The sequence below is a fragment of the Musca vetustissima genome, unplaced genomic scaffold (assembly GCF_032173495.1).
Source record: "Musca vetustissima isolate MV318-11 ecotype Yass unplaced genomic scaffold, APGP_CSIRO_Mvet_v1 utg80337, whole genome shotgun sequence".
Classification (NCBI taxonomy): domain Eukaryota; kingdom Metazoa; phylum Arthropoda; class Insecta; order Diptera; family Muscidae; genus Musca; species Musca vetustissima.
Window position 1 is genome coordinate 1 of NW_026885179.1, and position 64,676 is coordinate 64,676.

General features: G+C 34.0%; 2 protein-coding genes across 2 annotated transcripts; one reads left to right on the plus strand and one right to left on the minus strand.

Moving 5' to 3' along the window:
- The first annotated feature begins 12,353 nt into the window (after nt 1–12,353).
- LOC133332319 (hillarin) lies at nt 12,354–40,005 on the plus strand. The gene is made up of 9 exons (XM_061540719.1): nt 12,354–12,546; nt 20,014–20,155; nt 20,386–20,579; nt 36,807–37,801; nt 37,862–38,070; nt 38,828–39,102; nt 39,381–39,494; nt 39,565–39,728; nt 39,843–40,005. Exons 1-9 carry the CDS (start codon nt 12,358–12,360, stop codon nt 40,003–40,005), a joined length of 2,445 nt encoding a protein of 814 aa, XP_061396703.1. The 5' UTR covers nt 12,354–12,357.
- A 10,702-nt stretch (nt 40,006–50,707) lies between these two features.
- On the minus strand, nt 50,708–51,808 carry LOC133332318 (uncharacterized; the record flags this gene model as incomplete). Its single annotated transcript, XM_061540717.1, has 2 exons — nt 50,708–50,905; nt 50,975–51,808. Coding segments are annotated over 2 exons (1,032 nt in total), but the record flags the coding sequence as incomplete, so codon positions are not given.
- Between the last annotated feature and the right edge of the window lie 12,868 nt (nt 51,809–64,676).

Genomic DNA, 64,676 nt, shown 5'->3' on the forward strand with positions numbered 1-64,676 from the left:
CGTATATAGCGTATATATTTACTCATGAAGGACATATATCCGAGAAGTTGATAATATATCCAAGAGGAGAGGTTGGCCTTTAAATTGATACCAACAACAACAACAAAACTCGAGATACCAATTATATTGTCGTATGTACTCGGATGGGGGATCTGCACGTACATATTTTCAGGTCCTTACGTATTCAGATATTTTTTAGTAAACCATTACCACACTGGAGGGCGAAAAATAGAGCTGATTGCTTTGATAGGTTCCATGAGGTTCCAGTTATGGGTAAGGACAACACCTATAATTTTCGGCGATGAGGAGAAAATAATTTTGGGATGAAGTGGACCGAAAACTTAATTTTTTGTGTGTTTTAGAGTCGATCTATAGTCCACAATTTAAAGCCGAACATCACAACACAACCCACGGTGAAGGGAATCTGGACAAGTAATTAGAAGGGCTGCACTGAATATAAGTAATATTTGTTGACCTCTAGTCGATCAAGAGGGTGCAAATATCGCGAAATAGTGTCCATGCTCAGAATATAGAACCAAAATAAGTTAGATTTTCGTCGAAGTTGTGTAGGGTATCATATGGTCGGCCCCGTCCGACTATACTGCTCCGCTCACTGGTTTGTTCATAGTTCGGTATGCCATTTTCCCATCCTAGGTTCATTTATATATAACCCTATATAAAAGCCCAACCAAATGTAGACATTTTTATGGTGAAGGGTATAACAAGTAGGTTCCCGTTGAAAAGCTTCAAAATAAACAATATGGATGGTACAGTTATATGTGGACTATTTGGGTTTTCTACCCAGGGAATACCCGAAATACATGTCCAAAAGCTACAAAATACAGAATATTGGGATGTACCGTTATACCGGGCTACACCAAAACCAAACATCCTATGGTAATAACAATGTCTGTGCAAAATTTCAATTCTCTATCTTCAATATTACGATCTCTACCGTTGTTTTATAGGACGGCGGACAGGGCTAAATCGACCTAGACTTTATGCTAATCAGGAATATATATACTTTATGGGGTATGAGGTGAATATTTCGAGGAGTTGCAAACGAAATGACAAATTTAATATACCCTTCACCTTGTGGTGGATAATCCCTAGTATTTTAATACTCTGCAATCTTCATGAAAATCATTTTCTTTAAAATTCATAAATCCCTTCCATTGTAGACATTTTTCTAATTTTGTTGCCACCTGCCATTCTATTTTCCCAATTTCCTTCTTTCTCCTCATTAATACAATTTTTAGCACTTAAAAGTTCATGATGCATAACTAAACGAAAGACTTAAGAAACGAACAGTAATCATGGAAAATGGTAATAAATTGAAAACGAAAGTGAATATCTAACAAGGAAACAATTAAACAGTCAAATAACAATTACTTGAAGTCGTCATACCAATGAGTTCCTAGTTGCCACCAACAACAACAACAAAATAAATCGCGCAATAAACAGTAGTCAAGTGCATTAACCATAATGTGGTTATGGTCACTAACATAAACATCAATCAAGATCCATAAGACAAAATAATTGTAATTGTTTTTAAAAATTTTCCAAAAACCCAAAAATGTAAAAAACAACAACAAACAAAACTCGAGAGCCCCTTCAATCATACATGTCATATTGATCCTGCTGTTAGGTGGGCTATTAATCAAACAATAATTTCTTTTTCAAAAAAATATAAAATCTATCAATAAAAAATGACAAGCCTTGTTAAAAGGCAAGTGTTTTTCTGTCTGTTATTATTGTGGTTATTGTGAAGTTCATAACCCTCCCCCTTGCAAATTTTTTTTTTTGCATTTGCAAAGATGTAACATCTATAAACCGCAATAAGTGTTTGCCTGTTGTTTTGTTGTGTAAAAATAGAAAACTATCAATATTTTATAGTAAATCATGCGCATGAATGAATCTAAAGCCTTGAAAACGAAACAAACAAATAAACCCTCCGACGGACACATGAAAATGCATTGAACTTTGGACAAAAAACAGCCTTCTTCACCACCTTCCTCAGTCCATAAAAAATTTATGAATGCAAACCGATTTCATACATGTTGCTCCTGTTTGTTGTGGATGTTTTTTAGCAAACAGTTATGATGATGTTCACCATAATCATCGTCATTATTATAGCCATCATTATGTGGTTTATAACTTGTTTTTTTACTACCTTTAAGCCATGTTTATTGTTTAGTTTTGCGAAGCAAAAAAATATTGCATTGCCACAAGAGAAACAGCTGCATTTTTGTTGGCATGAAAATAAAAAATTACAAAAGCTAACAACAACAACAACGAATCATTAACAATAGCTGTAACATCCCACAATTGAAATGTAGTGAAACAAACAATTATCAAGTCCAATAAAAAATTGGGACCCTGCACTTGTGTGTTCGTTTGGGGGTTTTCGCATTCTCACATTGATTGCGATTAGAAAAATAAATTATGAAATTTAGTTTTAGAAGTTTCGAGAGAGAAAAAAAAAACAAGTTAAAATAAAACAAAAATTAAGCAACATTGAAGAAGACAATCTCTGGAGGCATTTGAAAAAATATTCCTTATAAAATCCACGCCTTATTTGATATATTATTCTTTAAAATATCCACGCCTTGTTTGAGCCCTTGAAAAAATATTCTTTAAACCAGTGAACGGAGCAGAATAGTCGGACGGGGCCGCCCTTACGATACCCTACACAATTACCACAGAACTCAATCATTTGTCATTGTCATTTTTCACACAAAAGTCAGGGTCCATTTGATCCGCTATACATTGACCGATCTTTACCAAAATAGGCGTGCTTTTTCTTTGGCCCAATTCCCTTCTCCATGTAAAAAATCGAGATGTTTGGGCAATAATTGCGGCCTCTGGAGCGTCCAAAAAAACCGACAAAAATTAAGTATTTGGCCATTTTCATCCCCTAAATATGAACCGATCTTTACCATAAACAATAGGGGTCTTTATTGGGCCGAACCCATCCTACATGGAAAATTTCGTGAAGATTGGTCCATAAATGTGGCCTGTATCGTGTTTACAAATTATAATGGATAGACGGACGGACACACATGTCTAGATCGACTCAGCTAGTCGAGATATGACAATCGGTATGCTTAAAGGTGGGTCTAAATAGAATATGAATAGCGTATAAAAATCCACGCATTGTTTGTGCCCTTGAAAAAATATTCGTTAAAAAATCCACGCCTTGTTTGAGCCCTTGAAAAAAATTCTTTAAAAATCCACGCTTTGTTTGAGCCCTTGAAAAAAAATATTCTTTAAAAAATCCACGCCTTGTTTGAGCCCTAGAAAAAATATTCTTTAAAAAATCTACGCCATGTTTGAGCCATAGAAAAAATATTCTTTAAAAAATCCAAGCCCTGACAAATATTTTTTAAAAATCTCTGCCCTGTGTTTGCCTGAAAATATATTTTTAAACAATTAATACATCCTTTAATTTTTTCCAAATTATTTATGGAAATTTGTTCAATTTTTTAGAATAAATAATCCAATGTTTCTCTCTCTCTCTCTATAAATAAAAGATAAACGATTACCAGGGTACATAGTAGACATCTGCATGAATGCACAAAAACACCACCCATGAGTCACTCACACAAAGTAATGGCTTCTATTCTATAAATTTGTTTGAAATGAAGTGCAATGAGTGAGGGTACAACAAACATGAATTGCTTCAGGTATTAGAGTTTCGAATTAGTTGTATATTCGTTTGATTCATACAATGCACATTTCAGACTCGGCGAACCGGTATTCATTGTGTATGTTTACTTCGGTATGAATGTATGTTGTAACACACTAAGTTTGAACAAATGCGGCAAGTTCGTACACGAACATGTTTTACATAATGAGTGTGTCGAATTATACAGTAGTATTCGAATTACCCGAATTAATTGAAGTGATATTATGGTTTTTATACAATCCACAAAAGTATGAAGGGTATGTTATGTTTTTTTTTTCGTTTGTAACTCATCGAAATAGTCATTTCCGGCCATATAATGTATATATATTCATAATAATGGCAACATTTGTAAATATCTAGTAATGTATCCACTATATGTATTTAAACTTACTTTTAAACATATAAAAATTCGTTTTAATTTGGGTTCGAATTGGATACCCCATAGTGTGGGGGATATTCAATACTACAAATTGTCAGTGTATATCCTATAATATGTTAAGACGATTTACTCATTATTAGTTAGTCCGTATGTACTTCTGTTGTAATATTACTACCTTCGGGGGATGTCGAGATACAAAACTAAACCGTTACGATCCAAAATGGCCTTTTCAGTCCACATTTAAGTATATCCTCCCGAGAAGTAATAAATATTGGTCCCCTTATATGCAAAGCCAATTTTTTATACCCTTTACCACACTGTGGTACAGGTGTTTACAGGTCTTTGTGCATATGTTTGTAACAGGCAAAAGGAAACTAGATAGACATACGGTTCCTTTTTAGTATATGCATATAATTACTTTCTAAGTCGATTTATGCATTTCCGTCAGTCTGTCCATGTCAAATTATAAACAAAATACAGTTCACATTTATGATCCGAATTGGATGAAATTTGACATAGGTCACTTATTTGGCCCAAGGACGAACTCTATTGAAATTGGGAAAAATCGGTCTAGAATGATGTGTATTAAGTTTCGTGAAAATCGGTTCAGATTCAGATATAGCTCCCATATATATTTCGTCCGATTTAATGTAAATGGTGTGCCAAAGTCCCTATATATCTTTCGATTTGCACGAAATTTGGCATAGCGTACTGAATTAGGTCTAGAATGATGTGTGTTAAGTTTCCTGAAAATCGGTTCAGATTTAGATATAGCCCCCATATATATATATATATATATATACATATATATGTGGCCGATATGCACAAAACATACTGAAATTAGTATAACGTAACTTGTGACAAGTTTCGATGAAATCGGTTTAGATTTCGATATAGCTTATATATATACATATTTAAATAAATATATTTATCTCTTTTGTTATTGTTGTTTTGTATTGATGAGTAAAGGCGCTAAGTCCAATTTATCACATGTCACTGACTTAACATTACGTAAAGGCCTTAAGTCAACATTTCATATTTAGGATTTTAGACATGATTTTCAGCCGAATTGTCTGTAGTTTGGTATTTGAGGTACTTATGGGATAGCACACCTTCCAAAAAAAAATATCAATATTGGTCTACTTTTTAGGTTACCGCCCAATATTCGAAATTTTTGATGGTTTGGGTACGTTTTTCAAACGACTGTAATTTTGTATTTAGGACTCTAAATTATCAATATTGGTCCATGTTACCCCCATATTACGTTACCCCATTTTTCGGTATTTTGGATACGCTTTTCAATCGATTAGGTTCTAATTTGTTATTTTTGGTTCTCATTGGGTGTCCAATCCGAGTGTCCGCGATATGGACCCCACAAAACTGTACACCAAATTGTTGACAATTTGAGGATTACGTTATGTACAAGGTCCTAGCCCAAATTTCCAATAGCCTGTATTTTTTATATTTCTCTTGGTAGTTATTTACCATGGCATAAAACCCATATAAAAATACCGATCAATTTAAAAATTTGACTGTTCACCTCACGGCGGTGAGTATAAAAAGGTCGGCCCTGTCGAACTTAAGGACGTTTTACTTATTTGTATTCATATTTTTTAATAAAAAATCTCTACTCTACTTAATAATATTAGCATGTAAAAATTCAACAAAAGTCTTTAAGTCCCAAAAGAAGTGCGTATGTATTTCCGCAAATACTTATTTGTACTCCTCATATAACTTTGTACTCTAATTTGCAATATTTGGGAAAATTTTCTGCATAGGCCTATTTTTGTATATCCCTTAGGGAAGATTCCGACGTTTTTTCTTACGTCATTTCATTCAACTTTTACTTATTTTTCTAGAGTTTTTAATTACTTGTATTTAATAGAAAAAAAATAAAAGACATTATTTCTCACTATTGCTCACTGATAAATTTTAAAGAGTGTACAAGGTAAACATTTGCATGAATGTACCTGTACAACAATGGTGGGCAAAATTTCTCTTAAAAAATTGTTAAGGGAAAATAAAAACATAAATAATTCTACGGAATTTAAATAATTTAATATTTTAAAACATAAATAACATCTTTGGAAGTTCAAAAAATAAATTCATTAAAAAAATTGCGGAAAAATATTTATTAAGATTTATTTTTTTTAACATCAAAAAATGTTAAGAGAACACATCAACGCTGGTGTGCTCGTCTGCCCAACTATGCTGTACAATGAATGCCCACCATTAATGTTAAGTCGTTGTATGAAAACAGAGAATACAAAATACAATGCATGATGTTCACTCATTGGACTCATTGATGTTGTCTAACTTGTTCTTGTAATCCATCATACTGCATGTTGTGCTTTCGAGTTTGATCGTTTGATCGGACAAAGCACAACGAAGAACAACACAACTTCGGTGGTTGAATTCATTTGCACTCATCCAATGTTGTTGTGTACTCTGAATACGACTTAACACCCATGAATGTGGATGGGCATTCATTGTACGAGTACATTCTTGCAGATGTCTAGTACATAGGTCAATGGCAATGGTGTCATCTCATGTTATCACCTTGAAGAGATCTTCTGCGGTATAGTAGTTGGCAATGGTTGTGCACGAACATCAACATCGTCATCATCGTGCTTAGCAGTGCGACCTCAACAACAACAAACGAAAATTCATGACAATAAAAAAATGTGGTGGGTTCCATGGTCATAGAAATAAATACTCACCTAAGAAACAGTTATAAATTTTTCACAATCATTTGATGCAGTGGAGGTTGGAAAAGAACTTTGTTGAGAGAAAAAAATTACAGGTCATAAATTCAAATGTTTTCTGTCGATGCTGTTCACATGCAACAACAATGCATGTGAATCTAATAAACATTGGCCAAGACAACATGAAAATGATGATGATCATCATCGTCATAATTCATTATGGCCAAGAAGACATGATACCCCACTCTTTTGTGAATTTAGTGAATGTCCATGACACGCAGCCCTCTGCAGTATTTGAAATATTCGCACATAACAATAGCATTGACACAGACTCCAATTTTTGTGGTGGCATTGCTATTATTGCACGAATGCTGAGTGGTAAAACTCCATAATCATAACTTCTATGAGAGTTTGGGATTTTTAGATCCTTTAATATATACATTTATATTGACCCCACAAACTTAAATTCCGCTAAAATGTTTCACACTTTAACTTGGAGACATTATTAGAACCGTTAAATTTAAAATATTTCAATGCTTATTCTCTACAGACCGACATTAGGTATTTTGGATTAATACAAGATGTCCTTCTAAGAAATTTTAAAATAACCTTCACAATACAATATTATTTACCTATACATTTTAAAATTTATCATTTTTTATCATTTTTTAAATAAAAAATAATTAATTAAATATTTTTTTTAATTTTATTTAATTCTATTTTTTCATTTAATTCAATTCTAATTATTTCTGTTTCTCAATTAATTTGCAAAAATTAGAGAGAGGTAAAGAGGGAGCCAAACGCCAACTCGTAACATTTTTTTCTTTCATGTGACAATTATAGTAGTTACCCCGCATTACACATTCTCAATCAACACACCCACATTCTCAATCGCAAATTTTTTGTTTTTACAACACCATACAAAGACAACGTCACCATCACTGACAACATAAATGCTGTTGGACTTACAACTCCAACACTCATACCCCATACATAGCATACCGGACATACCAACGCAAACTCAACTGGCCAAGTGACATCATTTCCCTTCTGTCGTGTCTTGGCGACAACAACGAAAACACTTAACAATAAAAACAACAACGACAACAAAATTGCTAATTATAAGTTTGATCTTATCTTCTTGGAAGTGTAACAAGACCAAATTATGTTATAGTTAAGACGAACAATAAATAGGAAGGAAGTAAAAACAAACAAGTGAAAAAGCGTTAAGTTCGGCCGTGCCGAACTTTGGATACTAGAAATGAAAATAAAGGGAACATACCAAAAACGAATTATGTAAACCATAATACAAATTTCAGAAATTTTTAATTGATAATTCAAATTCGAAGATGGGGAATATCGGTCCACTCCTTCTGAATCCTCCACACAGGGGCTAGGGCTAAATGCGGCTATAATTCATTATCGAACCTTACGTTCTAATTTTTTATCTCGCTATCCTCCGCAGGTGAAATGATTACAATAGAGTCTTAGAACCAAACTCAAAACGCGGAACAAATCAGATAACTATTTTAATATAAAAAAGGGGGTTATATGGGGACTACCCCAAAAAGGGGGCGAATATTAATAATTTTTGGTAGAGAGATTTGTTACCATATACGACCACAAAACACCAAATTGCAGCAAATTCGGTTGAAAAACGCGCTCAAGAACCCCAAAATGCCGAAAATTGGGGGTACCCTTATATGGGGGCTATCCGAAAAAATGGATCTATATTCATAATTTTTTGTGGAGTGATTTGGTGCCTATTAAGAACTCAAAATACTTAATTACAGCTAATTCGGCGGAAAAATACGATTAAAACCCCCAAAATACTGAAAATTGGGAGGTAACGTTATATGGGGGCAACCAGAAAAAGTGGACCTATATTTATAATTTTTTGTGGAGACATTTAGTACCCAATAAGAACCCAATGTAGCGAATTTGGCTGAAAAACGCGCTCAAGAACCCCAAAATACCGAAAATTGGGGAGTACCCTTATATGGGGGCTACCGGAAGAAATGTACCTATATACATAACTTTTAGTAGAGAAATTTGGTAACTATTAAGAACTCAAAATACTAAATTACAGCCAATTCGGTGGAAAACTAGGACCAAAACCCCCAAAATACTGAAAATTAGGAGGTACCGTTATATGGGGCTACAATTTTTTGTGGAGACATTTAGTATCCAATAAGAACCCAATGTACCAAATTTCAGCGAATTCGGCTGAAAAACCGCTCAAGAACCCCAAAATACCGAAATTTGGCGGGTACCCTTATATGGGAGCTATGCCTAAACGTGGACCGATATATCCCATCTACGAACTTGACCTGCCTGCAGACAAAAGACAACCATATGCAAAATTTCAGCACCCTATCTCAATTCCTTCAGAAGATAGCGTGGTTACAACAGACGGACGGACGGACATGGCTAGATCGTCTTAGAATTTTACTCTGATTAAGAATATATATACTTTATAGGTCGGAAATGAATATTTCGATGAGTTACAAACGCAATGACAAAATTAATATACCCTCCATACTATGGTGGAGGGTATAAAAATATGCAGAAAAAACAAGTAGTATTTTCTTAAATTAATATTTTTTAGGACAATAGGACTTTAACATGGATGTTTAATGAATATTTTACACTCTGCTATAACTTTATAATATTTAGGACTACTTCTCCTTCAAATCTCACAGATAAAAGCGTGAACTTGTAAAGGAATTTTTTTCCGAGACCTAACACATTTTTTAAGATTATTTTTCCTCCACTATCTCTGCTAGAATCATTTTTTTTAATATTTCCCCTCCATTACCTCCACCACAAATGGTCAAAATTTTCAATATTTCTAAATCCAATATCGGGCGAATCGAATGTCAAATTTAAACCAACAATAGCACACACAAGCTATTATCTTTACATAAACTAGATCCATTCCGACTATGGATCCCATTAATCCAAACACACTAGTTCCTCCCCACAAATGGTCAAAATTATCAATATTCATTAATCCTATATCAAGCGAATGGAATGTCCGCGTTGAATCAAAATATGCACAACCAATTATGTTTACATAGACTAGATCGATTCCGTCGGCCCTCTACTTCTGGTACCTTCTCCACAAAGGTTGAATATTTTATAAACTTATAAATTTAATTTGAAGCTATTTATATAACCGATTTGATCAACATTAAATCCGAAACCTCTTTGAAAAAAATACATATGCCTTATATAAAGCGAATAATAAAACCTCTGTGTAATTCCGAAGACCTCCCCAAACCATAGGCTGAGAGATAATATATGTCGGCAATACCGACTGATACCTTTAACTTGTTTTAAAGAACTTTCCCCGTCCCTTTCGCAGTATGTGAGTGAATTTTTTCCCTAACCTATTACCGCTACTGGAATGGAATTCAGTAGGGATTGACGTACTAACATGTGTTGTGTTGTCAACAAATACTTGTTAAATCAATTAAAAAATAAATCTTTAAAATTTCGGAGCGATAATTGTTCACTACTTTCAATATGAATTAGCAGGACTTGATTCGGAAAAATAACGCAGAGGAGCCGTTTACCTATAATCGGTCAAGAGAGTGCAAATATTGAGAAATATTACCCAGGCTCGGAATATAGATCCGCAGCTACATAGAGCTCCGTGGTAGTTATATCGGGTATCATATAGCCTCGTCCGGAATATAGATCCGCAGCTACAAAGAGCTCCGTGGAAGTGGTTTCAGGGTATCATGTGATCGGCCACGTCCGCCACATTTATAAGCCGAACATCACAAAATTTCCATAGGGAAGGCACTACAACCAACTAATACGAATGGCAGTCATGATTATGAACTGTCAATATTTCATCATTTAGCGGGTTACTGTGGGAAAACTTGATTCGGAAAAATACCGCAGAGGAGCCGTTTACCTATAATCGGTCAAGAGAGTGCAAATATTACCCAGGCTCGGAATATAGATCCGCAGCTACATAGAGCTCCGGGTAGCTATATCGGGTATCATATGATCGGCCACGTCCGACTATACTGCTCCGCTCACTGGTTTATAAAATGTTTTGTTAACAATAACGTCTTTTAAAACAATATATATTTTCGTGAAAAGTTTTTAAATTTTTGCTTAAAGTTTAAATAAACACTTTTATATGAATTTCAGGGCGTGGATTTAAAATTTATATTTCTTTCGGAACAATCATATCTAATTTTTCTGTCTTGGGTTTTAAAATAAAATTTTTTGTTGTAAATTCCAGGGCGTGGAATTTTGCATAAAATGTTTTTTATTAACAATATGTCTAATTTCTTTATTTTCGCATATCAAACTTCCCTTTCAATTTATAATCACCAACAAATAAAAAAAACCTAATTCCTCTTAAAACGAAATCAAATCATGTCTACATTTTAAAATACATAATTCGTTTTAGCAATTAATTGGATCGATGAATTTGAACAAAAAATTAAAGAAAAAAATAAATAAATTCATATTAAATTAGTATTTAAACATTTAAATGCCTTCTGTTACGAGACATGCAAATATGGCTAAGCAACAATTTTTCGCTTTTCGTTTTCATGCCAATACTAATGAAGTTATTTGTTTTTTTACGATTTCATTACAGATTTTGGAGCACGAACAGATTTTGTTGGGGTTTTTGAACAAACAGCTGGCATTAAACTAACTCACGCACTCGCATTGCAATTGGCATGTTAACGTGAACGCAAACGTGAGAAGAGTGTGAGTGAGTGAGGGTCCCATACAAAACGTTATGCATTGAAACAACAGACAACAACAAATTATAACCCTGCGTAAAATCAAAATTTATTTGGAGCCAAATGAAAATACCAAACACGCACTAAATAAACAACAGCAAAAAAAAAAAAGAAATATATATTTTTTGTTTTTGAAAAAAAAAGTGAATAAACTCCCTCCCACGAATACGTTACTGACTGATATGGCGAAATCTTCTCTTGTCTAGGGGCCAAATAGAAATTTCTTGTAAAACCAAATTTTAGTTCAATACGGAACGTAAACAAGCAAACGGCTACCGAGGAAGCTAACAATTACGAGAAGCCAAGTGAAAACCTTTTGTTGTAAACGTGATCACATTAAAAAAAAACGAAAAAAGGCCTATAATAAAAAAATATTGTGGTGTTATAAATAAAAAAATTCAATTTGTTTCCAATAGAATAATCCAGAAGAAAAATAATAATCTCGTTGAAAAATATTTTATTGCATAGAAAAACAAATCATCATCAGCAGCATCATAATTGTTTGCTGTTTTGGAGAAATATGTTCATTAGCTTTGGTTGCATGCAACATAGGCAGCAGCAACAGAAACACCAAAACAACTCATCTCCATCCTCGACATCATCTAAATTATTAATTTCAAATGTATTTATTTGTTTTCCCCAACAACGTTCAGTGCCTTAGAGAAAAGCGTAGTCAAGCAACAAAATATTTCCACCGATAAAACAGAAAGAAACAAATAAGTTCAGCACTTTAAGTGTGTGTGTGAGTTAAGAAAAATAAATATTTTTTGTGAAAAATCGAGTTCCCGCTTTCCCACATCGCCAATGAATATGTATCGTCCAAATTTTTATGAATCAACGTGTCTGCGTTGCAACGAAACCGTCTACCAAGTGGATCGGGTGGGTCCCCTCAAGGACTTCACATTCTTCCATTCGGGTTGTTTTAAATGTGTCCATTGTGGCACGAAATTGACACTGAAAACCTACTTCAATAATCAACATAAACAGGATGATAAGGAGGTAAGTAATAAATCAAACAATTATGATTTTCTTATACGAAATTAAAAAATCGTTATATTAAAAAATATTTTGTGAAAAGAAAAAGTTCGTGTCTTAAGTCTTTTGATTTATTTATTATACTTTGAAATCCACTAACAAATATATATATTTTTTGTAAAAGTTTACAAAATGTCTGCAGATAATTTTTTCTATAGGAAATGAATACAAATGTTGTTACGTTTAGCCAGGACGAACATTTTATATCCTCATTTTAAATACCTAAAATGAACAGGATTTTTATCCTCTGAGAAAATGAAAAGAAATTCAGAAAATTTCGTTATGTCAAAACATGGCCTATATTAAAAAATGTATGCAAAGATATTTTGTACCCACCATGAACCTAAAATTCCAAATTGCAGCCACTAGCTGCGCTCAGTATCAATACTTAATATAGGTCTGGAGCTTTATATTGGGACATTGTGGTTGAATACATGGAACATTTTTTGCATATCAGCCTGTAAAAACAGGTTTAAAAATTCTTGCCAATTCGGTGGGAGTAAAACCTATAAAATACCTAAAATGGTGCGGGACCTTTATAGGAATATCGATGCAAAACATGGACCAATCCTTTAATTTCTGCATATATGTATCCTAAAGCCCCAAAAACAATTTACAGTCACTACGGCCAGTCACTCAGTTAGGATAGGGCAAGGAAAATGCCAAAATCAAAGCAGAGATGTTATTCTATGGGGCTATATCAAAACATTTATGTTATTGAAAATTTGCCCAAATATGGCATAACCCTTCAAAATACCGAAAATGTGACGGCAAAATGAGGACAATTTTTTTCTGTGGAAAGACGTCTTCCCTAGATGAGGATACTTTTTTGCGTAAAAAAAGGTCCCCAGAAGTTAAGAAAAAGGAACAAGTCTAGTTTAGGGTCCCCGGATCGTTTTGAAATTTTTACCACATGTAGTCCTTGAGGCCCTGATTATTACAGTATATTTTATTCTTGCGGAAATCGGTATTTCCGGAGATATGTGCCTCCAAAGTTCTGTTGGGACCCTTGTATTTGTTCATAAATGTTAAAAATCCACTAAGACAATATGGGTATCATTTTAAAGCATTTGAAACCCTAATTACAAAAATATAATATTCATATCAAAAAAGTCCATACTGAGATATGGGTCTCCTAAATTCCGCGCGATCCTTCTGAAAAACAATATGGGTATCAATTAAAAGCGGCTGAAACACAAGTTGCAAATATGTAACTACGGCTACGCAAAAGACTCTCCTTTTAATTAGAATAGCGTTTGTGGGTAGACGGCCTTCGGCCGGGGATATAAGACTTTCTCCTATGGACAGATGGCAACACCGGCTACGCGACAGAATCTCCTTTTAATTAGAATAGTGTCTGTGGGTAGCCGGCCTTCGTCTTTATAGACCAGGTAAAGCAAGTAGTCTTTATAAACCAGCAGAACAGGGAAGCTTTATGGACCAAGAGTCAGGAGTTTCAGACAAACTGAAAAAAGAAAAAGAAAGAAAGAAATCTTCAGCAGCAGATTTATGGGAAAAAGTCCTCAGAAGATGAGCACGAATATAGAAAAAGTCTTCAAATTATTATTTACCTTGAAAAGATTTATTACCAGCTGAAGATACATCTATAAACCCTGAGTAGATGAATGTTTTTATTTTAAGAAAAATATTTTTCTATCTAGCGGAGCTAAAGTCTTTATAAACCAGCAGGAGGACGAAGAAGCTTTATCGACCAACTGGGAGCCAAGAGTTTTAGACGAACTGAAGGTATTCTTTATATATGAGCTGAAGGAAACGTCTATGAACTTTATAGATGAGAATGTTTATAGAAAGCGTGAAGGCAAATGGTATTTCTATGGACGTGCGGAATAAGCTGGAGGTTGCCATTATATACAAGCTGAGGGGATTCTCTGAAATGAGTCTTTATATGCGATCTATAGTAATCATTTACATTCTAGAATCCTTCATAACCGAACCTTGGACATTTTTTAAAGGAGATCTCAGAAATAAGTTAAAATATGTTCCTCAGAATTTATGTACATAGATTTTTCAAATTTAAGGGAGTCTCAATAGACGAACTGCAGGGAGTTTCACAGAGGGCCGAAAATCTTTATCAATGAGCTACAGGAATCTTTTATAGATTAGCTGAAGTGGTAATGTTTGTAAAACAGGCAAAGACAGGATTTTTTGGAGATTAAATGAAGATTATAGCGAGCTGATGTCAGAATTTTTTTTTATGGACAAGCGAATGGCAAGAAGTTGTAAAATATGTGATGTTCTTCATGTAATAATGGCCTCTAGAGAGACTAGAAAATCTGTCAAAAATAAAGTTTTCTGTTCATTGCACCCCCAAAATATGAACTCAATATCACCAAATATTATAGGCGTCGATTAAGATTGAAGATTAAGAATTACATCTATAGATTTCGGCGATAATCGCTTAATATTTATGGTATCAAATGACAACAACATTTGGATTTTCCCCACACTTCAAACATTTTCTTTAGTATATCAACCTACAGTAGGGTACTGTTTAGCAACAAACAAAGGAATGCATTTTTTCTGTGTTTTTGCAAAACTTCTTTTGGCAAATACCAAAAACATGTAGGAACAAAAACGCGCAAACTATTTATCTGATTGTTTATCTTTCATCAGTGCATAGCTGTTGGTCTGTTGTTGGTCCAAGTGTTATAACGCCCGCAGTTGTATACAACGTCTGCAGCAGTAGCAACGTTAGTTGTAGTAGTGGTTACGTAAAATGTTATGGCCAGCTTATTTTCTTGATGAAATCTACCAACAACCCCTTCAAGTAGTTTTGTTGACCGTTTTTTTTTTCTTTTTCTATTTCTCAATGAAAATTCAAGTCGGCATGGTCTGAGTTTTAGACGAAATACAATGTAATCATATTCTCGTAGTTTTCAGTTACACCTATGCCTTGTATGGAATCTATGCATGCATGTATGCGTTTATTTGTGCTGGTATTAGTTGCCACTTTTTTTTATTAAGTACCGGTCTAATCAAAAAGTCAACGGCTCAGCCTTATTTAGCTACGCGCTGTACAACGACATAGATTCACGTTTTTAGACTTGTTCACCGCTGCTGCGGCTACTAACTGCATATTGTTGTTGTTGTAGTTACTGTCGCCTGCTAATCAATCACAATAGAATTCACCTACATATTATGCAGTTTATTATAACTAGATTGTAAAAAAAACAACGTAGACAATTAATAGGAAAACACCTAAAAATAGTAATGCCAACGACTTGTAATGATGCTAATTATTGATACGCTGTTAAGGGTACTTATTGTCATTATAGATAATATGAATTTAAAAATTGCACAACTTAAGGGTTAAAAATACTTCTTAATAACAATAATTACACTCAGAAAATTGAACAGCAAATGTAGCATTTTTTCTCAAAATAATTTTCTTATTTTCAATAAAAAAGCATTTATGTACATAAATAATTGTGAATATATCCATCGGGTCATGGCATAATTATGGAACTTAGTCCCATTGTGGTAATGGTATTATATTAACGTATAACTCCCCTATCGGAGTACATACATCCATATAATTGGTACCTATTTAAAGGTCAACCACTTCTCTTGGATATACTGTCAACTTTTCCGGGCTATATTCTTTAGGAGTCAATAACAACGCCATAGAAAGAAACATTTTAAATTGTTCGTACAAAAGTGTGGGACAGACGGACGAAAAGACATACATGTCTAGACATGTCGACTTAGCCAGTCGAAATACGAAAGGTGGTTCTAAGGCCAATATTTCGCGGCATTACAAACTCTTGGGGCCACACAAAGCTATAATACCCTGGCAAAATAGTTGTGTAGGGAATAAATATAGCATTTATGCCAGTGTCAGTTTATACACATATTAATACTACATAACCTAAAAAATACAGTTATAAGCATTAGTACGGAAATTATTTTTATACTTATACTTATTCTTTTTTTATACCCTACACAACTATGTTGTCAGGGTATTATAGCTTTGTGCAGCCCCAAGAGTTTGTAACGCCGCGAATTATTGGTCCTAGACCCACCTTTAAGTATACTGATCGTCATATCTCGACTAGATAAGTCGATCTAGACATGTGTGTCCGTCCGTCTGTCCGTCTGTCCATTATAATTCGTAAACACGATAAAGGCCACAGTTATGGACAAATCTTCACGAAATTTTGCATGTAGGATGGTTTCTGGCCAATGAAGACCCCTATTGTTTTTGGTAAACATCGGTTAATATTTAGGGGATGAAATGTACCAAATACTAAATTTTTGTCGGTTTTTCTGGTCGCTCCAGAGGCCGTAATTATGGCCCAAACATCGTGAAATTTTACATGGAGAAGGGGATCGGGCCAAAGAATAAACATGCCTATTTTTATAAAGATCGGTCAATATTTAGCGGTTCAAATGGAGAATGGCTGACCTTTAAATTGATACCAATTATATTGTCGTATGTTCTCGGATGTGGGAGTTACACTTAAGGGGACCCCCCCCATTCTCGGGGTCAAAATTTTTGTTGATATAATTTGAATCTACACTGATTAAAGAAAGTCTCTATAAAATTTCAAGTGAAAATCTCAAGAACTCTTCAAGATATAGCCGATTTATTGTGTCAGCTTCAAGTGACGGCTGAAGGGCTTTTCAAACTTTAAACGCGTTTTTCTCTAAATATTTTTTTGCGAATGGCGGGCACGATAACTCAAAAACTAATAATCCAATCGGTTGCAAATTTTGCAACGTTTCTCTGGGAGTGTATAGCTCTCGTATGAACTAGGATAAAGCCAATCGGTGAAGATCTTCCTTATTTTTTAACTTGGTTTTTGGTAAAAAATCGGCGATTTTCCAAAAATAATTTTTCAAAGGTCCATCATTTTGTTAATTTTAGAGCGAAGTCAATAATCCTAGTTCATACGAGAGCCAGACATGTACTCTTTCTAACACCGTTGGAATTTTCAGATTCCGATGTTCCAGTGAGGAGTTATCATGCCCGCCATCAAAAATAAGGACTTTTCTTCAATTACAAAAAACAACAACAAAACAATAACAAACATTTTTTGTAAATTATTTTTCTTCTCTTTTAAATCTTCAAATATATATGTGCAAAGTTACAAACCTTAACAAGCATTGGTATTGATTTACCAGCCCATTGAAATTCTTGAAAAATTAAAATCGAGAATGGGTGGGGTTCCCTTAAATGTTTACAGGTGCATTCGTTTTCAGATATTATTTAGTAACCCTTACCACACTAGAGGCCGGAAATATAACGCTAAATGTTACATGGGGTTCCAGTTATGGTCAAGGACAGCGCTTGTAATTTTCGGTGATGGTCAGATAATAATTTTGGGATGAAGTGGACAGGTATAAGCCGATCATCACCATACAACGCACGCTGAAGTCAATCTGGACAAGTAATAAGAAGGGCTGTACTGATTTTTTTTTTTTTTTTTTTTGTAAATGCTTTAAAACCGTAATGTTCGATTTTTAGCTTTTGAGCGATGTTACGACTGCTAATATGCCGGTCAATTTCGATCATTTCTCAAGGTGCTTCCTTATCATCAAAAATCCTGAACGGAATCTACGAAACCAAAATTACAATACAGTATCGGAACCATAAACACCATTCACAATTGTAGCCGCTTGACTTGCATTTTCGGCTTTGTCAAAGAAAAACTGTAAAATGTACAAATTATCTCTTGGTTCATGGTTCCTTTTGAAAATATGCATAGAATCACTTTCTGAGTCGATTTACGCATGTCCGTCTGTCCGTCCATGTATTTTTGTGAACAAAGTACAGGTCGCATTTATGATCCGATTTGGATGAAATTTGGCATAGGTCACTTATTTGGCCCAAGGACGAACCCTATTAAAATTGGGAAAAATCGGTTCAGAATTAGATATAGCTCCCATATATATTTTCGTCCGATTTAATGTAAATGATGCACCAAAGTCCCTATATATCTTTAGATTTGCACGAAATTTGGCATAGCGTAATGAATTAAGCCTAGAATGATGTGTGCTGAGTTTCATGAAAATCGGTTCAGATTTAGATATAGCTCCCATATATAGTTTCGTCCGATTTAAGGTAAATGCTGTACCATAGTCCCTATATATCTTTCGATTTGCACGAAATTTGGCATACCGTACTGAATTAAGTCTAGAATGATGTGTGCAAAGTTTCGGGAAAATCGGTTCAGATTTAGATATAGCTCCCATATATAACTTCGTCCGATTTAAGGTAAATTGTGTACCAAAGTCCCTATATATCTTTCGACTTGCACGAAATTAGGCATAGCGTACTGAATTAAGTCTAGAATGATGTGTGCAAAGTTTCGTTGAAATCGGTTCAGATTTAGTTATAGCTCATATATATATATATATCCGATTTTAGGTAGCTGGTGCACCAAAGTTTCCGAAAATAATTTGATTTGCACGAAATTTGTCATAGCGCACTGAATTATGTCTAGAATTGCGTGTGCTAAGTTTCACGAAAATCGGATTTAGATTTGGTGCACCAAAGTCCCTATATATCTTTCGATTGGCACAAATTTTGGTATAGAGTACTGAATTAAGTCTAGAATGATGTTGCTAAGCTTCGTGAAAAAAGCCATAGCTAGGCCGATTGACACAACGTTCTGAAGTAATATAAATTAATCTCTGGCATGTTTCCCTGAAATCGGTTCAGATATAGATAAATAACAAACACGCGACGTCTGTTAGGATACATATGTAGAATATACCCAAAGTGGTGAAGGGTATCATATAGTCGGCCCAGTCCGACTTTACTACTTTCCTTACTGGTTTTTTACTGTGAAATGCCACCCTTTCAACGAGCATAAATCTGATATTGTTTGATCGATACATTACGAGAAATCTATCAGTACTGCCATCTATATATATATATATATATATATATACCAGCCCGAAAAATCTTCAAAGACGTGCCAAATCCAAGAAAATTCGTTGTATTTTAAAGGATTTAGATTTTTACAGTTATTTTTAGATTTACAATAGTAGAACATATACCCAAAATTGTTTTTATCTTACATACTATAAATTTGTTCCATAACCGTTTCTATTACGTCTACATAGTTACGCTACATTCCAAAAATATTTCTTTTCACATTTTCTTGTTTTGCCCACCAACAAACAAATATTTAAGTGATTCGTTATTAACCACAAATAGTGAGCCCACATTACTACAGGAAGGCAATTCGATTTTTTTATGGCAAAACAGGAAAACAATTACAAAAAGATCTTAAAATTAAAAACGCTGTTGCATTATGCCAGCCATAAATGCAACTTAAAAAAAATATTTATTTTTTCTTCATAATTTTTTATTATGACTTGCTGGTTTATTTTTACGATTCATTACGTTATTATTATTTATTTATGTTCGTATATTTTTTCTTCTTTTTCTCTTCACTGCAGGTCTATTGCAGTTCACATGTACCAAAGAGTGGTCCGGGTCATTTGGATAACACATCGGTGGGCATACGCCAGGCATTGAATGCACCACGCACCAATAAATTTGTAAATGAACAAATTCGGGGAACGCGTACCGAGGTCGATGGTAAGTACAACGAGCCAGAGAGAGCGTGAGAGGGGAATGACCTCTGTAACTACAAATTAATTGTTAATTTGAAGAAAGAAACAAGAAGACGTTGAAAGCCATTTCATTATGCCGTTAATTATTGTCTCCGAACATTAAAACAAAAGATAAGCCATATCATCTCAATTGTTATTTTTCTTCTTCCCCTCTCTTTTCATGTGCTTTTGTTTGGCCGTCCAATGCAATTAAAGGAGGTTTCGGTTCACGTCAATCCACCCCAAATGGCTATGGCAGTCGTGAGGTTAGCTCGCCGTCACAAAATGAATCCGATTACAAATATGGTCGTTTCGATGCCAGCGCTCTGCACATTGCACACGCACTCAAACAGACTGAAATCCAAAAAGCCTACAACAAGGCGCGAGAAAAACCCATTGATTTCTATTTGGTAAGTGAAATTGATTTTTCCAGTTTTCCACAGCCACTACACACTCACACACAGGGAGACTTAAAACTGGTGGTAAAGAATTAATTGTTGAAGCTCCGTCTTCATTGTCATCTTCAACGGCGATGCAATGATGTTTTGCAGCCAGAGAAAAAAAAACGAAACAAGTTTGGTTCTTAAGTCTTTTGTTTGTCTAGTTGCTGGTTGTTTGGTTTTACTTTTTATGGGTGAAATGAAATCATCGAATGAACAAACGTCTGAATGAATGAATTGCAGAAAAGAGAAAATATTCTCAATTTCGAAAGTTGACAGTCAGATGAAAAAAACCAGAACATTTTCACTTGAAGAAAAATAATCTAGTTTGGGTCATAAATCTTTTACTAGAGGAAAATATAAAAACATCTAACGTTTTCTTCTTTAATATTTTTTGATTGTTTTTATTTTTTCTTTGATTTTATATATATATATATATATATATATATATATATTTTAAATTTATAATATCTAATTTTTATGTAGATATTTTCGCACTTTCAGAGGAGCGTGTGTAAATTACCACACGTTGCACAAATTCACTGGAAACATTTATTTACGCCAACAAATTGTCTTTTAAAGTTTACAAAGGCTTAAGATAAATACGAATCAAATGGAATCCAGTTTGACAATTTTGTGGACAACACACATGCATAAACAAATCTGTCGGGAAAACAATAAAAAATTGAAAAAAAAACGTTGCATAACCTGAAAACTGATTTTATCTCCGGAAAAAAGTCCTCAGGTGATCTGAAAATTGTGCGACTTTTTCTATACATAAATTCCTCAGATGCACTGTGGACATTTTCTGTAGAAAAAAATTGGGAAGACCACAGCGCTGAGCAAATGTGTTCAATAGAAAACGATACTTTTTTGAATAGAATATAGAGAGACCTTATATAGAAAACAGCAAAAAACTCTAAAAGTTGTAGAAATAGTTTTCAATAGGAAAAAATCTTATCTCATAAGCCGGAGTATTTATTCTGTAGCAAAATCCGATTTTTTGTGTAGAAATTTTGTAGCTTTTCCAAAGAAAAATTTGTTCAAGTTCTGAAGAAGTTGACGATGTATTATATTCAAACTTTAATTTATTTCTGTAGAAAAAAAATAGAATCCAACAAAAACAACGTGTGCTTGAATTTTTTACTTAAAAAAAACATATGTCCCTAGAAAAACATATGTCCCTTTTAGAAAAAATTTAACATTTTGCATATAGGACGTGTTCTGGCCAAAGAAGACCTCTATTGTTTTTGATCGTTTAATATTTAGGGGATGAAGTGGACCAAAAACTTTTTAAGTATACCGATCGTCATATCTCGACTAGCTGAGTCGATCTAGACATGTGTGTCCGTCCGTCCGTCTGTCCATTATAATTTGTAAACACGAATGAAGTCCCCTATTGTTTTTGGAAAAGATCGGTTAATATTTAGGGGATGAAATGGACCAAAAACTTTATTTTTGTCGGGTTTTCTGGTCGCTCCTGAGGCCGCAATTTTTGCATGGAGAAGGGGATCGGGCCAAAGAATAAGCATGCCTGTTTTGATAAAGATCGGTCAATATTTAGCGGGTCAAATGAACCCTGACTTTTGTGTAAAAAATGACAAAATTTGTATTCTATGGCGTATATATTTGCCCCTGAAGGACCAAGGCACGAGAAGTTTTTAGTGTGTTCAAGAGGAGTGGTTGACCTTTAAATTGATACCAATTATATGGTCGTATGTACTCAGATGTGGGAGTTACACTTAAATATTTACAGGTGCTTACGTATTCAGACATCATTTAGTAACCCAATACCACACTAGAGGGCGGAAATATAGCGCTGATCGCTTTGAAAATTTGCATGAGATTCCAGTTATGGTCAAGGACAACGCCTATAATTTTCGGTGATGATCACATAATAATTTTGGGATGAAGTCGACCGAAAACTTAACTTTTTGTGCTACTTTTTTTTGACTCAATATATTGGCCACAATTGAAAGCCCAACATCACAAAATAACCCACGGTAAAGAAAATCTGGACAAGTACAGCCCTCGTCTACTGAATATTGCTAATATTTGTTGACTTTTAGTCGGGTGTCAAGAGGGTGCAAATAACGCAAAGTTAGATTTTCGTGGAAGTTGTGTAGGGTATTATATGGTCGGCCCCGTCCGACTATACTGTCCCGCTCACTGGTTTTAATATAAATGGGTCCCTTGGTCAACATTCCTTATTTTGACAATTTACAAGAACATTTAACAAGAAATTTTCCTAGTCACATTAGTTTTTAATCAATGAAAAATCTATGTCCATTCGAATAATAAAAAAATCCAATCTACAAAATCTACTTTATTGAAAAAAAAAATATTTCCAATCCACTAAAATCTACCTTTCTGATAAAAATATTTTCTTCTCTAAAAAATTCCGTGAACTCTTTTTTCTGTGTAAATACCATATTTACAGAAAAAAAAACTTTGTTTTACAACACTGTTAGCACACAAAAAAATTCCACACGCCTATCGGCATTTAATTGCAATAAATTTGTACAACATTTTGTAAATTCAGCCTGAAACCTAAAAAAATGCATGCGTACCAATATCTGTTGAAACCTAACCCAAAATGAATTATTTAAATCTCAGACATGTAAATGTGTGTGACAATAAAAATCCCTAACATTTTTTTCTACTGAAATTTATGCTTTGAAAATGTAAATAAATGTCGCAAACATTAAATATACAAATGGTAGCACATAAATATTATTGCTTAGGCGAGTGTAAACACCTGGCTGTATTTTGTTATACCCAAAACGAAAGACTTAAGAACCGAACTTCAAGTGGTGAAAAAATATGGGTGTAATATATTTTTTTAATTTTTTTTGGGAATTCAAACATTTTTTTAAATAAAAAGATATAATTATCTACGCTGAGAAAAGTAAATTAATGAAAAATTACCGGCAAACTTACCAAAGCATGCCTCAATGCAAACCTTGTAATAATTTAACGCAGCCATAAGATAAATACCTGTGAAAATCCCGAAACAAAATAATGATGCATGGGAAACATCCATCCACCCATCTACTTTTTTCCATAATGTGTACCAATATAACGGGTCTCTCACGCACTTTGTTTGCTTGGCCGCAGACAATCTATTTCGTGGAACCAAAAGCAAAATATTCATTAATTATTCAATGCATTATTTTATGGTATTTCTATATTTTACAGTGGAGCACTGTTACAACGAATTCGAATCAAAACAAAATCATTTTTTCCAATCTCATCAATTCTCTACATATATTTCGGAGTAGTTCTATGTCCATTTCAACATGTTGTAAGCATTTTATGTGAGTTACTTTAAACCATGTACTTATTCTATGTAAACCCACATGCATTTTGGTTTCTTCTATATTTGGCTAAATTTTCCCTCTCTACCTCTCTCTCTACCCTCTATTCCAAGTGGACATACAAAAATGAAAAACAACTGCTAGTTTTTCTATAAACATTTGTTGTAACATTGTGTTAATGTTATAAATTAACAATTTAATTAGTGCAGAACATCCGATAGATTTATTACTACAAAAAAATGAAGAATCTTCTTCATTGCCTTCGCCATTACGACGACAGGCATGGCTGAAAGCGTATTTACCCCAAAACAAAACTAAAAAACTTCTTATTAAACGTAGAAAAATAAAAACAAAAAAAAAAATAACTTGGTGGAATTACTGACCAGCTAAGCAAAACGGTTAAAAGAACAATTATTGTAAAGCACACACACACATATATATATATATCCATATACACATATCTTACAACAGTTATTACATATGAAATGCATATTTAGGAACCAATTTTTTATACCATTCACCACACTGTGGTACAGGGTATTATGTCTTTGTGCATATGTTTGTAACTGGCAAAAATAATCGAGATAGACCCATGGTTCCTTTTGAGAATATGCATAAAATCACTTTCTGAGTCGATTTATGCATGTCCGTCTGTCCGTCCATGTATTTTTGTGAACAAAGTAAAGGTCGCATTTATGATCCGATTTGAATGAAATTTGGCACATGCCACTTATTTGGCCCAAGGACGAACCCTATTGAAATTGGAGAAAATCGGTTCAGATTTAGATATAGCTCCCATATATATATTCGTCCGATTTAATGTAAATGGGGTACCAAAGCCCCTATATATCTATCGATTTGCACGAAATTTGGTATAGCCTACTGAATTAGGTCTAGAATGATGTGTGCTAAATTTCGTGAGAACCGATTCAGATTTAGATATAGCGTCCGTATATAGTTTCACCCGATTTTAGGTAAATGGTGCACCAAAGTCCCTGCTAATCCTTTGATTGGTATGAATTTTGGTATAGCGTACTAAATTAAGTCTAGAATGATGTGTGCTAAGTTTCGTGAAAATCGGTCCAAATTTAGATATAGCTCCCATATATAGTTTCGCCCGATTTAAGGTAAATGGTGTACCAAAGTACCTATATATGTTTCGATTTGCACGAAATTTCGTATAGCCTACTGAATTAGGTCTAGAATGATGTGTGCCAAGTTTCGTGAAAATCGGTTTAGATTTACAAATAGCTTCCGTATATAGTTTCGCCCGATTTTAGGTAAATGGTGCACCAAAGTCCCTGAAAACCATTTGATTTGCATGAATTTTGGTATATCGTACTAAATTAAGTCTAGAATGATGTGTGCTAAGTTTCGTGAAAATCGGTTCATATTTAGATATAGCTCCCATATATAGTTTCGCCCGATTTTAGGTAAATGGTGCACCAAAGTCCCTGCTAATCCATTGATTGCCATGAATTTTGGTATAGCGTACTAAATTAAGTCTAGAATGATGTGTGCTAAGTTTCGCGAAAATCGGTTTAGATTTACAAATAGCTTCCGTTTATAGTTTCGCCCGATTTTAGGTAAATGGTGTACCAGAGTCCCTGAAAATCATTTGATACATACTTTTGTCCGATTTTAGGTAAATGGCGCACCAACGTCTCTGAAAATCATTCGATTTGCACAAATTTTGGCATAGCGTAGGTGTGTGATTGAAATAAAATTTTAAACAGTGCAGCATAGCGAATAGCGTGTGTCAAGTTTGCTTTAAATCGATTTACCCAAATCTGTCCCACTGTGCACAATCGACTCTAAACTTGCCCAAATGAAATGAAATTTAGCAGAGGTTCCAGAAAGACATAAAAATCACATATTTTAGTTCGTTCAATTTCATGTCAAAATTCGTTCAAAAAGTTGACGACTTTTCGAATACATATGTAGAATATACCCAAAGTGGTGAAGGGTATCATATAGTCGGCCCAGTCCGACTTTACTACTTTCCTTACTGGTTCTATATGATACTCTCTACCAGTTAATATTTATGAATTGGCGCTTTTAAATAAGACTTGACACCCGGTATAACTCAACATTCAAAATCTCGTGTCAGTGTCTCTTGTCTCAATTTAATTTAAATCTAAAGGATTTAAACAAAACTTAACCCACGTCATTCTAGACTCAAGCATGATACTCCTTCGAAAAATTTTATTAAATAACCCAAGCATTGGGCTCTGATAGTCCTTAATTTTTTTTTTAAATCCCACGCATAAGGCTCTGATAATCCTTGAAGTAATTTTCTTAAAAATCTTACGCCTAAGGCTCTGATAGTCCTTAAAATATTTTTTTTTAAATTCCCACCTCAAGGCTCTGATAGTCCTTAAAATATTTTTCTTTTTTTTAAATTCCCACCCCTAAGGCTCTGATAGTCCTTCAAATAATTTCCTTAAAAACATCACGCCTAAGGCTCTGATAGTCCTTAAAGTAATTAAAAAAAACATGCCTAAGGCTTTATTAGTCCATAAAATATTATTCTTAAAAACCCCATGCATAAGGCTCTGATAGTCCTTCAAATAATTTTCATTTCTCATTATTCTAAATTGACGCCATAAATAATAGTTGTCTTCGTTAATCTCTCATATTATGCGACAACAATGTTGATCAAGATAAGAGATTCAGATTCAAAACTTTTACTTTCTCTTTCAAACGAATAAAATTATGTGTGCACTTATATTCGACACATATGGAGCACCTGTTTATCAATGGCACGACAAAGATCAAATATTTTTTCGGTATATCGTATTCAACGAGGAAATTGTGGCTTAGCTAATCCATTTATCAAATAACCGGACTGGAAAATAAAACACCAACAGCTATACACCTTAATTTACATACGTACATGAAATCGAAAGCAAATTTTTTGGCGATAACATTGCAGAGGCAAACATTTTATCGATTCAATGGCGTAGCTAGCCTAGTTTGCAATGGGAGAATTGTTACATATATTCCGGTCTTTGCATGTGGCTCTCTACGCCAATGCTTGATTTCGAGAAAATTTGCAACGAGAAGACAAAAATTTGTAATTGCCTGGAAAAGGCAGCTGAAAAAAATCCTCACCTGTTTCCTTACTAAAGAAAAAAAAAACAAGAAAACCATTAAAAGAAATTTAACACTTCATTTTCTTTAATCATCGGACAAGGTGATCGGACGGACGGACGTGCCAGGCAATAAATTGGTAGCAATAACCTGTTGTGGTACAAAGTATATTACCCAGATAATGGTGCATTGTTTTGTGAGCCAAAGGCCATATATGTAGAGTGGAAAACATATCCTACATGGTGAAAATTAGTCCCCTACAGTAAGGGATTTCATAAATAGTTAATTTTTATTAATTTTAAAGATAGACATTTTGTTTGTAACTTAATTTGAATATCCTATCTTAATCTTAGTATGGGAATATGTGTGCTGACGACCACTAATGTAGATGGCTTTCATTCCCTCATTCTGTATAAAAGCGAAATCATAAATGGAAAATAAAAAAACAAATATTTTAAAATACCAAGATCAACAACAACCACAGCTATTGTTTAAAATCGGGAGAGCAGGAAATATAGCAATTGGTCCATGAGATTGTTTTCTTTACTTGTAATCGTTTACATCAGCACATATATTTATCAACTAAAAGAGGGTGATTTGCAGAAGAATGATATAACTTTTGTGAAGGTAAAAATTTTTAACGGCTGGGGATTTATGTTCGTCTATAGACAAAATGCCAGTAACTAAGGGGTTGGATTTTTATAGTACCAATACCGATAAAGTTCTCAATAGTTATGATCATGGCATAATTATACAAGGAAGTCTTTTTCAGGCATAAGATTCCAATTTTTTTCTCATAATTCTATTTCTGACAACATTAAGCTTTTTTGGAAAAAAATACGAAATTATTAATTTTTTTTTTAATATTTTGAAGTCTCTGCTTCTATAATCTATAAATATAAGTTCTAATACCAAAAGCTTTATCTTGAGAACAAATTAGCAAGTATAAACGATGTTTTGGGGATTATGAGTTCGTTTTTATACCCTCCACCATGAGAGTTACAATAAAACTATCTAAAATTAATGTGGGCTCCTAAGAGAAAACTCATGTTATGATAGGACCTTGAATATAACGAAAAAGACGTGGAAAAGATATTTAATTGTGGCGCTACCGTTATATGGGGCTACAATAAAACGGAGATAAATTGTTGATATTTTTGATAGTAAGATTTGAAAAAATAAAAAATTCGGTTGGAGAACGTGTCCAAAATCCATACAATACAGCATTGGTGGGGGTGTACCGTTATATGGGGTCTACCCTGAAACTTCGTTTAATATAAATCATTTTTACTACGGATATATGTTCTTCAATGAGAAACCAAAATAGCAAATTACAGCCAATTCGGTTGGAAAACATATCCAAATGGTGGAGCTACACTGAAACTTGGGTCAATATTATTAATTTTTCATACGGATATGAGTTATTCAATGAGAACTCAAAATATTAAATTGTAGCCAATTCGGTTGGAAAAGCGTGTTCAAAATCAACAAAATACAGAATGTTGGGGGTACCGTTGTATGGGGGCTACACAAAAACATTGACCAATATATGCAATAACAAACATAGGAGTACTTGCAATGTCTGCGCACGATTTCAGAGCTCTATCTTTAATATTGCGATCTCTATCGTGATTTCAATAGACAGACGAACATACGAAAATCGATATAGAAATGTGTTCTGATCAAGAATACATTTAGTTTGTGGTGTCTTTGGGGAATATTCCGAGGTGTTGCAAACGGAATAAAAAATATAATATACACTCTACCTTATGGTGGAGGATATAAAAAGAGTAGCCATTATCGATTTCTTAAATAAGACTACCTTCCATAATTATGTCATGAGATATGATATAGATTTGAACTTTTGAAGATACATTGAGACTACTCATAGGCAGGGATGTTCGCATTCAAAAAATGTATTTTTTTTAATGAAACGATCATACTGAACCAGCGGATCCCTCGAAATGAAATCCATTATATGTTGATGCTCCTAGATCGTTCGGTATTAAAAAGAGATATATTCACCATTCTTCAGACAATTTGGAGTCAATTTCCTAATCTCCCTCCGATACGCACGATAACTTTCGAACGGTGTAACCAATTTTATTCTAACTTTGCACTCGAAATATTTCTTCCTAACTTAGTTCATGTTCGAAGCTTTTCACAACCTATTATATTTACCAAACCTAGTTCAAGTCCGAAGATGGGACACATTTGTCCATTCCTTCTGATACTACCCTCACAAATGTTCAAAATGTTCAATATTTTTAAATCCAATATAAGACTCCTTCCGGTACCACCCCCACAAAGGGTCAATATTTTACAAACTTGTACATTTAATTTGAAGCAAATTGAATAGCCGATTTGATCAACATTAAATCCGAAACCTCTTTGATAAAAACATAAACCTTATATAAAGCGAATAATAAAATCTATTTGTAATTCCGAAGAGCTCTGCAAACTATAAACAAGTTCTCATTGTGTTGAAATTGTTCCTATCAAAATTTATCTATATTGGCCCATGCTTCCTGGTAATCCCCCATAATGGTAACCTACCCTTTTCAGTATTTTTATGGATTACGGGCTCGTTTCTAAGCAAATTGGTTCTAATTTGATTCGCATTAGGTGTCAATACATAAGCTGCCATATAAAAAAGTCCCGGAAGATTACAGTTTTTTTTTCAAAGTCCACCTAATGGTAAAAATAGTTAAAGATGTCTGTTATTGGCGGAAAAATATATTCTGCTAAACGCTTGTGGCTTCTTGAAAAAATGTTATTTAAACATCTCTGCTTGTGTATCATTGAAATAAAAACCCCCCTACTTGTCGTTTAAAAAATCGACATTTATGGCCTCCTAAAATATAAACCCCAATCCCAAAATCTATACTTATGGTTGCAGCAAAAAATATTAATAAGTCTATACTTCGGTCTCCCTGAAAATATTCTTTTAAAAATCCTTAAAAAAATTTCTGTAAAGTTTCAAAAAAAAAAAAAAATCGGGAGATTTGTTAAAAAATCTGCCCTTATGAGACCTTATTGTTAAATATTGTTTAAAAACCCACGTTGTCTCCTTGGTGTTATTTTTTTACAGTAAAACTTCTCAGTTTCAATGCTTTCCTTTTTTTTTGGTAGAAAAATTCATTACTCCTAAATTTGTATCATTATATATTATTTTACTGATTTTTCATAAGGAAACGTTTCATAAAATCCATCATTCTTCACAACACACTCCCTATACATCTAATCCACAACTGACCTCTGTGGTCAATTTATGAGTACAATAACAACAAACACACACACAATCACCAAAATAGGAAAAAACACAAACCATACAAAAATGCCTATATCCTCCATAAACTCCTTCATGCATGAACAACATGATGAGTGAGTGAGTGACTGACGGACTGCTCGCTCTCTTACCATCCACATTTTTTAGTTGTTGTTCCCTTGTTTCTGTGTTCACTTATTTATGTGAAGTTTCAAAAAAATTGTTTTATTTTTTCATTTCTTTTCCATGCTCTGACCCCATCAGGCACAATGAATGGCAGGCTTTGTTTTTGTTTTTCGTTACAACACACAACTTTGTTGTGGCAAAACATGCCTCAACAACCAGACTGTTCGTCTGTCTGCCAGACTGCCATTGGAGGTCTGCTCCAAAATGTATTGAAACAATGAACCACTTGTTTCATTCATTGTGGAATTTTCTACACTTGCCCCATACTTTGTATGGCCGCAGCAGCAAGTTGCAACACCAGCAACTAAGTTGACTGCATAACATCAGCCATTGATGCTGCGTTACTAAATTATGCATCCAGGTGAAAGTAACTAAAAAGCAATAATAATGCCTCCTCCTCCAACCATCCATCCATCCATACACCAACAATCCGTCAACCGACAATATTTCGTTGAAACGTGAACGATGTTGTTGTTGTGGCTGTTATGTGTCCATCTAAGCAGGCAACGTCACAGCTACCGCCACTATCGCGAATTCATTGAGTGGTGGCATAGTTTGGTCTAGCCTGCCTCCTTTGTCAACAGGTCCATTATTCCACTCAACCGTCAATCCGTTAGCTATTCATATGAAGAAACAATTGCCATTGCCAGCAGCTGCTACTCCAGTCGAACACTTCACTTCAAATAGATCCTCGTCCATAAGCTGTCTGTGATTTGGTTATTTCTACACCCACAAATATTCCCTTGTTATGGGATAGCACAGTGTGTCAAAATCATAGTTAGTTCATTTGGATTGGATTTTTTAGAGAAATTATTTTTTTTTTCAAAGGACCACGCGACGGTTTTTTAAAAAATATTTTTTTAAAGATCCGCAAGAGTGGTTGTTTAAAGGATCCTCTATTTTTTAAAGGATCCCAAAAAAAATATTTTTTAAAGGACCCACAAGCGTGGATTTTTTAATAAATATTTTTTAAGGATCCACAGGCATGGATTTTTTAAAGAACACTTTTTTAAAGGATTCACAGGCGTGGATTTTTTAAAGAACACTTTTTTAAAGGATCCACGGGCGTGGATTTTTTAAAGAACACTTTTTTAAAGGATCCACGGGCGTGGATTTTTTAAAAAATATTTTTTAATGATATACGGCGTGGATTTTTTGAAAGAATATTTTTTTAATGATCCACGGCGTTGATTTTTTGAAAGAATATTTTTTAAGTGATCCACGGGTGTGGATTTAAAAAAAATAATTTATTTTAAAGATCACCAAGAAAGAAAAATTTCTTTTAATGATCACCAAGAAAGAAAAATTTCTTTTAAAGATCACCAAGAAAGAAAAATTTCTTTTAAAGATCCACAAGCGTGGATTTTCTAAAGGATCCACAAGATTGGATTTGAAAAAATTTAGGGTTTTATCCACTTCTTCTGATACCTCCTCAAAGAAAACACAATGAAGTCCAATGAAGACCCCTATTGTTTTTGGTAAAGATCGATTAATATTTAGGGGATGAAATGGAACAAAAACTTAATTTATTTCGGTTTTTCTGGTCGCTCCAGAGGCCGCAATTATGACCCAAACATCTCGAATTTTTACATGGAGAAGGGGATTGGGCCAACGAATAAGCATGCCTGTTTTGATAAACATCGGCCAATATTTAGCGGGTCAAATGGATAATATTTCAGATAATATTTTTGGCATGAATTAGACCGAAAACTTATTTTGTGGTCTTTTTTCGAGTTGATCTATAGGCCACAATTGAAAGCCGAACATCACAACACATCCCACGGTGAAGGGAATCTGTACTGAATATTAATAATATTTGTTGACCTCTAGTCGACCAAGAGGGTGAAATATCGCGAAATATTGCCCAAGCTCAGAATATAGAACCACAGAATGTTGGATTTTCGTGGAAGTTGTGTAGGGTATCATATGGTCGGCCCCGTCCGACTATACTGCTCCGCTCACTGGTTTTTATTTGTATACACTACACCACACGATGGAGGTGTTTGAAATTAAGTATTCCAGGTTCTTGGTGAGCAAAAAAAAATTGCTACAAATTTTCAATATAGGTCCCCGTATTATAGTACCGCCCATGTTTTACAGTTTTAAAAATAAACAGTGTCAATATAGGTCCATGTTTTACAATAGCCGCCATATAAAGGTCCAGTCCCATTTGCGGTACGCTTAAGAGCTCAGTCGAATTATCCAATAAGTGTCTTTAATTTGATATTTCATTTTCTCAAAGGATAAAAACCCCCTGGTAGAAAAAATTACAGTGCCACGGCCCACTATAAAAAATCGCGAACCGAGCTTTTTTTATTTTATTTCTTTGTTACTATTTCATTTTTCTACAATTTCTATTAATAATTGAAATGTGTGCAATAACGGTACATTGGGTCTCCTATGCGAGTGTTGTTTTTTTTTATTTATTTTTTTTTTACAATTTGCAATAAATGTTAGAATTATTTTGTCGCGTCATGGTGATGGTGCATAAAAATAATTTGCATAGTGACAAAAATATGCATTGTCAGCAAAATATTTGCATGAAAATAGATGTGTGTGCATGACAATTGTATATTTCTATTTGTGGCTTTGTGTCAAAGGCCATTGAAATTCAAGAGCCGTAAAACTTCAAATTTTAATGCAAATCCTACAATATGTAGGTCAATGGTGTAAAAAATGTTGAATGTGAAAAAATTAGAAATATAACAAAATTAAACCGAATTAAATCACGTTCATACAAAGGTTTGATTTAAATCAAAGGATTTTTATAACAAATATTGCCTTAGGATTAAAATTGGAATATATACATGAACACTTTTTGCTTTCAAGCCTTATAAAATTTTTTATTTTATAATTTTTGGGAATTTCATTTCAAATTTTGGGAAGTGCATTTCATTCTGCCTTTCCTATGAACTTAATTTAAAAATATCAATTACATATTTCTAAATCAAGTTTTGTTTTTATTTTAAACTGATGACAGAATTGTCATCATTGTCATAATTATAACCAACAGACCGTTACAAAATACCATAAATAAATTTATTTGATAATTAACACCCATTAAGAGATAAGCGAATAAAATATGACAAATTTTCCGGACAAAATGCTGATCAAATGATAAATAGCTTTGTATTTTTGTGATTTTTTATTACATAAAGCGGTAAGCATATGTATGTTATGCAGAGCAAAATTTTGGTAAAATTAGTTAATCTCTTCTAGGATGAAATGACCCTCATATTGTTTTATTCCATTTTATACCATCAGCCTTTAGCCTACAGGGTGGTTTTAAGACCTTAAGTGTGTTTGGACCAAATATATATACTCTCCATCAAAAGGAGTCCTGTAATATGACATTCCGGGTCCTTGGTGGCTGTCATACATATATGCACCATATGAAAATGTCCCATCCAATTTGGAGGGGTTTGGCCTCATTTTCCAACCGATATAATTTGGCATTTTGTTGTTTTGGATCTGCATACATCTGCACAGAGAATGAACATCATGTGTCCATGATTTTGTATAACTCCCATATAAAAGTCTCTCCTGATTGTCGCTATTTTGGTGGGTTTACGCGCATTTACCTACAAAAGCGCCCAAAATTTGGATTTCGGGCTTGGGACACTGATATTTCCATTTTTTGTATTTTGAAGGTTTTTAAGTATAAACAACTTTCCAGCAGACAATTTGCAATGACATTGTCTGGATATGAAGGCACCGATTTTTATTTGTGTGAACCACATGGTTTAGGGTATATAGCCACAGCTTTACTTGTTTTTGAGTCGATTTAGTTAGCTACCTCTTGCGCACCGTAACTCCTGGAGGATGTAATGGGTTTTTATCAAAACCTTGTTCATGTCTCGAACTAGTCCTCATACCGTTTTTGATAGTATTTCGGCTTTGGATTTTTTACTTACTTACTTAGCTGTCTCGAGACCTAAGCCGAGCCTTAAAAAGACTTCCAATTTGAAAGAAAATGTTCCGATATGTTATCTTTCATTTGATCTTTCCGCCGCATTTGTTACCTTCCCCTTTTGCATGAACAGTTGGGCCGTTTTTATATGCCTTTTGAACTGGGGCATCTTCATCCATTCTCACAACATGATATATTCACCGTAGTCGTTTCAGCTCGATACGTCCGACTATGTCGATTTCCGTGTATAGATGGTACAACTCGTGGGTCATTTGATTTTCTCTCAAACACTCCATGAGCTGCCATACCGGTTGTATCAATAGAGTAGAATTTTGGTTTGGCGATAAGTGGCCTTGTTCTCAAATTACTCAGACTGATGTCATTAATTTTATTTATGGCGGAACCAATCGTTGACTACCTCAAAGCTGTGTTTCCAAGCTCCACAGTTGATCCGAGTCTAATGGACGTCTTGGGCGTTGATACCATCTGCTTGGTCGTCTCGCCATTTACTGCCAGTCCCACTTTGACACACTCCTTCTCAATTCGTTCGCAATGTTCGACTGATTATTTCGATGACATCGGTGTACCATTTCAGTTCATCTTTGCATCACGTATGGCATTTTTCAGCAGGATGGTAAAAAGGTCACACGATTGTCTGAATCCTCGTTCGGCATTGAATGGCTTCGAGAGGTCCTTTCCGACTCTAACTGCTGACCTTGTATTAATTTTCTATACTCTTATAGGGACAAGAGCTACTTTCGTCAAGCAGGTGGGTAATTTGAGCGGGGCAGCTTTTCGACGTCGAGTTACCGTGTTGTGTTAGATCGCACCTTTGCTGCTGCCCCCGGGCTCCCCCCCCCTGCGTACGTCCCTGCCTTCAGTCTATCACAACATGATCAATTTGATTTATCGTTGTTTGATCAGGTGGTGGCCTTGTGTATATCGAGATGAATATTCCGACGGTGGGTACAAAAATATTTTCCTTTCGATGTTTGCATAAAAATCTCCCAGCTGAATTTTAAAGTCATGGCTCGTAAAATATGTCTTTTGTCTGTTCATCTTCGGAGGAGCATGGGATGTAGAAGAACTTCGTTTTATATGGATTATAGCAATTCATCCCCTGGAGTGAATCTGGAGACTTTTATTTTCCTGTTAACCAAAATTCCGGAGCCAAATTCATGTCTCGTTTCATAACAGCTATAATACAATCAGTAATCATTAACATGGGGGTGGGTTTGGTTTTCATTTTCGTTGCTTTTTCATAGTTGGATTTTCGGAGTGTGAGCAACTAACCCGAAGACTCATTTTTTTATAGTTGTTATGGTTGAACTCGCGGTACTATCAGCTCACCAGGTTACATCGCGGAGAACTTAACCACTTGGTTTCAATTCTTTAACATTTCACCAGAAGGAGTGAACCGAAAATCTCCATCTTCAAACTTGATATTTAGAATACAGCTTTTAGAGTTTAGTCTCTCTGAGAATATGACAAATACGTGTATCTCATGAAAAATATGACAAATCAGCTTATCGAACATCTACTTTAAAATCGAAAGTGATTGATGACTGCAAACACACACACACACACACACATTCACCAAATTACTTGTGCGTTTCAAATGAATGACAGCGAATCGAACTTTAACTCCTCTTCGTAAACAATGTTACTGTTAATTGCATTGTTAATATGCCGCGGCCTCTTTCCTCCTCCCCATAGATAACAAAGTCTACTTGGTCAAATCAAATGCAAAAATTGCATTATGGAGGTTGGTCGAATGAATGGCCCGTCCCGTTGCTTCTCAGACGCAATTCACATAGAAATACCTCAATTCTTGTAGCGATTGGCGTCTATGTTGCACTTTTAGACTTTGATGTTGCTGTTTTTGCTATTGTTGTGGCTGTTTGTTATTATTTATGTTATGGTTTGTTGATGGCCAGTTTAATTACAATAATCATTGCTGTTTCACTGGACTGCACTTGACTGATTTATTAACAAAAAAAAATAGGAACACACACCAATGCACACCTCATCAATTAGAGAGGGTGATTGAGTGTGGAGCTAACTCCATAGGGTGTAATTGAAACGGTTAATATTAGTATAGTATAGACTTTTCTATAGAGAAATTGTCTCAGCGTGAACTGAGGTCTTCGATTTTTTCCTATAGATAAAATTGCCTCAGCGTGAACTGTGGACTTCAATCACTGAGAACTGATTTCATGTAGAACTAAATCTCTGCTGACAGGTAATTCCCTCCGTCTCAGCTAACTGTTTTTTTTTTTTTTTCTATAAAAAAATATTTTTGTATGCACGGAAGACAAGCAAATGATCAAATCTTTAAAAAATAAATTATTGACCACATATTTTCTATAGGAAACTAATTTTGTTTCAATCATTAATTTCATTTATTATTTTATTTCTTATAGGGTCGCGAAGAACAAGCGCGCCTCGAAATGAAACATCGACAGGAGGAAGATGACCTCTATCGTAAATTTGCCCGTAAACGTGAAGAGGAGGATCGTAAAATTCAATCTGAATTCCAAACGGAATGGGAACGTGAACTTCAACGGCTGACGCATAAATTCGAAAAAGAATTAACCACTTCGCGACGCAATCGCGAGGAACAGAATATTCTCACCAAACGTCTCGAGCAGCAAAAAGAGGACTTGGAAAAGAACATGACCCTGAGACGTAGTAAAAAGAAGGAGAGCATTACCCGAAAAATGCTCGAACATGAACGTTATGAGACGGCAGCTCTAGTCGATCGTCAGTCTAGTGAAATGTTGGAGTTGATCAGTGCCCGTCGCTCCGAGTACATGATGAACGAGAGTATTTTCCTCGACGATGAGTTCAGTGAGGGTACCACACCCATAGAATATCCCAATTTACCACCCCTGCCTGCTCCGCCCACTGTTAGTAAATTCCAAATTTATACAGATCCAATTGAGTTTGAAGATGTCGATCGTATAGCAATTTCGGTGGCTCAGGAGGACCAGAAAACATTCACCGATTTGGTGAGGCAGTTGGTGGGCCGATGCACAACCGATATTGAAAAGGCCCGAACAATATTCCGTTGGATCACCGTGAAGAATTTGAATAATATGCACTTCGATGATGATTTGCGAGGTGACTCACCTATGGGTCTCTTGCGAGGCATCAAATTCGGTACCGAAAGTTATCATGTGCTGTTCAAACGTCTGTGCAGTTATGCCGGTCTCCATTGTGTTGTCATTAAGGGCTATTCGAAGAGTGCCGGTTATCAGCCGGGTGTTAAATTCCAAGATTCCCGTTTCCGGAATTCGTGGAATGCCGTCTTTGTGGCCGGAGCATGGAGATTTGTCCAATGTAATTGGGGTGCTAGACATTTGGTTAATGCTAAGGAGGTACCCAAAACGGGTCGCGGTAAAAATGATAGTTTGAGGTAAGAGACAAGGGACATTTTCCTATAAAGATTAGATTTTTAATTTCTTCCTTCTTCCAGATATGAATACGATGACCATTACTTCTTAACCGATCCCCGAGAATTTATTTATGAATTCTTCCCCCTGCAAGAAGAATGGCAGCTACTCAAGCGTCCCATTACTCTGCGGGAATTCGAGAATTTACCATTTGTTCGATCGCTGTTCTTCCGTTATGGCCTGCATTTTGCCGATGAGGGTTATGGAGCTGTGGTCTTTACAGATGATACTGGTGAGTGGTATTAACTACCAGAACAAACCCTTCAAAAATGCATCCTTATGTATTACGATTTTATTTATAAGCTGAATTGACGATTTTTTATAAAAACCTTTATTTGGCAGACCGAATTGAAAAAACCTTAATTTATCTGGGCTAAATTAAAGATTTTCTATCGAAACCTTAATTCAGCCGGGCTAAACTGAAGATTTCTTATAGAAACATTAATTCAGGCAGGCTGAATTGACGATTTCTTATAGAAACATTAATTCAGCCAGACTGAATTTAAGGTTTCCTATAGAAACCTTAATTCAGCCAGGTGAAATTGAAGGTTTCCTGTAGAAACCTTAATTCAGCCGGGCTGAATTGAAGATTTTCTATAGAAACCTTAATTCAGCCGGGCTGAATTGAAAATTTTCTAAAGAATCGATAATTCAAACGGGCCGAATTAAAGATTTCCTTTAGAAAAATAAATTCAGCTGGGCTGAATTGAAGATTTCCTATAGAAACCCTAATTCAGCCGGGCCGAATTGAAGATTTCCTATAGAAACCCAAATTCAGGCAGGAAAACCTAATTCAGCCGAGCTAAATTGAAGATTTCCTATAGAAACCCTAATTCAGCCAGGCTGAATTGAATATTTCCTAGAGAAACTTTAATTAAATTTAAATTCAGCTTTACTGATTTGAAACATTTCTATTCAAACCTTAATTCAGCTGGGCCGAAATGCATTCTCTGTTTAAATTATATATTAATTTATCCTGTTTATTAAAGGTGCCGCCACTGTTCGCATTGCCATGCCCACGGACATGCAAAGTTGCCTGATTTTCCACTACAATTTGAAATTCTATGACAGTGATGAAGACTCGTATGATGGTGTCTCCCTGAAACGTTTCGTCATGCAATCGGTCATTGGGAATATTGTTGCCTTCCGGGTGCATGCTCCCTGTTCCGGAGCATTCCTGTTGGATATTTTCGCCAATGCTGTAACGCCACAGGAATATTTGACCGGCGAACCAATGAAATTTAAATCGGTGTGCAAATTTAAGGTAAGCCAATGTTCGTATGCCTTCAAAGGGTTAAGTTTAATAATGAACGCCTGAAAGTATGCTATGCTTTTTTGTAGTTTTCATAGTCATTAGCTTTAATATACATTGATGTGTTATATCGTAATCTACAGCGTACTATGACAAAATTTTAAAGTAGAATTTTAATCCTTATTTGTTGAAAGTCTTTTTAATCTAAAAATGTCAATTTAACCCATTGAGGACAGCTTAAATATTTTTTGTTTACTAATTTATGTTTTTATTTTCTAATCGTGTTTTAGATTTGTTGTGAGGAATTACAAACAGTAATGGTCCCGCTACCGGATTGTGCCAGTGGTGAATGGGGTCCAACCAAGGCAACACGTCTCTTTGGCCTGATACCCATTACACATCAGGTATAGCCAATTTTTGTTGCATTTTCTGAAGCAAGTGATTCACTTTCAATAAAAAATTCAAATATTACAGGATCCATTGATTTTTGCCGGACGTAGTTTGGATTTACAATTCCGCATGTCCCGACCCCTAACCGATTTCATGGCTACGCTCCATAAAAACGGAATTGAAGAGAAGAAACTCTCCAAATATGTGACACACAGTATATTGGATGATATTGTGACATTCATTATCAAGTAAGTACTGGTGAAGGGTGGTGAGGGTACCACATGCCCCAAATGCCAAATCAAAGTCCTATGAAATATTAATTAAAATAAATGTAACATTTTCTATTCGTATTTATTCTATAGCTTCCCCGAGGAAGGGCAATACGGTTTGGATATCTATACCCGTGAATTGGGTGCACCACCCCATCACAGCAGTCATCATCACAACAATTCGTCATCGTCAACGGAAAAACATTTGCTGACACATTGTTGTAAATATTTAATTAATTCATCGAAACGTAACTGAAAACAAAAACACCAACAAACATTTCCAATATGTCTATCTGTTCAATTGTATATCCGCCTTTCAATTCAAATCCTTTTTTTTCAAATTTGTGCATTCATAGAAATATTTATTTGTATGTGTGTTTGTGTCTAAGTGCATTAGCGTGAGTTTGGGGGATTGAATATTAAAAATATATTTGAAATTGAATTTATATTAATTGCATATACAGACATACAAATGTATGTCAATAGAGATTGGACAATTAAACATTTTCAATATGTTTGACGAACAGAGTTGCCATTTTTACAGAAAAAATATAATATTTACAAAGGAGTGATTTCTTTTCTATAAAATTTTTTTCAATAGAAAATAATCATAAAAAATCTTTTTTTCTATTGAAAAAAATAAGTTTTCAGTAGGAAATATTCAATTCAGCCTGGTTGGATTACGGTTTCCATAGGAAATCTTCATTTCAGCCTGGCTGAATTAAGGTTTCCATAGGAAATCTTCAATTCAGCCTGGCTGAATTAAGGTTTCTATATTAAATCTTCAATTCAGACTGGCTGAATTAAGGTTTCTATAGGAAATCTTCAATTCAGCCTGGCTGAATTAAGATTTCTATAGGATATCTTCAATTCAGCCCGGCTGAATTAAGGATTCTATTGGAAATCTTCAATTAGAATTAAGTTTTCTATATGAAATTTTCAAATCAGTTTGCTTAATTAATGTTTCTAAAGGAAATCTTCAATTTCCGAGAATTTTCTGTTAAAAATGTAAACCGGCAACCCCGCTTACCCTCAATACCCAAACCATTACATTTTAGTGTGTACAGTACATCATAGAACACACCCACTAACATGCATACATTTATCATGTGTATGTTTGTACACTTGTCAACCGCTATGTCTATCCCTATTATTTGAATTGAATTTAAAACTGCATGTTAATTTGTACATTTGTTTTAAAACTATATAATATATGTTTTCTATTTTTTTTAATAAATTAAGTGCTTATTATTAATTGTTATATATTTTCATAATAATTAGTATATACAAAATAATCATAAAAAATCTTTTTTTCTATTGAAAAAAATAAGTTTTCAGTAGGAAATATTCAATTCAGCCTGGTTGGATTACGGTTTCCATAGGAAATCTTCATTTCAGCCTGGCTGAATTAAGGTTTCCATAGGAAATCTTCAATTCAGCCTGGCTGAATTAAGGTTTCTATATTAAATCTTCAATTCAGACTGGCTGAATTAAGGTTTCTATAGGAAATCTTCAATTCAGCCTGGCTGAATTAAGATTTCTATAGGATATCTTCAATTCAGCCCGGCTGAATTAAGGATTCTATAGGAAATCTTCAATTAGGCCAATCTGAATTAAGTTTTCTATATGAAATTTCCAATTCAGTTTGCTTAATTAATGTTTCTAAAGGAAATCTTCAATTTCCGAGAATTTTCTTTTAAAAATGTAAACCGGCAACCCCGTTTACCCTCAATACCCAAACCATTACATTTTAGTGTGTACAGTACATCATAGAACACACCCACCAACATGTATACATTTATCATGTGTATGTTTGTACACTTGTCAACCGCTATGTCTATCCCTATTATTTGAATTGAATTTAAAACTGCATGTTAATTTGTACATTTGTTTTAAAACTATATAATATATGTTTTCTATTTTTTTTAATAAATTAAGTGCTTATTATTAATTGTTATATATTTTCATAATAATTAGTATATAGGAAGAAAAAATAATAATAATAGTAATGAAAAAAATCTTTACAGTTGTTGACCACATTTTAATTGAATGCAATTATTTCATCTTTATGGAAATAAAATAATAATAAAAAATAGAAATAACAACAAACTGATTTAATTGACAAAAAACAACAACACACACAATAATAAACTTATTTATAAACCTCCCAATAATATATGCAAAATTAATACACAAAAATTAAATATATATGACCAACAACAAAATAATTATTAATTTCCATTCGCTTGGTGCTATAGTGGCGTTAATTTAAATTTGTTATGATCGGAATGCGAATATTATATTATGATAATATAAAAAATAAAAACATATAATTCAAATTGTTAAATTTTATAAAAACAAACATTTAATAATTTTGTCTGTCTTAACAAAATTAAATTTAACTTTAAAAAATGTGTGTACAGTACTTAACAATTAACTATTTCCCTTTTCTTCTCTATTTCTATTATGTCTTCTTCCTTTTTGTGTATAAAATAATTGGCTTCCTTTAATTGTAAATACTTAATTGTTTTTTTTTTCAATTTTTTTGTTTAATTTATAATTTAAATATAAATTAATGTTTTATATTTTTTAAGGATTTTAAGATTATTTCTTTCACATATACATATACACACATTTATATGTTTGTATGCTTACAGTCTTATTTGATATACATATATGCTTATGAATAAAACAAATAAACAAATATTTATAACTTAATTGTTGTATTTTATTAATTGTGCAAAAATGTTGTTGAGGCAGCTTCGAGGACTTTTTCCATTAGGTGGCTGCTTCGGTAGAACCCAAGCAAATATTATATCGGCAAACCTCTCAATGTTGACGACCCCCGCAAACGTGTAAAGGACCACGATATGCGAATCTGCACTTGGGATGAGCGCACGTTGTATAGAACAGGCACAGTGTTCGCTTTGGCGGATGTACTCAGAAAGTACAAAGTTAATATTATTGCCTTACAGGAAATGCGATGGAAAGGGACTGGCGTAAGTAAATCAGATTACGCACTGTATTGTAGCTGTCATGAAACAAGATATGAATTTGGCTTAACAGGAGAATAAAAAACCTCGTCTTCAGATTCACTCCAGTAGATGAGCGAATTGCTATAATCCGTATAAAAGCGAAGTTCTTCTACATTAGAATTATTTGCGCCCAAGCTCCATCGGAAGACAAATTTGAGCATACCAAAGAAATATTTTACGAGGGGCTCCAACAGCATATGACCACTGCCCTGGATATGATATTAAAATTTAAAAAATTCAACCTCCATGAAGAAACATCCGGCAACGGCATGAGGTTGATTGACATCGCGGCAGCAAAAAACATGGTAGACACCAGGATTTCTCCTGATCAAGCAACGAGAAATCAAATTAATCATGTTGTGATAGACGGAAAGCATTCATCCAGTGTTTTAGACTTTCGATCGACACGAGGAGCGAATATCGATTCGGACCATTACCTTGTGGCAGCCAAAGTTCGCACCCGTGCGATCTAACACAACACGGAAACTCGAGGTCGAAAATCCGCAAACACAACATATAGCAGAAGTCTACTCAGCTTAACTTATCCACCTGCTTGACGGAAAGCACTTCTTGTCCCGATAATAGTATAGAAGCACAAAGGCAAAGAATAGCCAAATCCCTACAAACTGCAACAAAAGCAACACTTGGGTACCAAAAACCAACATCAAGAAACCCATGATACGATAAGGAGTGTCGTAATACTACTGGGGTGAACCCTGCAGACAGTAGCAACGCGTAATGTGATGGAGTATTATCGGGAGAAAAGATGAGAGGAAAAACGTATTTTCATAAAAAAGAAGAATGAACAAGAAAAACGTGAGCGGGAGCAAATCGAGATGTACAGGAGCCAGAATGTACACCAAACCGAAGGCTTTTGCGCAGGCACATCCTCCTGTAGAGATGAAGATGGAAACTTGGTGACAGATACAGATAACGTGTTGAGGATCTGGAAGGAGCATTATGAAAAGCTTCTGGTATCAAATAGTGGCGGTGAAGAAGATACCCCAGAACCAATAAGAGATGACGGTATAGATTGTATAGCACATAGCCAAGATGAGGTCAGACTAGCAATTAATCGGCTGAAAAACAGTAAATCAGCAGGTGCCGATGGATTACCAGTCGAACTATTCAAAACTGGTGGTCAAATGCTGGTCAGGAGCATGCACCAGCTAATTAAGTCAATTTGGCTAGAGGAATGCATGCCCAATGATTGGAGCCTCAGCATCCTGTTTTCCGTGCACAAAAAGGAGACAAGAACAGATATGTGCCAACTATAGAAGAATTAGTCTCCTTCCCTTCGCATATAACGTGCTATCCAGCGTGCTGTGTGAACGACTGAAGCCAATGTTCAATGACATTATTGGACCATACCAATGTAGCTTCAGACCTGCCAAATCCACCATTGACCAGGGGGGTTACTCTGTATTGCGTTGCGAAAGCAAGTGCGATGCGAAAGCTAAATGCGTTAAGAGTACAATTTGGTACTCTGTAACGCTCACGCAAACGCATTCGCAAACTAAATAGAAAATAGGGCAACACTGTCGCCACAAAGTAAACAATAACGAAGAATGACAAAAGGAAACGTAAAAAAATTGTAAATGAAAACATATTTTTGTGTGGTACGAGTGTTTTGTTTTTAAACAAAAATGAACGAATTAAAAAAAAAGAATTTTATCAGATCGATCAAATATACTCTCCGTATGTGACCACGGGTATGAAAATAGAAGTACGAATTATGTGACAAATGTTTTCAAATATTTAATTTTTATAGATTTATATAAAATGTCTCAATAAAGATTCGTTTATGTATTTATTAAACGCTCGTCGTTCCAAATAGATCCACAACAATTCCAACTCCAATAAAAGAGGCCGCTGCTTTGAATTTGCTTGGACAAGGTGATTATCAACACCAACCTGCACACATAGTTTCACATTTTATATGAAAAAATAATATATTACTTTTTCCAACCACCGACATCTTTTACAGGAAGTCAATTTGAATTGAGGTCATCAGACGGTTTTGTCCACAAATTGTTGGCGCGTAGTTTCGCATTTGAACTCTGCAACTGTCCCTTTGCCAAATCACTATGTTGCCCCATAAAATCTACTGAAGTTAGAAACTGACGTTGCTGAGTCTGTAACTGTGACTTTTTTGCCTTTTACTTAAAATAATTTACAATTTATATATAAATAAAACCTTTAATTGAGCTTACTTATATGTTTCGCTTCCTTTGCGTTTGCTATTTCGTTAACGCAAGATATTTGCGCTTAACGAACGAGTTTGACATGCGTTTTCGTATTACAGAGTGCGGTGATGCCACATTTGCGTAAAGTAGATGTGAAAGGAGATGCGAAAACGAATTAGAGAGTACCAATTACGCGATGCGTTACAATTTTTCTCACGCATCGCGATACAGAGTAACCCCCCAGATATTCACTCTGCGCATAATCCTGGAAAAGAGTGTGTTGTACCAGCTATTCTCGGACATCGGCCAGTTACAATAACAACAATTCATTACCTACCATAATTCCTGGTAGGTATTGAACTCCCTACACACCAGTCGATTATTATCGTCCAAAAGAGGGCTATAGAGCTCGTCTATGAAGATTCCATGCTGTCCTCTCCCCTACACGAACTCATTTCAGCTCTTCTATAGAAACTCCCTGCCCTTCAACTACAGAATATTTAATTATAGTTCGTCTACAAAGACTCAGTTCAGCTTGCCATCATCTCATCTGTATAGACTCCGTGTTATTCAGATTCAGATTCTCCCTTCAGCTCCTCTATAAATACCCCCTCAGCACGTCTAAAAATATTCCCTTCTATAGATACTCGCGTCAAAGTGTCTGTAGTGAATCCCTGTGTTTCAGATTGGCCTTGTCTATAAAGACTCCCGTCAGCTCTTCTATAAAAACTCCCTGTCCTTCAACTACTGAATATTTAATTTTAGTTCGTCTACAAAGACTCAGTTCAGCTTGTCCATAAAAACACCATACCATTGTCTCATTTATATAGACTCCGTGTTCTTCAGACTCAGCTCCTCCCTTAATACTCCCTTGTCTATAAAGACTCCCTTCAGCTCGTCTATAAAGACTCCCTTCTTCAGCTCGTCTATAAAGACTCCCTTCTTCAGCTCGTCTATAAAGACTCCCTTCTTCAGCTCGTCTATAAAGACTCCCTTCTTCAGCTCGTCTATAAAGACTCCCTTCTTCAGCTCGTCTATAAAGACTCCCTTCTTCAGCTCGTCTATAAAGACTCCCTTCTTCAGCTCGTCTATAAAGACTCCCTTCTTCAGCTCGTCTATAAAGACTCCCTTCTTCAGCTCGTCTATAAAGACTCCCTTCTTCACCTCGTCTATAAAGACTCCCTTCTTCAGCTCGTCTATAAAGACTCCCTTCTTCAGCTCGTCTATAAAGACTCCATTCTTCAGCTCGTCTATAAAGACTCCCTTCTTCAGCTCGTCTATAAAGACTCCCTTCTTCAGCTCGTCTATAAAGACTCCCTTTTGCTCGTCTATAAATTCGGCCTTCTGATTCAATACATTATTTTTATTAATAAAACATAAAACGTATTTGTTTTTATTTTTATTAGATTTTTTAATCTTTATTATAATATTATATTTATATTCCTTTTTTATTATTACAAATTTTGGTTTGATTTTAAGAGTAAGACGCCTTCTTATGTTTTTATATATAAATTATAATTATAATAATATTATTTAGAAATATAATATATATAATCAAATTATATAAAGAATAATAATTATTATATATACGCGTATATGAATTATATGTAAAATAATGTAAATGTAATTGAGGGAGGGGGCCAGGCAATATTTTTGGGGGGCATCAAAGGAAATTGAGAAAAATATTACAAAATATATAAAAGAAAAACAAATGTTTCTACAAATGAAACATAAAGATGAAGACAAACAAAATAACAAAATTTTGGGGAAAAATATAGAGGAAGAAAAAAATAAATTTTGGAAGAAAGAGGAGGAGGAAAAACGACGTCTTTTTTTAATATTATTTTTGTATTTTTTTCTTTTACTGAAACAATTCTTAAGATGGTGGGTTCTTGTTGTTTTTAAGTTACTTGAACTTTATTCCTTTGTTGTTTTTTAATTATTAAATTAATAATTGTTGGTGTTTGTTTCTTATCATTTGCTTCTTCGGTGTATACTTTTTTACTTTTGTTTTGTAAAAAAAAAATTAAAAATACAAACTTATTTAAGAAGTGGGTTGTTGTCAAGAGAAAAATATTATTAATTATTATTAAATGTAGAAGAATGGGGTGGCACCAACACCAACCTTCTCTCCGCCACTTTTTTTTGGTATGAGAGAGAAAAGTCAGTTTTCAAAAAAAAAAAAAATTGTTATGAAGTTTGAACTAAATGGGAGATTTGTTTGACGACAGGTTACACAAAAAAGCAAATAAGAAATTTTATATTGTTTCTTTTTGTGTTATAATTATTAATATATTTTTTTTAACATATATTTAAACTTAAACTTTAAAGAAGAAAAGAAAAGTATCAAACTTTTAATTGTTTGTTTCATTTGATATTAATGTGTAAAGGAAGGGAGGGAGGTAGGGAGGAAAGGAAGAAACATATGCTCTTTTAATTTTGGCTAAAAACTGCTTTTGATTTGTTTTGTCTTTTTTTCTTGCAGAATTTTCTTTTTGGCTGTTTGAACTTTTTTCTTTTTTTTTTAATATATTTTCTTTGCATTTAGTTATCGATTCCTTTGTTTTTAAATTCCTTTAGTTGTAATTCTTACAATTATTCTTTACTATATAGTTTTGTAATATATGTGTGGGTGTGAGTTTGTGTTTCCGGTTCAAATCTCTCCATGTAACTTGGTATGACGAATAATGTTTGTTGCTTGATAACGATGATGATAATAATGTATGATGCTGCTGCGGCTGGAACATGTTGAAGTGTGCGGGAGGAGTGAATACAAGTAGAATTTGTCTTCTTGGCTTTGTTTCTTCTTAATTTCTTCCAAAAAAGGGGTAGTTGTATGTGGGGGACCAGGGGTACATTTATAGAATATTTTGGTGGAGCTCTTACTTAATATATAATTTTTAAAAATATAATTATTTTTTTCTTGTTCTTGTTTTTTGTGGTTTGTTTTGCTTGTTGTTTTTTGTTATAGATTAAGGAATTTCGAAAGTGTTTTGTTTGTTTGTTTAGAAATTTTTACGTTGATTCTCGTGGACACTGCAAAGAGAATGGGAGAAATGAAAAGGAAATTAGTATTTTGGTATTTCATACTAAAATCAATTAAATATAAATATATAATATAATACAAAGATGCCATAAATTTATATTTAATAAAAAATAACTAAAATATACATTTAATAAGCCAAACATATTTTTAAATTCTTTACTCTTAGTAAGAAGGAATATGGAAAATTCGAAATTCTTAATCTGTACTTTTAAATTCAGAATTACTAAAGTATTGTACGATTAATTTTGAAAACAATGGTCATATTTAAATAAATTATATATAGAAACTGGGATTTAATTATTATAAAAATTACTCCGTACAAAAATAACTTTTCTCCACAATTATAGCTTCTCTAAAAAATATTTTTAATAAATCCAAGCTTCTATAGTTTCTTTAATTTTTTTTTTTAATAAGTCCACGGCCCTTTAGCTTCTCTAAAAATTATTTTTAATAAATCCAAGCCTTTATAGATTTAGACCAGGCACGGGCAGAGCGTAAAAAATGGTCTCGCGAGAGAGCACGCGTGCGGTGGTTCGACCGATACGGCTTTAGACCCTGATTTTAGTAGATTAAGGAAACGTTTTTATATATTTACCGACTTGTATTGTCGTTCTCAAGTTTAATGTAAATGGTGGTCGATATCATTGGGGTTTATCATATTTATAGACGTTGCACGACTGTGGGTCCAGAAGACAACAATATCATCACCTGTCAAAGAGGGTGTTATATGTGTACCTGTCCAATATCCCCAAAATACCGAATGTTGGGGTTTTGGGGCTCTACCGAAACGTGGACAAAAATTTGATGAAAATAGAAAATTTGCTGTATACACCCTAATTAGAGATAATTTTCCACAAATAAATATCAAGTTTGCAAAATTCTTTTGTTTTGTAACTAATAGTGAAATTTGATGTAGAATAAAAACGAATCGCTACTAAGATGCAGTCTTATTGAAGATTTTGACACATTTCTGCAAGGTGTTTAATTAACACTTATTTAAGGGTCAACAAAGAATTTGTTACCAATATTGTAAATTTCTAAAAAAATATAAAATATAAAATATATATATTTAAATATATAGTTTTTGAGACTCATAGTGAAATTTGATGTAGAATATTTCATTATTTGATACGATAAATAAAAAACGAAGTTTTAATTACTTTCATACAGTTTACTGAAAAAAGTACTGCGAAAAAATGAAGTCTACATTCTCCATATATATATATATTATATAATATATATATAAATATAATATACAAAATTATTCCTCACTTTGATATCAGTTATATTGCGAAAGACCCCAATATATTTAAATTGCAAGAGTTTCGAGAAATCCTAATCTGAATACTTTCAAATCTCTTGAAGTGGGGAAAAACTTCGATCATTAAGCTCGACTCGAAGGAAAAAAAATTTATTTAAAATCATCTAAGTCATCATCGCCCTTACATGTAAAACTCAGATAAATATTATTTCAGCTATGTGATCATAACGCTGAATCATTAAAACATGTAAAACTCACATATATATCAGTAATATTGTCAAAGACGCTATATACCTAAAATGCAAGTGTTTCGAGAAATCCTAATCGGAATATTTTCAAATCTCTTGAAATGGGGAAAAACTTCGATCGTTAAGCTCGTTTCGAAAGAGTAAAACTGAGTTAAAATCATTTAAGTGATCATCGCCCTTACATGTAAAACTCAAATAAATAAAAATGATTTCAGCTGAGCAGTGATAGGATGAATGTTGTCAGACCACTTAACGTTCTGAATCATTAAAACATAGATTGCAAGTTAACATATATTTCAAATCTAAACTACATGTGAATGTCTCTTAAAAATATAGGATAACAAATGTGATATTTTGAAAGTAAGAGAATAATAATGATCAAAATAATGTTGTACTTAAATGTTTAGTTAAATCTTTTTTGATTCTAATATTTTATGCTTTCAAATCTAGATGTATAAAATATACCCAAAGCATAGCCCTTATTGTTTTGGAAAAATAGCCTTCCCCAATATATATAAAATACAATACAATACGAATATAACTTGTGTATGATTTTGAAATGTTTATTATTTTAATAAAAATGTGATTTTTCTGTAAATATTTTTTATATAGATTTTTGTATATTTTTTATATATTTTTTAGTATTTTTTAAATATATTTCATTATATTTTTTAATATGATTGTTTTAATATTTTTTTCTTTTTTAAATAGGTTTTTTCAAATAATGAGTAATGAGGAAAAATTAGTAAATCTGAGTGATTTTCTTTTCTTCTTCTTCCAAGTTCCCTTTGATGACATTTTGTTAGCATAGATAGTAAAATTTCGAATATGTAGATTATTAATACAAATTGTAAGAAGACAAGGGATTTATTGTTTAAATCTAAAGCAAAACAACAAAATCACTAGTCTTCCAAACAATAAGTATCTCGTGATTGGATGATGGAGAGTTTGGTTACCATATGTTGTTAACTGGGGATTGTTTGATATGAACTTATTAGAGAAAACACACCACACACTTAAAATGAAATGAACTTTTTTTCACCACAAAATACACCTTCACCATAAATTTAAAAAAATGTCAATGTATATAAAATTGATAATAATACAAATCACCACTTCTTACAACAAAAATAACTAACACTAAAACAATGAAATACCTTACCCATAAATGGGATTTTAAAACTAAATGAAGTTTTTCTTCAACTCTAACCTCTGTTGCAACATATGCTGGGCCATTTGTATTTGTTTGGGATTACCCGAAATGGTAATAATACGATCTGAGGAACCCGGTAATGGTTCATCGATGGTTATATAAGCACCCGACTCATTACGTATGCGACGTATACGACTGCCACCTTTACCAATTATAGCACCGGCCATCTGGAAAATAAAAACAAACGGGAATTAGTAACAAATTTCTTGGCTCCCCATCCATCATTTTCAACTTACTTCTTTTGGTATGGAGACCTGTGTACTATTCTTTGGATCGTGACCATCGGGTAGAGTACCGGTAATATTATTCGGTACATTACCATTGGCACCAAACACCGGTGCCGGTCCACCACCAACGCCCATGCCATTGCCCATGGCGGGACCAGCAGCAAAACCTCCCTGATTCATGCCGCCAACGCCTGCACTACCATATCCTTGATTGACTGGAGCACCAAAACCAGTTCCACCATAACCGGCAGCTGTGTTGCCGCCACCAAAACCACCTTGGCCACCATAACCACCTCCACCATAATTATTAACCGGCATGGGACCGGCAGCAGCATTGCCAAAACCGCCACCACCACCAACGGCCCCAAAGTTATTGCCAAAACCACCAGCATTGCCGCCATAACCGCCGGCAGCAGCACCTCCGCCATAGCCAACATTTCCACCGCCACCATTGCCATAACCACCATCATCGTTGGCCCAGGGATTTACAAATGGATTGTCACGACGGCCACCACTGCGGCTGCGATCATCATGACGTCCACCACCACGACCATAGTCACGATCATCACCACCGCCTCCGCCACCACGACGACCACCATCCCTAGAGGGACGAGTACTGCCGGGAATATTGCCATAGCCGCCATATTCATCGGCATACATGCGATCATAATTCAGCGGGTCATAATTGTGGACGGGGCCTTTGATGGGAGTGTCACGTGTCAAGTTGATAACTTCACGTATGGCCTCGATAACTTCATTTTGTTTACCCACCGTCTGGACAACGCGATCTGTGCTCTGGGGTGCTACATTCGAGAAGACCTTTAAAATGCGGCAGCCAATTTTCTACAAAGAGAAAAAAGAAAAAGAAGAGACAAATTAGTAAAGTTTGAAAGCAAAATTTAACAGCTATCTAAATATTAATTCTTTTTGGCTAATTCAGCTAAGCTGAACATGATTTCTAGCATGATTTTTATTGAAAATGTCCAAAAACCTAGAAATTTAAAATGAGAATTTTCAATGAAAAATGTGTTTTTATGAATTCAGCTCAGCTGAATATGATTAAAAAGGTCATTCAGCTAGCTGAATTGTAATCATTTGGTGAAATTTTGTAGAATTTTCAAATTAAAATATCATTTCTGGAATTCAGCTCAGCTGAATACGATTTAAAAGTGTGATTTTTGGAGAAAATCATTAAAAATGGTTCAAATTGTATAGTATAATACACATTATAATTACATTTTATGATAATTTGACTTATTCAGCTCATTTAAAATGTTTTCACCAAATCATATAAAATGTGTTTTGATGAATTCATCTGAGCTGAATATGATTTAAATAAATAGCTGAATTGCAATTATTTAGCAAAATATTATAAAATTTTCAAATGTAAGTGTCTTTTGGTGAATTCAGCTCAGCTGAATATGTTTTAAAGATGCGATTTTTTGTTGAAAATCATTAAAAATTGTGGAATTTGTGAAATGATGCTCCAATTCAGCTGGCTGAATTGTAATTATTTACTTAAATATCTGAGAAATTTTAATGTAAAATGTGTTTTGATGAATTCAGCTCAGCTGAATATGATTTAAAATGTAATTCAACGAGCTGAATTGCAATTATTTGGCTAAACATCTTAGAATTTTCAAAATAAAGAGTTTTTCTATGAATTTAACTCAGCTGAATATGTTTTAAAGATGTGATTTTTTGTTGAAAACCACCAAAAATGGGTAAATTTGAGTCATTATTCCCAATACAGCTGAATGGTATTTATTTTATTAAATATTTGAGATTTTCTTGTTGTATAATTGCCAAAGATTTTTTTCCCACAGTGCATGTGTAACCAAATCCCCGTTTTATATCACAAATTCCCATAAACAGAAAAATCTCCTAAGGTCGAATTACCATAATTCCCAAGGATTTTCGTGTTACGTAGTGATTGGCTAGCTCCGTTTTCTCACAAACCCCAAAAAACACTTTATGCTGAATACTTTTTTCCCACAAGCGTGTACCTAGGCGACAGCTGCAGGCATTGTTGTGGACATCGTCAGACCCAAAAAAAAATCCTTATAAAATCAACAGCATATTGTCGAAGAAGAAAGGAAGAAAAAAGTCCAAAAAAAAAAACTCAAACAAAAGAGGCTGCAGAGCATGTGAGTGAGTCCGTCCGTCCAGCAATCCACAAGTAAATACCTTTAAGGTAACATGTCAAATACTGCAGAGTATGAAGAGGTCGTCTACGGCAATCTCTATGCAACATATCAACAAAACAACAACAACAGTAAGCATTTCCTGATTTCCGTGGCAACTGCCAGAGACAGGCGGCAAGGGCCAGGGAAATGTGAATAGGGAAACAGGGCAGAAAAGGGCTCTTTTTTCGTTTGCTAACCCGAAAAAACCAATTGACAAGCTGGTTGCTTGTCTGGCTGGTTGGTTGGTTGCTTGGTTGGCAAGGACCGCAGGAATGTTGTGTGAAGTGTTTTCGATGTTTGTATTATTGTTTTTGTTGATGCAGCAAGTAAGCGAAAAACGACCACAACAAAAACAAAAAGATGAGTAGCTGTCATTTCAAATAGCAGAGCAGAGAGATAGAGTGGTGTTCTGCCTTAAACAGTTCCACCATCACCCCGCACCACATTCAGCTTTTGTTGATGATACAACAACAACTTGAGACTACTAAGAGCAGAATGTAGATGACACCTCTTGTTTTGATGTCGGTGTGGTTGTTGTTGCTGGGCTTTGTAGGTCATGTACATGTGAATTGGCAAACATACATTTTCACAGGATATGAATTACTACTCGAAGACCTACCACACACACACACATAGATAACAAATAATACACAGAGAGCAAGGCATGCAGGCGGCTTAATGTATTTAAAATACACACACATACACATTCATATAAGTGTGTGTGTATGTTATTGCGGCTCTTCATATGGAAATTTCTCACACTCTGTTTTGTATTATCCATATGGCCAAAAGTGGAACTCAGAGGATGTGTGTTTGACTGTGTGCGTATGTGTGATGATGACAAAACAGCACTTAGAGACAAACAAAGCCAGCAAGCAAGCATGTGACAAAAAATTGTTGGGCAAAACACACATCAGACACACTCACGTGAATGTGACGATGAGGAGGACGAACAACAACAGGACAACAACATTCGGTTTGGATATGTAGGTTATGAGAAGAATATTTACGTAGAGGTTTAATTTAAGCTTTGTGTACGACGACGACGAGAGCTGTTGTTTCCCATCTCATGTCAAATGCACGCACATATATACACACACTCTCAAGTTATACAGAAGATGCGAATGATGATGAGTACTATTTCTAGTCGGGGCAAAAGCAACACAGTAAGCTCTTGCAAGAAGTAACTTCTCTAGTGGAAGGATGTGTGGCACACAAAGAGATATTATTATTATTAGCAAGTAAAAAAATAAGAAGGGTAAATTATGAGTGGCATGGAAAAAAGAAAAAAAATAAAGAAAAATGAAAAATAGGAATTTAAACAAGCTTTAGCTTTATGAATAATAATTCAACAACAATTAGGAGGGAATTTAAATACATAAAAAGTTTTAAATTTATGTTTTTGGCAAAATTTAATGCAATTCAGCTGAGCTGAATTGAATAAAAAATTATTGTTTTAGGGATGAAAATGCGAAACTTGCTTTTTAAATTCAATTTTCACACAATTCAGCTGTGGCTGAATTTGTATAAAATAATTATTAAAAGGTTGAAAATAACAAACTGGGGTTTTAAGGCAAATTTAAGAAAATTCAGCTGTAACTGAATAATAATAACTAATGAATCTGACAAAATTACTTTTAAATTAAAATTTCACACAATTCAGCTGTTGCTGAATTTATTGAATAATTATTTTAAGGTTAAAAATGACCAAATTAGTTTTGAAAGCAATTTTAAGAAAATTCAGCTGCAGCTGAATTGTTTGCAAATGTAATATTTAGCATTTAGAGTTGATAACATAGCTAAATATATATTTTCAAGTTATTCAGCCATTACTTACTTTAATTTTAATCAATTTTATTCACTAAAGTTGGCAAAATTTTAAATTAAAATTAAGATATTAAAGATAAAGATATTTAAATGTAATTTCGTTGTTGCTAAATGTAATGAAATCTCGGCTGAATTACACAAAATATTTGAATAAAGGTTGAAAATGCTAAAATTGTTTTTAAATTCAATTTTCACAGAATTCAGCTGTGACTGAATTTGATAAATATAATTATTTAAAGGTTTAAAATAACAAACTGGTGTTTTAAGGCAATTTTAGGAAAATTCAGCTGTAGCTGAATTGTTTGAAAATGTTATATTTATATAGGTAATTTTACTGTTGCTGAATTACACTAAAATAATAAACAGTACAATTTCTGAGTTTTCGGTTGAATACAATAAAAAAATATATTTTTTATATAAATTTTAAAACACTATATGGGAGTTATTTTTAGTTTTTTTTTTATTAAATAGAAAATAAATAAATAATAATAGTTTTATATAAAATAAAAAATAATTAAAATAGGTATATAAAATGTTTAGGAATATAAATAATAAATTAAAAATAATTAAAATATTAAACAAATTATTTAATACAAATAATAATATGAATTGTAATTTTATAATTAATATTTTAATACAATCCACTTCAATACATTATTTCCTATACAAATGTGTTATTCATCTAGCTGAATTGCAATTTTATGAATTATATTTCAATAATTTGAATTCAAAAATTATTATTTCTATAAAAAATATGTAATTTAGCTAGCTGAATTGCAATTTTATGAATTATATTTTAATAAAACTCATTCCAATAAATTTTTTCCTACAAAAATGTCTTATTCAGCTAGCTGAATTGCAATTTTATAAAATATTCTTTAATAAAATATCACAAAAAATATAATTTCTATGTAAAATATGTTATTCAGAGCTAGCTGAATTACCCAAAATTTAAGAAATTTCATAAAAAACTAATAAATTAAATTATAATACTTCACTACCGAGCTAAATTGAGTCATTTTATTGTCTGTCTTGCAACCAACCAACCACCACCTGTTGGTTCCCAAGCGGAAATGATAAATTTCTTATTCCCCTGTCTTCAATTTTGACGAAAGAAAAAAAGGAAGCAGTGAAATAACATGAATATATTTTATCTTCCCTCACTACACACACTTGTTCCTTATTGTATTTGTATACTTTTGTTGTTGGCTTAACATTTTCATGTTGTTGTATCCTGTTTTTTTTTTCTTCAAGTTTTCTGCATGATTGATAACACAACAAAAAGTAATTGAAAAATTGTACAGAAACAGAGAGAAAAAAATCTTAAAGGAACTATCAAAAATATGTATGTGTGTGGAGAGATAGACGATAAAAAGGCAAACATCCTGTGTGTGTATGTTTGCAAGGAAACAACAATACAGCAACAATAAATTGAAGAAGAACAAAACAAAAAAGTACGCACACATCAAAATCACATCCTGTCTTGGAAGACATTTCACAAAACACAAACAGGAGGAAGTAAAACAATTTTGGGGCTGGGAATCGAAGGGGAATTACGAAAAAGCCTCAATATAGTCTGATGAATATTGCCCTGAGAACCTCTCATTCTCTAAAAATCCAAAATATATCCACATCCTTGACGTACAAATTCTAAATCTTCTGCCATTTTTGATTGAATGTGGCTCCCTCAGCCATATCAAAAAGAGTTCTAATTTTGCCTATTGTGTTTGTCAGCCACCATGATATCATCCTGATGAATGACGGTTCTCCCACATTCCTACATAATTGTTTTTTGGAGGAGCCAAAAGGAAATGGAGCTATTGTTTGTTTATCATGTCATTAACACAACTGGTGACCCTTAGATTTTTTTTGTTCTTCTGCTAAAAACAAAACAAGCACAAAATAATTATGGCCACTTCAAATAATGGAACCATGGGCAGCCAATGAAATTGGATACAAAACTGAGAGAAGGGCAAGCCAATCCCAAAAAAAAAAAAAAAAAAAAAAACAAAAATAAAAAAAGACATTTCAAAACTTGTTGTAAATGATAGTGAAGGCGGCAGTGATATCACATCTCAATGATGATGAACCTCCTCTCGCTTACCCTTAACACATTTTTCATTTCATGGAGAAACTCTCTCCAACACACACTCTCTTATCATCACCCTGTTTTTATGGCCACATAAATCCTTTGACAAAAAAATTGTGCCATATTTTAAAGTGTTGTATTCCGCCGCCGCCATTTCGTCATCACCAGCCAAGCCAGCCATCCTCCTCCTTTTCCCACTTCGTATGGCCTTTTTGTTCTAAATGTGTGTTGGCAGGCAGTCATTCAGTCAGCCAGGATAGCAGGCAGGATGACTGGCTCTGGGTTTGTTTGCTCGCTGCTTCTTCTCAATTATGTCATATCATATTTCTATTTAAACCAAACAAATGAGTCATATTCGGTGTTCTATTTGCTTGTTGTTGTTGTTGGTTTTGTATTGTTATATTTGCGTGGTTTCGTGCAGTGTCCTGTCCCTCCACCAATGATTGACCCAAGTGAGATACCCATGGGAGGGAGAAAAGAGGGGGTAGAGTGATCTTTTTTGTGTGTGTGTGTATTCCTTGAGGTCACATTCCAATGTTGTTAGCCAAAGAAAATTAAATGTGGGAGGAGTAGGAGGGACATTTTTTTAAATGTAATGGTCAGTTTGATCCATCAAAAAACAAAATAAAACTTTGGACCATGGCTAGAAATATAATCTCGTACAAATACACGGGAGGACCTGGAGCAGAGAGTTCCCTCAAAGACCTTCTAAGGGGGAAATATTTTCCATGAGGCAGGATACCTCCTCAAGGACTTCTATGGACTAAAGCTTACCTAAAGGAAATGAGAAGAATATTCTAAGGAGAAAAATATTTTCCTGTGGCAGGCAGGATACCTCATTGAGGACTTTTATGGACTAAAAATTCCCTAAAGGAAATGAGGAGGATATTCTGTACAAGAATAAAAAAGTAAATTCCGCTAAAAATCTCGTACAACTATATAGGAGGACCTGGAGCAAACAGATGTTCGCTAAAAGATCTGCTATGGAGAAAAAATATTTTCCAGTGGTAAGCCGGAGTCCTCCTTACGGCCGTCCAGGGCCAAAAGACCCCCTAACGGAAATGACAATAACAAGATATTCACTTGACCTCCTGAAGGTCTCCTATAAATCTTCCTTAGGGCATTTCATAGAAAAAAGAGGTCTAAAACTCCTACAGAACTATTATAACTTCAATATATAGTTTGCAGGATTGTTATAGAAATCATTTTCCAAAGGACTTCATCTAGATACACAATGAATGAAAATTCCCTCAAAGTCCATCATAAAAGAAAAAGTAACTTAAAATCCTTTTTGATTCTGCAAGTCCTGTTAGATTTAAATACCTTTTTTATAAATTTAAAGCGTTTCCGAAAAATCAAGGAATCCTTAAGGACCAAATGTGTGGCAAATTTTTCTGTATATAAAATAATTTATAGAATCCTTGTACAAATGATTGGTCCCTCAAATGACTTGGATTGATAAAAATACACTCTAGGGACTTCTATTGATAATAGTCTCTAAAGGATATTCAAGCGAAGAACTTAACGTCCTTTATAAATTTAAAGCCTTTCGAAAAAATAGATGGTAGGCCCTTCAACGGTCTTCTGTTGATAAAAATTCCGCTCTAAGGACTTCAATTGACCAAAGGCATCCAAAGATATTTAATAGAATTTATTTTAAGGTCTACAAAACACCTCTTCTAATAATAAAATTCTTCTAAAATAAATTCAGATGACCTTCACAGAAAATATTTTTTTCACAAAGAGGATCTCCTATTAAAAAATCTCAAATTGACTTTTATTAATAAAAGGTTGCTCTATAAAATGTTTTTTAGTACTAAAATACTTGTCAAAGGGCCTTCTACCCAAGGAAGATCCCTTCAAGGACCTAAAAGTCGAAGTCTAAAAAGGGACTTCTGTGAAGAATCCCTCCAATAGTAAACCCTGACATTTATCCTTTTTCAGAAACACCTATTCTGAAAAGCAAACTTACCAGTTGAAGAATTTAATTCTCCTTGTTGTAGTAATTCCATTGTCACTGGAGTCTAGGTATTCCACAAAGGCGGCAAAAACCAAATTTTCAGGTAATTTTTTCTTTTCAATATTTGCTTTTTTATTTTTTGTTTCATGAAAAAAATTCCATTTCAAATGATTTTAAGCTGCTTGAGGACGTCGACACTATGTGGAAATGTTGCCAGAATGGTATGGCAACATATAATATTTCGAAAAAATACGAAGGCATTTTTTAAATATTATTATTATTTTTTTTCAATGATGTTTTTATTACAAAATTATTTTTTCTTTATTTATTAAAATAACACAACACGGCGCCCAACGAGAAACGGTAATTTTTCAGTAGAACAAGAAAAACAAATTCAAGAAATTAGTTTATTCTTTTTTCTATTCTAAAAACCAGAATTAGAAGGACGAGGAAGAAAAGAAAAGTAGTTCTTGACACGACCAGAGTTAATGTGATACTGATTAGCAATGGGAAATTTCGATGACTATGTACGACCGAGTCAAATTTTAGTATTTCATCCCCTTTCATTTGGTTCTCTTTAGGTTGGTTGCTCACGACAGAGAAACATCACAATAACAAAAACAACAACAGTACGTACACACACTCGCACACATTATTAAGTAGGTACTCACAAAGTCCTAAATTTTTTCTGTGGAAAAAAGGGAATTAACCAGAGTAGACGACAGATGTTTTAAGGAAGTAAAAGCCGGGCGGCATCAGACAGCAGCAACAACAACACCACCAACGACAATAATTAGTTAAGGACCTCGCTTAAGCCAGCCAGCCAGGCAGGTAGTTAGGTGTACACATGTAAAGGAAAAAACGGAGACCCTAAGATGCAACAACAACACCAACACACACACATACACTCACTCACGCACGCACTTAATGTGTTGTATACAAAATCTAAATTAGAGTGAGCGTTTTAATGGAATAACTAAGAGAGTACAAAGAAAAGAGAGGATAAAGAAGAGACTTAGTAGAAGACTAAATGAGAAATGGTATTTGTATAAACTGAACAGTGGTGCCAAGTTAGAAAAATATGAAATACAAGGATATTAAAGGACGATATTCAAGAAATTTTCCCAAAGAACTATGAATACAAGATTTCTTTTAATTAAAAGAAATAGTTCAAGATGTAGGAGGATAAAATATCGGTAAACATTCATACTCTAAATGAACTGTACAGGATTTCCCATCGATGCAAGACCTCTTGAAGTTCCTCAATATACATATTTGTATTGGACATTTTATAATTTTATAATAATAAATATAATATAATAAAGTATTCAAGCAGGCAACTTAAGGTCCCTTATAAAATATCCCTCTACTAAGGACCTAATTTTTAAAGGATACGTTAAATAATCTTCCACTGAATAAGAACATTTTCTTTAACAAGTCAAATCACAAAGAGGATTTCCTATTAAAAAATCTCAAATTGACTTTTAATAATAAAAACGTCTTCTAATAATAAAAACAATCAGAGGACCTTCTACCAAAGAAGATCCTTGAAAGGAACTAAAAGACGGAGACTAAAAAATACTCGCATTGAATGACTTTTGACTTTATATTAATTTAACAACTGAATTTTTAATCTAAAGTCTATTGAAGGTCCTTGAGAACGAGATGAGCTGGTCGTTTATATTTAAAGCTATTATAAGTAGAATCTTTCACAAGAATCTTTCTAGGTAGAAGGCCTTCGAAATGTCTTATACGAATAAAACAACGAGAGCAATGGCCAGTTGTTTGTTCGACCTACCAAAAAACTATGAACCTCGGTTAAAAATAAACCAATGAGCGGAGCAGTATAGTCGGACGGCGCCGACCATATGATACCCTACACAACTTCCACGAAAATCTAACTTTCTGTGGTTCTATATTCTGAGCATGGGTAATATTTCGATATATTTCCACACTCTTGACCGATTAGAGGTCAACCAATATTACTTATATTCAAAACAACCCTTCTAATTTCTTGGCCAAATTCCCTTCACCGTGGGTTGTCTTGCGATGTTAGGCTTTCAATTGTGGCCTATAGATCGACTCGAAATAATACAAAAAATTAAGTTCTCGGTCCAGTTCATCCCAAAATTATTATCTGATAATCAGCGAAAATTATAGGCGTTGTCCTTGACCATACATGGATCCTCATGGAAAATTTCAAACCGATCAGAGCTATATTTCCGCCCTCTAGTGTGGTAATGTGTTACTAAATAATATCTGAGTACGTAAGCACCTGTAAATATTTAAATGTAACTCCCACATCCAAGTACATACGACCATATAATTGGTATCAATTTAAAGGTCAACGACTCCTCTTGAATATACTATCAACTTCTCGGGTCTATGTCCTTAGGGAGTTAATATATACGCCATAGAATACAAATTTTATAGTTTTTCACACAAAAGTCAGGGTCCATTTAACACGCTAAATATTGGCCGATCTTTATCAAAACAGGCATGCTAATTCTTTGGCCCGATCCCCTACTCCATGTAAAATTTCTCGATGTTCAGGCCATAATTGCGGCCTCTGGAGCGACCAGAAAACCCGACAAAAATTTAGAATTTGGTCCATTTCATCCCCTAAATATTAACCGATCTTTACCAAAAACAATAGGGGTCTTCATTGGCCAGAATTCATCCGTCATGCAAAATTTCGTGGAGATTGGTCCATAACTGTGGCCTGTATCGTGTTTACAAATTATAATGAACAGACGGACGGACACACATGTCTAGATCGACTCAGCTAGTCGAGATATGATGATCGGTAAACTTAAAGGTGGGTCTAGGACCAATATTTCGCGGCGCTACAAACTCTTGGGGCTGCACAAAGCTATAATACCCTGACAACATAGTTGTATAGGGTATAAAAAGGAATGTTTGCTAAAAAAAACATCGTATATATAGAAAAATGTAGTGCAGATAGAACTTCTTAATAGGTCCTCGAGGGATAAAACATTTTAGAGTGGTAGGCAGCATATGTCCTTTAGGACGAAAGATCCCCTAATGGAAATGAGAGGGATATTGTATGATTTGAGTATAAGATGTCAAGACTTTTGACCTATTGAAATACTTCATAAGAATCATGCTTAGGATATTTTATAGAATGAAGAGCATTATATATATGTATATATAAATATATTTTGCAGAAAGACTTTCAAGACAAAGCTTTTGACTTTTCTTAAGTCTATCTAAGAATCATCCTTAGGATATTTTATAGAATGAAGATATCTAAAAAGTCTTCTAGTATTATAAACACTTCTAAATATATTTTGCAAAAAATCTTCTCCTAATGATAAAATATGGTCCAATGGTAGACCAGCTGAGGGGCTTCTATGGACATAAGATTCCCCCAAATAAAATTGGAAGGATACAATACTTATTTATATTCCACTATATGCTAGGGAATCTACTGGAAGGCTTAGAGTGATTTGAACTCCTGAGAGCCTCTTTAGAGTATTTTATAGGAGGTATAGGTCTTAATGTCCTTAAGGTCATATTTAAATATTTTTCTCTATAAAAAATCTTCTATACATACAATATTTTATAGATCTCTTGTACAAATAAAAGGTATTCGAAATATATTCTGCTGATTCATGTTTTCAAACTTTTAATGATAAAATATGGTCCGGTGGTAGGCAGAAGGTCTGTTGAGGTTAATCTATGGACAAAAGATCGCCCCCTCGATGAAATTGAAAGGATATTCTATACAAAACTTATTTAAACTCCTCAATATGCTTTGAGGATCTACTGAAAGGCTTAAAAGGATTTGACATTCTGAAGGCCTCTTCCTTAGGGTATTTTTTAGAAAGTAGAGGTCTTAAAGTCCCTAAGGTCATTTATAAATATTATTTTTATCTGGAATATATTCTATATATATAAAATGTCCTGGAAATTTATTAAGTTGATTATTTTTGCAAAGGTCTTGGGAAAGAGCGTAAATTTTTAAAAGAATAATTTTTCCAGGGCCTTGCATATTTTAAAAACAATATTTTTTCGTGGCCTTGCAGAGCGTAAAATTTTAAAAGAATATTTTTTATAGGGCATTGCAGAGTGTAGATTTGTAAAATAATATTTTTTCAGAGCCTTGGAGAGCGTCGATTTTTAAAATATATTTTTTAAGACGTTGCAGAGCGTAGATTTTTATAAGAATATTTTTTCAAGGGCGTTAATATCGTAAATTAAAAAAAAATCAGGGCCGTGCAGAGCGTAGATTTTTATAAGAATATTTTTTTAAGGGTTTTAATATCGTAAATAAAAAAATCAGGGCCGTGCAGAGCGTAGATTTTGCAAATAATATTTTTTCAATGCCCTTTTAGATATTTTTCAACGACTCTTTGATTGTGATTTTTGGGGAATATTTTTTCAAAGACTTTTAAAGTGTGTGGAAATAGTAGTTCTCTTATCCTTAGAAGATGTGTAGATGCACATTTTCTAAGTTCCTATATGAAGAACGGATTTGCAACATATGACTATAACCGAACCTAGTTTGAAGGAGGCATTGTAAATCCTAAAATATATATTAAAATTCTGCATCAATGACAACACTGCTTTTGGCACTTTCATCTCATTAGAAACGAAGAGACCACGGAGTACAGATGAATTCACAAAAAAATAAGAGAAAAATATTTATCGTCGTTGTTGTTAAGAGGCCAAAAAAGGACATTTTCAAAATAGAAATCCTGTATTTTTGTTGTCGTTGTTGTTGTCGACGAAAGTGTACAACACAATTGCACGTTGTTGTCTGCCTGTCTGTTTGTGCGTGTAAGTGTAGTGAAGGCATGTGTGTGATGTCATAGGACCACGAATAACAACAATAATTGTAGAGCAGCAGCAACAAAAAAAATATCCTTGTGAGAATGAAGAAGAAGAACAAGAAAAAAACAGGAACCGGTATTCTGTGTACAAAGTGGAAACGGACATGGACAACGACAAAATAAACATGCGCATTTTAAAATAACAACATTTTTTTTTTTTTTTTTTTTTTTTTGGGAAAATGTTATGATGGGAGAATAACGTGAGAGATTTTCGTTTGGCATAAAACGTGTTAATTGTCAAAGACAAAATTAAGAAATGATAGCAATCATAATAGAATAATGACAGGAAAGCACAGTGATATTTGTTTTCAAATAAATAGGGTGAATCCATGAGAAATATTTGGACAGGTGGATCCATTCAAAAATAATACCAAACCAGTGAGCGGAGCAGTATAGTCGGACGGGCCGACCATATGATACCCTACACAACTTCCACGAAAATCTAACTTCTGTGGTTCTATATTCTGAGCGTGGTTACTAAATAATATCTGAGTACGTAAGCACCCGTAAATATTTAAGTGTAACTCCCACATCTGAGTACATACGACCATATAATTGGTATCAATTTAAAGGTCAACCACTCCTCTTGAACATACTACCAACTTCTCGGGTCTAGGTCCTTCAGGGCCAAATATATACGCCATAGTCAGGGTCTATTTGACCCGCTAAATATTGACCAATCCTTATCAAACGGACAAAAATAAAGTTTATGGTCCATTTCATCCCCTAAATATTAACCGATCTTTTCCAAAAACAATAGGGATCTTCATTGGCCCCAACCCGTCCTACATGC

What these genes read in the sequence shown, in the direction of transcription:
- LOC133332319 (XM_061540719.1), top strand. Translation starts at nt 12,358, where the DNA reads ATGTATCGTCCAAATTTTTATGAATCAACGTGTCTGCGTTGCAACGAA. An exon ending in AACGCGTACCGAGGTCGATG is followed by an intron (nt 20,156 to 20,385) that starts GTAAGTACAACG and finishes ATGCAATTAAAG; the next exon opens with GAGGTTTCGGTTCACGTCAA. An exon ending in AACCCATTGATTTCTATTTG is followed by an intron (nt 20,580 to 36,806) that starts GTAAGTGAAATT and finishes TATTTCTTATAG; the next exon opens with GGTCGCGAAGAACAAGCGCG.